The following is a 72,089-nucleotide window of genomic DNA, read 5'->3' as shown; positions in this document are numbered from 1 at the left end:
TGTATTTGCAAACATTTGAGGACACCGCGAGTGTTCTTAGAACACATTCAACTTGACAGAGAACAATACGGACAGCGTCCTCAGGACACCCCCTACGAACATTCCCCGGACACCGCGAGTGTTCTTAGAAGCGTCTTCAGAACATCCCCATTTTGATTATTTGTGAACATTTCAGGACACCGCGAGTGTTCTTAGAACACATTTAACGTGACAGAGAACAATACAGACAGCGTCCTCAGAACACCCCCATTTTGTTTATTTATTTATTTAATGTGATTTAGTCAGAGAAAACTCAAACTTTACACATATTATAAAAATATAAATTATATATAGAATAGCTCACACAATTATACAATGTATATATAGCAGTAATTCCATAATTACAATTTAAATAAGTCAATAAATCACTTTAAGAAAACATACAGCTTAAAATGATGAGTAATAGAGCCAACAAACAAAACAAGAAGTCCGAACTCTACTAGCTTATCACTTACTTACTCATCCTACCTCCGATCATAATTCCCATCAACTCTCAAACTTTATCACTCAATCGACTCTCATCTTCGATTCTATTCAGGTTCAGCTCCTGCTCACCAATATCTCTCTTAACCAATTCAATCTTGGTTTCAGCCTTAAGCCATACATTATAAAGGGCAATTAGTAGACACATATTCCCTGAGTTAATACAATAGCACCAGAAGGATAGCTCTTTCAGAGAATCCAGATTATGCACATATTTACCCAGCAACAAATGGATCATATTGTTCATTTCATGACAGTCCGTTAATAGATGTCTGGCTGTTTCTAGTTTGTCCATTTGTTTGCAAAGCCGGCAAATACGATCTTGGATAGGCATCTTAGATCTACTCCCAAGATTCATCATGGTTGGTAATTGTTCCATTCTCAGTAGGATGATAAATCTTCTAAGTTTTTTAGCTGGGCAGAGGTTCAAATAGTTCTGTGGCTGATTAAAGGTATACATTCTATTTTGGGCAAAATGATAATTTTTCAATGTACTTAAGTGAGCAAAATTCTCGAGCCAGTCCCACAAATCAACTTTCTTATTCAATGCATTAATAGCAGATTTTGTAATGCTAGTTCCTGTATGATTCCAACCTATGTCCGCTAGATATTTCATCATGGGTACATATAATCTATCCCTAATGTATTTTTTATTTAATTCCTGGTGCACAGCAGATAAAAGGGTATTGGAGGTAGTATTCATCATTTTTAAAAAGAACACCGCTCTCTTTTTTACCACCACAGCTTTTAGGGAGGTGAGTCCTAGTTCCAGTCTTATAATGGCCATAGGCACTCCAGGGGGCAGCCCCAAGATCCTTCTCCAAAATTTGCCTTCAATGATTTGTAGCCAGTTTAAATCAGAAGTTAACAACGCCTCCAGGCCATAGGTAATCGTAGGGATAAATACTTGGATGTACAGTTGACGTGTTGCCCATACCGTAAATCCACCCTGTTTACGAGTGAAATTGGCCATTAAAGCTGTAATTTGGGCTGCTCTGATGGTACGTATTTGTCTACAAGATTTTTAATCCACGTGGGGTTCGAATTCTACCCCTAAATAGCGATAAGACGGTGCATAGAGAATGGTAGTGTTACCCACCACCAGGTTAACCCGGGATACTTTTTTATGAGTGTATCTTAACACTTTCGTTTTCTCTTTGTTTTACTTTGTTTATTTGTGAACATTTCAGGACACCGCGAGTGTTCTTAGAACACATTCAACTTGCCAGCCACAACCCCCCATTCATATTTGCTAACATTTTCAGGACACAGCGAGCGTTCGACAACGTCTTCAGAACACCCCCATTTTGTGTATTTGCGAACATTTCAGGACACCGCGACGGATCTTCACCAAATTTGCAAAAGCACGCTTTCGGGACCAAGCCGCTGCTCCTGGTCCAAATTTGGTGAAAATCCGTCCAGCGGTTTGGGCTGTAGACGCGAGCAAAAATGTTTTCCCATTCAGTTTATGGGAAAAAAAAAGTTTTGGGACCCCCCCTATAACTTTGCCCCCCCCTGGATGAATCCTCACCAAACTTTGCAAAAAAATTCAGAGTGACCCAAATACTTTTTTTTGCAAAGTTTGCTGAGGATTCGTCCAGGGTGAGCGAGGTTATAAGCCGCCCAAAAAGTGCTCTTCCTATGGAAACACCAACTTAACCATAACTACATGGCCACTACCGTGGCCATGTAATAGAGCAGGGAACGAAAACAAAGGGGCTAAACATGTGATGTGGTCAGTAATGTCATCAGTAACATTTGAGATACATCTTTCATGTTATGTGTGTGACTGTTAGCAGTGCACAGTGGTGATGGCAAGTATGGGGGCTCAGTCTGCCATAACTGGTGAATTTCAGGGGTTTTTTGGTTTTAATTTGAACCATAATGGGGAGGGCGAACATTTTTTTTTTTAGTGAAGTGGACAGGTTTTTCGTAGGGCAACTTAACCATAACGTCCCCTCAACAAAGTTTATTTTGTAGTGAATTTTACAGGTTTTTGGTAGGGCAACGTAACCATAACGTCCCTTTAACAAAGTTTTTTTTAACTGAATGCCATAGGTTTTTAGTAGTGTAAATAAATCATAACAGTACGTTAACAAAAATGTTGTACTACATTTATCAGGGTTCTAATAGTAACACATAAGCATACTAGTGTAAAGGAACATTTGAACTAACTGCCCACCTTCTGAAGAATTCCACATTATCATATGCTGGTGCACAGAATGGGGGCATGTTCGAAAAGTCATACGCACTTCACAATGACATGTGTAACTGGGTGAAATTGCGGAAGTACATTGTATATTCTTGTACGAACTTGAAAATGGAAAATTTCTGGCACAGAACTCCACAAGGCAAGCGTGCAACACAATATAAGCAAGAGTGCATACCGACGTACCTGGATCATTAACCACCATTCCTCCCCAAAGAGTGGGGGATGAATGCCATAAGCAATCGAGATTTTACAGCAGTAACCCGTGCTACCAAGAAAGAGGATTTTTTGTCTTCAACCGGAATGCCTCTGGCGTTCCCGGCTGAAGAAAACAAATCCTTTTTCAAGATGGCCACCATAGAAAGGGAAGACGGGTGTTGGATAGAAACCCTTCTTCGCTTTCCATTGCAGGCTACAGAAAGCAAAGATGAAACTGTGTGACCGTAAAGGCAGCACCACATTTGTGTTCCATGAGAAATGTATGGTTATAAGGAACACCTTTACCAGAAAGGCAATCCTTGGTGGACATGGCAACCTCAATGCAATGTTTTGTCCCTTCCAGTAATGGCCAGTAGCCACATCCCGACATTGTAGCCACTAATCATACATAGAGGCTACCCCTCACAGATGGAAGCTGTACCGTTGATTTGTTATGTACATGAGTACACTTGTGAAATATCAAAACACTATCACATGCAGAACATAAACCTTTTTGGGTGTTGTCAATGACCTTTACATACATGTGTTGTACATGTGGTAATTTGTTTCTGTAAAAATGTGCTTAAAAAACGCAAAGGAGTAGTCTATTTACGTTTACATTAAATCTGAAACCAACTCTGTGATGGGAAGTGCAATGACGTTAGAAATACTGGAAGCAACACCATTACCACTCACCGTTCGACACATAATTTCGTAAGTGGCACAGGTCAAAAGGTGTGAAGATATGTGTATAGGGAGGGTGTAACCATGTATTATTTTACAAACATTTATGTGCACCAAACACTTTCAGTGCACCTTACCTAATTTTCCCACTTTTAAGAAGATAGTAATTAATCTGAACTAATGTTGGTGAATAGGGCATCTGGGTGACAGAAATTGGCCTGACGGCACTAAAGCATATGAGATGTGCCTGACCCTCCCGTAGCCAAAGCAAGTGGGGTATGCAGTACCTTTCTCCATAATGTTCCTTAGTAGCTTAAACAAATGCGTCCATATTGACGTATGTGCATACGCACTTCACAATGACATGCATAACTGGGTGATAGTGCGGAAGTACATTGTATATTCTTGTACGAACTTGAAAATGGAAAATGTACCGCACAGAACTCCACAAGGCAAACGTGCAACACAATATAAGCAAGAGTGCATACCGACGTATCTGGATCATTAACCCCCATTCTTCCCCAAAGAGTGGGGGATGAATGAGATAAGCAATCGAGATTTTACAGCAGTAACCCGTGCTACCAAGAAAGATAATTTTTTGTCTTCAAACGGAACGCCTCCGGCGTTCCCGGCTGAAGAAAACAAATCCTTTTTCAAGATGGCCACCATAGAAAGGGAACACGGGTGTTGGATAAAAACCCTTCTTCCCTTTCCATTGCAGGCTACAGAAAGCAAAAATGAAACTGTGTGACCTTAAAGGCAGCACCACATTTGTGTTCCTTGAGAAATGTATTGTTATAAGGAACACCTTTACCAGAAAGGCAGTCCCTGGTGGACATGGCGTCCTCAATGCAATGTTTTGTCCCTTCCAGTAATGGCCAGTAGCCACATCCCCAACATTGTAGCCACTAACCATACATAGAGGTTACCCCTCACAGACGGAAGCTGTACCGTTGATTTGTTATGTACATGAGTACACTTGTTAAATATCAAAACACTATCACATGAACAACATAAACCTTTTCGTGTGTTGTCAAAGACCTTTATATACATGTTTTGTACATGAAGTAATTTTTTTCTGTAAAAATGTGCTTAAAACACACAAAGGAGTAGTCTATTTACGTTTACTTAAAATCTGAAACAAACTCTGTGATGGGAAGCGCAATGACGTTAGAAATACTGGAAGCAACACCATTACCACTCACCGTTCGACACATAGGGCCTCATTACGAGTAGGCCGGTAAAAACGGGGTCATTACCGGCATGCTGGTAAGAGTGGGTCCGTGCTCGTATGAACCCGCTAATAGCGGGTGATTATGAGTGCGCGAGCACGCGTGAACCTCCCTGCCGGTAATGGAAATACTGGCATGCCGCTAAAGGCCCTCCAACCCCCTGATAGCGGCATCGCAGGACCCGCCGATACCGGCACCTCCTCAGTGCAACCCCTAAATACCGGTACGGTAATACCACCATGCAAATACCGGGTTCGCAAAAACGGACCCGTAAATGACGTCATCGCGCAGGAACGGGAAATGGGCCGGCGGCCATCCTTAAAAACACAATCCATTGCCATACTCCCCAACCAGCAGTCCTTTTGTGTTGTGCTGCATCAGAAAACACTCAGGATGTCCAAGGCAACCAGGAAGATGACCCCCCGGAAGGGAAACAGCGTTTCTCTGACGCTGAACTCAATATGCTGGCAGACACTCTGGCCCACCATGCAGACATCATTAGGTCAAACGACATGAAGCATGCTGCCCAGTTGAAAAAGAAGCCAATCTGGCAGGAGGTTGGCCAGAGGGTGTCGGCTGTGGGGACCACCCCACGTACAGTGCGCGACTGTCGCAAGCGGTGGCACGACCTCCGCCTGAGGGTGAGGAACATCCTGGCAGTCAACAGGAGTGCGGCCATGGCGACAGGCGGGGGGGCACACTCACCAGCAAAGCTGATGCCATGGGAGGAGACTGCCAGCTCATTCATTGATCCCGAGTCAATATAGGGATTCGGAGAGATGGAGATGGCGCTGCATCATCCACAGAAGGAGGTGAGTGACCCAGCACATCCCTGTAGGGTAAACCATGACGTGGCACAAGTGACATGGAAGTGAGACTAGGCAAGGTAATGCATGTCCCAGACCCACATCAACATATCCAGTCAAGAATGCGTGCCACACCCTGCCACACACAAATGCATGCTGAGTGCCAATCCCAATACCAACACACGAGCAACATAACTCAACCGTGCCCACAGACACCATATCAATGGAATGCCACCTGCCATACATTGATAGCCTACATGCCCCCTCAGAACACCAAATGCCGCACCCCTGTAATAAATGGATGCATGAATGTATGGAGATTTCACAGCGCAATAGAATGTCACTGGCATGTGACACCATCACTGATGACCTGCATCTCTTCTGTCCCCCATGCACCGATGAGGAAGATGCCAGGCAGGACAGGGGTGCAAGGGCATCAACATCACGGCAAGGGAGAAAGCTCACCGCCACCACCACCACCCATCCTGAGAAACAGGCGAGACCAATAGGCAATGTGCCAGACTGGGCTGAAACCCAGGAAAGAACACCTGCAGCCAGTGTGGCCCACACACATGGAAACCAGCAGCAGCCGCCACCCACAACAGTGGGAGGTCTTCCCGTACCTGCACCACCAACCACCGCGGATGTTGCGGATGCTAATGTGAACACCGAGGGTGTCACAGTCGTGTACACTACACCCACCCCCAGCCCCATTACCATCCCCCTACCCCATTTTGAGGCCGACGGCAGTGACGATCCCTGCCTCCATGACTCTGACCTCGGAGATTCCGACATGTGCCCTTTCGAGGTGGACAGCAGCCTGGATGTGGGCCCCATGCAAGCGCCATCAACCACCCTGGCTACCACCACCCCGGCTACCACCACCCCGGCTACAACCACCCCGGCCACCAGCACTCCTGCTACCAACAACACCGTTGAGGCACCCCTGTCGAGGGTGGAGGCACAACAGGAGTCGATGCTATATCTAATGAGGCAGTATATTGCCGATGGGGAGGACTCCAGGAGGGACATCGCTAATGCCATTGGGGAGACCACAGCAGCCATCGCTGCAAACACTGCTGCCGCTAACGCGTCCGCAACTCTCATGAGGGACTGTCTGGGGGCAGTGATGCAAGTCCTGACGTCCATCCTGCACCAAGACGACAAGATCATCTCTACTCTTGGCAAAGACCTGACGTGCATCCACCACCAGGAACAACTGCCCCCGTCGGAGCTGTCTTTCCACAAACAAGGTACCGTGTCCGCCTTGCTTCCCTTTCTGCCAGATCGAGTGAGTTGTCTTAATCCTCACCTTTCCATTGGGTCGTCTCCAAGCTTTCTTTAACGTGTTGTTCTGAACTGGTCCAATCTTTCCATAACAATTTTTCGATAAAGATACAAAGCGCATTTCCACTGAGACACTTTTTGGGACATATCGCCTTGCCTCTCTCCGAGTGGGCCTGGCCTCTGAACTTTGTGATCTGCAGTAGACCCTGCCTTACTTGCCTTGCATTTGTCCGAAAAGTATTGATACCGAGTTGACTTCATAACCTGCCTTATTTTTCTCTCCCGTCCTAACGAATACTAGAGTACCATCTAGGTTAAAGCATACACCTCTGTCTGCAAATAAGTGATGCCGGTGAACCTAGACTTGTCAAACTATTGTTAGGGGGATTGATCTTTTTCTTCGTATAGTAATTGTGATTGAAGTTGTTTGCCGTATTAGTGCTAGAGTGTTTTCCATAGATGTGTTGTTATACATAAGTACCTTTATATCTTTACACCGCAGCCTTGTTCCGTGTTTGCTTGTTCTACTGTGTAGATTGCCCTATATTGTATACTCCACATACTGCCTAACTCTTCTTGAGGGAAGTCTGACTGCTCAGCCACAGCTACCAAGTGAATCTGTGTGGTACAGACTGCTACCAAGTGGGTTTACTGCCAAACACCTGTAGTCCTAAATCTTTTGCAGTGGTCCCAGAGGGAACTGCACAGGTTTCCGCCTAACAGCCCCCACTCATGTCTCCAGCACCCCCACCCCCCACCAGTCAGGGGCACCCTCAACCAGGCCCCCACTCATGTCTCCCTGCACCCCCAACCCCCACCAGTCAGGGGCACCCTCCACCAGGCCCCCACTCATGTCCAACTCATGTCTCCTTGCACTCCCACCCCCCACCAGTCAGGGGCACCCTCCACCAGGCCCCCACTCATGTCTCCCAGACCCCCACCCCCCTGCATCCAGGGGCACCCTCCACCAGGCCCCCACTCATGTCCCCCTGCACCCCCACCCCCAGCAGTGTGGGGCACCCTCCACCAGGCCCCCACTCATGTCTCCCAGCACCCCCACCCCCCCTGCATCCAGGGGCACCCTCCACCAGGCCCCCACTCATGTCCAACTCATGTCCCCCTGCACCCCCACCCCCCACCAGTCAGGGGCACCCTCCACCAGGCCCCCACTCATGTCCAACTCATGTCTCCTTGCACCCCCAGCCCCCCAGCATCCAGGGGCACCCTCCACCAGGCCCCCAATCATGACTCCCAGCACCCCCACCCCCCACCAGTCAGGGGCACCCTCCACCAGGCCCCCACTCATGTCTCCCTGCACCCCCACCCCCCACCAGTCAGGGGCCCCCACTCATGTCCAACTCATGTCTCCTTGCACCCCCACCCCTCACCAGTCAGGGGCACCCTCCACCAGGCCCCCACTCATATCTCCCAGCACCACCACCCCCCTGCATCCAGGGGCACCCTCCACCAGGCCCCCACTCATGTCTCCCTGCACCCCCACCCTCCACCACTGTGGGGCACCCTCCACCAGGCCCCCACTCATGTCTCCCAGCACCCCCACCCCCCTGCATCCAGGGGCACCCTCCACCAGGCCCCCACTCATGTCCCCCTGCACCTCCACCCCCCAGCACTGTGGAGCACCCTCCACCAGGCCCCCACTCATGTCTCCCAGCACCCCCACCCCCCTGCATCCAGGGGCACCCTCCACCAGGCCCTCACTCATGTCCAACTCATGTCCCCCTGCACCCCCACACCCCACCAGTCAGGGGCACCCTCCACCAGGCCCCCACTCATGTCTCCCAGCACCCCCACCCCCCTGCATCCAGGGGCACCCTCCACCAGGCCCCCACTCATGTCCAACTCATGTCTCCTTGCACTCCCACCCCCCACCAGTCAGGGGCACCCTCCACCAGGCCCCCACTCATGTCTCCCAGACCCCCACCCCCTGCATCCAGGGGCACCCTCCACCAGGCCCCCACTCTTGTCCCCCTGCACCCCACCCCCCAGCACTGTGGGGCACCCTCCACCAGGCCCCCACTCATGCCTCCCAGCACCCCCACCCCCCTGCATCCAGGGGCACCCTCCACCAGGCCCCCACTCATGTCCAACTCATGTCCCCCTGCACCCCCACCCCCCACCAGTCAGGGGCACCCTCCACCAGGCCCCCACTCATGTCCAACTCATGTCTCCTTGCACCCCCAGACCCCCAGCATCCAGGGGCACCCTCCACCAGGCCCCCAATCATGTCTCCCAGCACCCCCACCCCCCACCAGTCAGGGGCACCCTCCACCAGGCCCCCACTCATGTCTCCCTGCACCCCCACCCCCCCACCAGTCAGGGGCCCCCACTCATGTCCAACTCATGTCTCCTTGCACCCCCACCCCCCACCAGTCAGGGGCACCCTCCACCAGGCCCCCACTCATGTCTCCCAGCACCACCACCCCCCTGCATCCAGGGGCACCCTCCACCAGCCCCTCACTCATGTCCAACTCATGTCCCCCTGCACCCCCACATCCCACCAGTCAGGGGCACCCTCCACCAGGCCCCCACTCATGTCTCCCAGCACCCCCACCCCCCTGCATCCAGGGGCACCCTCCACCAGGCCCCCACTCATGTCTCCCTGCACCCGCACCCCCCAGCACTGTGGGGCACCCTCCACCAGGCCCCCACTCATGTCTCCCTGCACCACCACCCCCCAGCACTGTGGGGCACCCTCCACCAGGCCCCCGCTAATGTCTCCCAGCACCCCCACCCCCCTGCATCCAGGGGCACCCTCCACCAGGCCCCCACTCATGTCCAACTCATGTTTCCTTGCACCCCCACCCCACACCAGTCAGGGGCACCCTCCACCAGCCCCCAACTCATGTCTCCCAGCACCCCCACCCCCCTGCATCCAGGGGCACCCTCCACCAGGCCCCCACTCATGTCTCCCTGCACCCCCTTTCCCCCAGCACTGTGGGGCACCCTCCACCAGGCCCCCACTCATGTCTCCCAGCACCCCTACCCCCCTGCATCCAGGGGCACCCTCCACCAGGCCCCCACTCATGTCTCCCAGCACCCCCACCCCCCTGCATCCAGGGACACCCTCCACCAGGCCCCCACTCATGTCCAACTCATGACCCCCTGCACCCCCACCCCCCACCAGTCAGGGGCACCCTCCACCAGGCCCCCACTCATGTCTCCCAGCACCCCCACCACCCTGCATCCAGGGGCACCCTCCACCAGGCCCCCACTCATGTCCCCCTGCACCCCCACCCCCCAGCACTGTGGGGCACCCTCCACCAGGCCCCCACTCATGTCTCCCTGCACCCCCACCCCCCACCAGTCAGGGGCACCCTCCACCAGGCCCCCACTCATGTCTCCCAGCACCCCCACCCCCCACCAGTCAGGGGTACCCTCCACCAGGCCCCCACTCCTTCCTACCACCCCCCCACCCCCCAGCAGTGCGATTCGCCTGTGTACGTGTTTATCAGGGTTGCGCGTGTAGTCTGACACACGAAATCAGCAGGGTACGTGTATTACGGGGTTCGCGGGAAGTTCCACATGCAATTTCAGCAGGGTACGTGTATTTCGGTGTGTGCGCGTGAAGTTACACACGCGACTGTGCCTGTGAGAGTGGGGTACGTGTATTCCAGGGGTGGGCGGGATTATTTACTCGCAACTGGGCCTGGGAGAGCGTGTTACGTGTATTCCTGGGGTGGGCGGGAAGATTTCCACGCTCGCCTACAACGCGCCAAAAAATAAAAGGACCAATCCTGAAACACGTACGCCAACATGAAGCAGGCGCATGTCCCGCGCAGCATAAAAGAGTGCGCAAACAACAAACAAGCTCAGACGCCAGGATGAATATACCGTTCCTAGCAGCAGTGGCCGTGGGATACCGCAGGAGGAGGAGAAGGATAGTCAGGGCCAGAATCTTCACACCCAGAACCAGCCTATTTGGTATGCCAGATGACCAGGTGTATGGGAGGTACAGGTTTCCACCACACATAATACTCGACCTGCTCAGTGAGAGGGAGGATGACCTCACAACACCCACCCTGTGCTCCCAAGCACTCAGCCCCCTGGAGAAGGTCCTCACTGTACTGCACTTCTTGGCTACCGGATCATTTCAGCGGACAAGTGCCATAGTGGGGGGGATGTCACAGGCCACGCAGTCACGGTGCCTACACCAGGTGTTGGCCATCATCACTGCACGCCCATCAGTCCGCAGGCACATATACCTGCCCAGAACACCTGCAGAAAGGCAGGCTGTCAGCCAGGATTTCTACAGGGTGGCACAATTCCCCAAAGTGCTTGGTGCCATTGATTGCACCCATGTGGCTCTACGTCCCCCCAGGGCATCAGAGCACATCTATAGAAACCGCAAGCACTGGCATTCCATCAACGTCCAGGTAGTATGTGATGCCAAGGGAATCATCACCTCAGTATATGCCAACTATCCAGGGTCCACCCACGACAGCTTCATTTACAGGATGTCAACCCTAAACCGGGACATGGAAGCTGGGCGGCCTGGCGATGCATGGCTGCTTGGTGAGTAGAAATGCCACAGCACACGCATGCATGACAGATACAGAGTAATGCCAATACCCCACTAATGATCCCCATCACCACCTCCCCAGGGGACAGTGCCTACCCTCTGAGCACACACATGATGACGCCAATTCGGAACCCCATTACGCCTCCCGAGGTAAGATACAACACAGCCCATATTGCAACATGGGGCATAGTGGAGCACACATTCGGAGTGCTCAAGTCACGCTTTCGCTCCCTTGACCGTTCTGGTGGACAGCTGTTATACGCTCCCCCAGTAGTGTGCAGGATCATAGTGGCAGCATGTGTCCTTCACAATGTTGCAACATGCCGGGGCCTGGCTGTGGACATGGTGGTGCCCCTACATCCCCAACCACATGCACGCCCGCTGCGCATGGGAGGGGAAAGGGCACGGGGTGAGGCAGCCCGTATGCAGCTAGTGGCTAATTACTTCACATAGAAAGCACACCCCTGTGGAGTGCACACAGCCCTGGCACATACCATCTGACAATCAATGATGACTCTATCTGACAATTATGATGAACAAAGGGACAGTCAACTGTCAGAACCATAGCAGCCTGAGATTGTTCATCTGGAAGTGTCACAATGTGTGCATCCCTGCCTACACAAACACCACCAATGCAGTGTCATCAAAAGACACACTTCCATGCAGCAAAAATGAATACCCACTTGCAAAATACAACATGAGAACACTGCCATGACACCCAACCCCTCCCCGGCACGGTCACACAAAACACCATGGCATGTCATGCAATGTGAGTGCAAACAAATTAATCCTCACAACATGCCCCAAGTGTCACCGACTACAGAATCCCTAATGGAAACTGGCCACACATGAAATGCTCACAGTAATGCAGGACCAACAACACACATTACCAAATACTTACCAAGAATACCAATCACCTACACAACCTCCAACCTACCATAAACATGACAGTACAGACTTAAAAAATTGGTAGCCTCACTACCTGATAATGGCATCACTTCGAACACTTCCAAGTATACAGTGTTAGCACCACGCAAGAGTGTAGGTGCACTGCTTACCTGCTTACAACATGGACTCCAGTCCTAAAGTAGACCACCTTGTGAAGACATGAGAAATGGACCTGCAAATTAGGAGGATGAGATGGATGCAGAGGCACATATCAATACACCATGCAGTGTACAATCCAACAACAATATGCACTAGGAATGTATACACAGTATTGACTACAGACTGCCCACACATCAAATGGGAGTCCAACGTCACCGTGTACGTGAAGTTCACTTGGGTACACCCTTTGCAAGCCCATGGAAACGGGAAGCAGGAGGGGTGTGTGTCACACAAACCCAAGCATCTGACCCAAATTCAGGACAAGCCTGCATGTGCCCAGCCACAATATAGCGTATGCCCATGGGAGCCACACAAGGCAACACACTGTCCAAAAAATCAAAAATCAAAAATCAAAACAAAAAAAAATCAAAAATGGCCATTAATGGGCCCGGGGGGGTGGGGGAGGCCACCCAGGAGGTCTGAGGACAGGGTGCACACCAAAACCCACCTGTGTGGATCTTGCGGAAAAAAAAAAACATCTCCATGGGCTCATGGCCCGCACGGCTACCCTATTGTGAGAGATTTGCTGCTGTTGCTCTCCTCACCCTCTGCAGCTGCATCAGGAGCTGGTGGCACTATGGGAGGCAGCCCACGCAAAGCCCTAGTCTGGTCCTCCATGGCAGCAAGCATGCGGGTGTGGAAGGTCTGGTTCTGGAGGATAATTGTGCGGATGTCCCCATGCAACAACTCACGGGATGCCCGGACCTCCGCCCTAGTTGCCTGCATCTCAGCTGAGAGCGTACGTGTGAGCCACTCCAGCTGCTGTTCTGTCCTCGTGTTAGCTGAAGCCTCAAGCTCAACCAGAGTTGCCCTGAGCTGACATATTTCCACCCTCAGGGCTTCCCTGTGGCCCTGGGACTATATGGAAATGGCTTCCCGCAGAGTCTCCAGTGCCGCCCGCCTGTCCCTGTTGGACGCCAACATGTCCTCCCTGTGTGACTGGCTAATGGAGTCTGTTGCCTGCTGTAGTTGTTCAATTAGCCTTTCTTGGGGGACAATGGAAGTGGCCACCCTATCCATGGCCTGAGCCATCATCTCAGTTGATGCTGCCTGTTGGTTTGCCATACCGTATATGGATTGCTCCCATGCGGTACTGCCTGGTGGCGTACGGCCACCGCGTCGGCGGGCACCACACCTGTCTGGGGCAAGGCGAACTGCGCCTTGCTGTGCCGGCACTGTCTGAGGCTGCAGGACTGCATTCCCCCTCTGATCTGCTGGCCCAGGAACAGGATCAGATGTAGCGGAGTGTGACCCTGCATCCGTAACCACCAAAGGCTGACCTACCAACACTGACATCCCCATTGAGGGTTCGACCCCTGGTGCAGGTGGGTTGGACAGTACAGAATCACTCCCAGAGACACTTAACTGCGATGGCACATAGGTCTCATCATCCAAATCGACACCTGAATAGAGCTCGGGGGAGGTGCACCCAGAGACACCCCTTGAGATGACGGCCTGCAGCAAGTGTGGGTTCTCACCCACCACCACACCACGTCCCTCACTGGTGCCCGATCGGGCCTGAGACCCCTCCTGGGTCTGCACCATCTCCACAACCCCAGCAGTATCAAGTGCGTCATCCCCTGCAAAGAGATGAAAGAAAAGAAATGGGAACAGGCATTAGCAATATGGAACAAAAGTAGGGCTGAGAAGCAACAGAAACGGTACTTCATTGACACATGTCCCACATGACTATAACCCTCCCATGCATGCACTGTCACTGCATATGAAGGGGAGGCAAATGGCACACATTGATGACACCAAGATGGAAGACCAACAAATTTGCTGCATGTTGCCTAGCAGTGCCATCACACATTGGCCTGTGATTGGCATGTCCAATACACATACATGACACATGCCATCACACAGATGGCATGTACCCTAGCCATGTCACACATGTGACAATAGGACTGAGAAATGCCTAGTGAAAGTGGTGGAATGCAGACAATCAGCCTGAATGAACACAGAATAACATGCAACTATGTTGTGGCAAGATGACAATTCAAGGGCAACTGGCGTGAGGTTGGGCTGAATGTCTACTGTTGCCAGAAGGGATACTGCAACACCCAAATCCTGGTGCGCAGAATGTTTTGGATGAAGCACATGGGTGACCCAAACCACTCAGGCACACACCCCCTCACCTGGCACTCAATCAGAAGCACTCACACACACGCCATGCACATGGATGACACACACATGCATGTGCACTCACCGGACAATGCCTCGTAATCTGGCAGGTCTCCCACGCCTTGGATCTGTTCCTCCGTGACGTAGGTCCCAGCAACATACTCATGTGGAGTGAATTCTATGTCCTCTGCCGGAGACCCAACTCCAGTCACTAGAGTTGCGGCATGACTTGAGGCCAGATTTTTCTTTGCCCTGCGCTTAAGGTCATTCCAGCGCTTGTAGCAATCATTAGCTGTGCACCTCACGAATCCAAGGGCACTTATGAGTTCCGCAACGGTCTGCCAGTGTGCCTGACGTTGTGCAGGTGTGGTCTTGCATCCTGCAGTAATTACCATTTCACTGTCATGTGCGGACACATACTCCACAAGTGCATCAAGTTCGACCCGATTGAAGCAGGGCTTCCTTGGTGGGCCGGGCTGCGTAGCCGTGTCTGGGGCATCAGCCTGTACTGGACGAGCACTCATCATCTTCCGCTTGGAAGGTGGTGGTGATACTGAGTGTCCTACGCCGCTCTGGACACTAGGGGCAGGAGCCCCGGTGGACTGTGGACTAGGAGTGTGGGAATGAACACTCACCATGGGAGTTGGTGCAGGCATTAGCTGAATTGTGATGTGGTCAGGGGGAACGTCAGCAGGATGGACTAGGACCGACACTGTCCTGGCTGGGACACTCAGAGCTGGGGTGGATGGAGCCGCAGCTGCCCCTGCAGCCTCCCCACCCTGCCTACTCGGGGCAGCAGATGATATAGCTGCCCCTGATCCACGTGGGCTGGTGACACCAACGTGCACCACCACACGTGGCCTAGACCTGCTGACCTGGAAGTCAGCCATGGAGTCACCCAGTGCCAGGTCTGGTGCAACAATAGGCTGGTCCAACAAGGGCTGAGCAGGGATGGTGTCAGCCACGTTACCCTCAACCAGGGGCGGGGGGCATGGGTATGCGCTAAGGCCCTTTGCTCGAATTACACGCAGACATGCTGGATTTTCACGTGCCAAATCACTCCGTATCAAGCTGACCACGCGTCACCACACGGAAGACCACGCTCCTGCCCAGAAGGCCGAATTACTGCTCCCCAGAGCCCCGAGCACGCTCCCACCTGCCATCTGCTGCTGCCTGATTGCCTGCTGCCCACGTGCCCTGCCATTTGCTGCCTGGTGCTGTTGCTGTGACCACCCCTGCTGGAACCGAAGACTCCCGACTGGGATTCCATCGCTCCACAGCCCAGCCCCAGGACCCAGTTGCCCACCCACTCCTGCCTCTGGGGTTGTCATGTCGGGCACTGCAACATATGGCACCACTGACAACCCCCAGCCAGAGAGGCAGAGGGGCACCAGCTTCACTGCCACTGAAGTTGGTGTCCTGGTGGAGCAAGTCCTGGGGCAGTATGACGCCCTCTTCGGAAGTTCCCGCGCCGACAAGGAAGGACGGACTCGGATCTGGACGGACATCGTGGCTGCCATCAACGCGGAGGGGGTGGCAGTCCGCGACTTCCAACATGTCAAGAAGCGCTGGGAGGACTTCAGGTCTAGGACCCTGAACAAGGCCCGGCGCCTCTTGAAGGCAGCAGATGCTAAGGGGCGCCAGGGCCACTTGTCGGAAGATCAGATGAGGGTCCTGGAACGCATATCCCCAGCGCTCCACGTCCAGGTCCTTGAGTGGCAGACCCGTCTGGAGTCGAGCGGTAAGTGTACATGCATCATGATTGTAAGCTGTGCGTGTGGTGATGTGCCAGTAGTGTGCAGGTTGCACATCTGTTTGTATGGGGCCGAGTATGGGTGGGGGTGTACAGGGCCATTAGGCTAACACATGCGAGGGCTGTCATGTGTGAGACATGGATGGTGCTTGTGTGTGTAGGCTTGCATGCCAAATGCAGTTTTGTGGGCACACATGTTTGGATGAATGTGTATGTAAGTAGGCATGTTCGTGATGTCATGCATGTATGTTGTTTTCAGCTGCATGCATCAGCACTGTGTACATGTGCATGTGTGTGTATTTGACAAGGGTGCAACAGTGATGCAACATGGATGCATGTGACAGCCGGATGTGGAACCCTGATTGGCAGATGTGACATGGATGCCCATCTGAACACTGCGACAGTTAGCAGAGGTGTACACATGCATGCAAGTGTGGTGGTGTCTGCATGTGTAGTGCACTCCCTGTGTTGCATGTGATGTCTGGCTCACCTTTGCCTGCTCATGCTGTTGTATGTGTATGGATGGTGCTGGCAGTTGTGATATGGCTGTGGTATGGCTTGTGTGCAAGTTGAAATGACATGTGTGTTGGCGATTGTGATGCCATGTCTGAGGTTTGCCAATGCCACTCATGTACAACTGTCATGTGTGTATGTGTCCATTGTACAGTGCCCTGATGCCTGTGTTTTATTTCTCCCTGTCTGCAGCGTCAACTGATGAAGAGGGCAGAGAAGGTGCTGTGGAGCACAGCGGCGGGGATCGCACCGCCAGCCGGAGATGCAAAGCCCGGCTCCCCTCCCAGGTTGTGATCTCGTCAGGGAGTGAGGAGTCCGGTGCCGCGTCCCAGGCCGCAGCTGCTGGGGGGGAGGTCCAAGAGGCGGAGGTTGGAGTTGGACTCCTCGGCAGCAGAAGGGGCAGCTGGGACCCCACAGGGCCCAACGGGGAAGATGGCACGGAGTCATCCAGGGTGGTGGGGGGTTTGGTGGAGGAGGAGGCCGTGCAAGCAACAGAGACGGGGTCTGGAGGTGGGGATTCCACTGGTGCTAGTGGTGCAGTGCAGGATCAGGGACAGGAGGCAGCACAGGCCGCCGCGGAGGTGCCTGTGTGCAATCCTGTCCCTGATCCTGTCACTGCATCATCTTGCACCAACAGGGATGTCTACGTCCAGACCCGTTTTCAGGCAGGGGATGAGCTCACAACAACTGGCCTTCCTCTGCCTGCGGACGTGGCTATCCAGGTCTGGGTTGAGCCTGTCCTGACTGGTGTGGCGTTGCGTCAACGGGCCATGCAAGGTGACCTGCAGTCTTTTCATGAGGAGACTGCACGTCATCTCGAATGGCTCGTTGACCGCGTCGGCCTACTGGGACAGGTCACCCAGGCCGGATTCCTCCGTTTAATGGGGCTTGCTCAAACTCCCTCCTGAACCCCCTATGCGCCAGTCGTCCTCCGTGCCATCTTCCCACCCATTAGTCACCTGGGTGCCCTGTCGAGCTGCCTCTGACGGTGCAGCCAGGCTGGTGGAGGAGGCATCCCTGCCACAGTCGGGAGTCGGACGTCCAGCAGGGGTGGCCACATCAACGACTGCACCCCAGCCAGTGGAGGATGTGCAGGCAGCAGGAGGCAGTGCACGGGCAGAGGCACAGCAGCAGCAGCAACGAGGTGGGATCCATGATGGCTCGGGGCCTTTGACATCAGAGGGGCAGGCATCGGCCGGAGGGCAGGAGGACCCAGGACGGGAAGTGTCTTCCGTGTGGCAGCGGTTGGGCCACGCCATAGATGCGGAGAGGCAGCAGGCGGAAGAGGCACGGCTCACGATGGTCAGGGCGGAGAACTCCATGTGGAGGGCCCTGAGGCGTGCCGAGTGCCTCGAGGCAATCCGCAGGGAGTTGGAGGTGAACATGTCGACGGCCCTACGGACCCTCGGGGACATGGAGGAGGACTGCCTCCGGGACATTGAGCAGGAGTTCGATGATGCCCTGACCCAGAACATCCCGAAGTGAGCCATCGGACTAGCCCGCTGCCCTTGTAAATAGTTCTGTAGTTAGTGTTAGGTTTCCTTTGGTTTTGCATTTTTTTTGGAACTTTTGGACAATGGGACACATTTTTGTATATAGTTTTTTTTATTAGGTAGTGTTATTAGATAGGTTTCATTTCTTCTGTTGGGATCATGGACCCTGGATTGTTTATCTGTATATAGTTGACTGTTGGATTTTCATTTTTTTAATGATTTACCCATGGAGCAATGGTTTTCGATTTTAATTTTCCATTGGATTTACTTTTGTGGACTGTGACTTTGGACACCTTTCCTTTGGATTATGATTTGTGGTTTTGCATTATTTCAAGGACATGCTGTTTTTTTTTTTTTAAATTCCCGTTTTTGTTTGTTTATTTTTGATTCAATTTATGTTGCTTTTAATACATATTTTTTCTTCAAACTTCAATGTGTAGTATCATCTCATTGGTTTCATGCATATCATGATATGGGTTTTGACATTCACTGACACCCATTGGGTGTATGTGAGGGACATGTGTTCATTTCCAAACTTGCAATTGGGGTTCTATCATGTTATTGCCATTTCTAAGTGGGTGGATGCAATACTCGGGTGGGTGTTTGGCATTTGGAGGCTGACCATGAGGGCCAGGGATCTAGATTGTGATGACATGTTGGCTGGGGGACATGTGTGGGGGCCTGGTGGAGGGTGCCCCTGACTGTTGGGGAGTGGGGGTGCAGGGAGACATGAGTTGGACATGAGTGGGGGCCTGGTGGAGGGTGCCCCTGGATGCAGGGGGGTGGGGGCGCAGGGGGACATGAGTGGGACATGAGTGGGGGCTTGGTGGAGGGTGCCCCACAGTGCTGGGGGGTGGGGGTGCTGGGAGACATGAGTGGGGGCCTGGTGGAGGGTGCCCCTGGATGCTGGGGGGTGGGGGTGCAGGGGGACATGAGTGGGGGCCTGGTGGAGGGTGCCCCACAGTGCTGGGAGGTGGGGGTGCAGGGGGAGATGAGTGGGGGCCTGGTGGAGGGTACCCTGCACTGCTGGGGGGTGGGGGTGCAGAGAGACATGAGTGGGGGCCTGGTGGACGGTGCCCCTGGATGCTGGGGGGTGGGGGTGCAGGGGGACATGAGTGGGGGACTGGTGGAGGGTGCCCCTGGATGCAGGAGGGTGGGGGTGCTGGGAGACATGAGTTGGACATGAGTGGGGGCCTGGTGGAGGGTGCCCCAGACTGGTGGGGGGTGGGGGTGCAGGGAGACATGAGTTGGACATGAGTGGGGGCCTGGTGGAGGGTGCCCCTGGATGCAGGGGGGTGGGGGTGCAGGGAGACATGAGTTGGACATGAGTGGGGGGCCTGGTGGAGGGTGCCCCACAGTGTTGGGGGGTTGGGGTGCTGGGGGACATGAGTTGGACATGAGTGGGGGCGTGCTGGCAGGTACCCCACAGTGCTGGGGGTGGGGTTGCAGGGGGAGATGAGTGGGGGCCTGGTGGAGGGTGCCCTACACTGCTGGGTGGTGGGGGTGCAGGGAGACATGAGTGGGGGTCTGGTGGAGGGTGCCCCTGGATGCTGGGGGGTGGGGGTGCTGGGAGACATGAGTTGGACATGAGTGGGGGCCTGGTGGAGGGTGCCACGGACTGGTGGGGGGTGGGGGTGCAGGGAGACATGAGTGGGGGCCTGGTGGAGGGTGCCCCTGGATGCTGGGGGGTGGGGGTGCAGGGAGAAATGAGTTGGACATGAGTGGGGGCCTGGTGGAGGTTGCTCCTGGAAGCAGGGGGTGGGGGTGCAGGGGGACATGAGTGGGACATGAGTGGGGGCCTGGTGGAGGGTGCCCCACAGTGCTGGGGGTGGGGGTGCAGGGAGACATGAGTGGGGGCCTGGTGGAGGGTGCCCCTGGGTGCTGGGGGGTGGGAGTGCAGGGGACATGAGTGGGGGCCTGGTGGAGGGTGCACCAAAGTGCTGGGGGGTGGGGGTGCTGGGAGACATGAGTGGGGGCCTGGTGGAGGGTGCCCCACAGTGCTGGGGGGGTGGGGCTGCAGGGGGACATGAGTTGGACATGTGTGGGGGCCTGCTGGCAGGTGCCGCACAGTGCTGGGTGGTGGGGGTGCTGGGAGACATGCGTTGGTGGGCAGTAGTGCAAGGTGACATGTGGGTTGGCTGGGGGGCATGGGCATGGTGGATGGGCTGCCTGCGGGACATGTGCAGGGTAGTCCCCTGTGGTGTGGGCCGCCTGCAGGGGCCGTGGAGGGTGTTGGTTGAACAGCTGGGAGGACCCACACGGCGGATTCACTTGTAGGACTGGCCGGCACCCCCGGAATCCACGTAGGCTGCTGGATTCGCATGTGGAATTTCACTTGCACCTTGAAATACACTTACCCTGCTGAAATCGCGTGTGGAACTTCCCGCGCACCTTGGAATACACGTACCCTGCTGAACTCGCATGCGGAACTTCCCGCGCACCCTGGAATACACGTACCCTGCTGAAATCGCATGTGGAACTTCCCGCGCTCCCGGAAATACACGTACCATGGGCAATCGCGTGTGGAACTTCCCGCGACCCCCGTAATACACGTACCCTGCTGATATTGCGTGTCAGACTACACGCGCAAACCTGATATACACGTACACAGGCGAATCGCACTACTGGGGGATGGGGGGTGGTAGGAAGGAGTGGGGGCCTGGTGGAGGTTGCCCCTGGATGCTGGGGGATGGGGGTGCTGGGAGACATGAGTGGGGGCCTGGTGGAGGGTGCCCCTGGATGCAGGGGGGTGGGGGTGCAGGGGGACATGTGTGGGGGCCTGGTGGAGCGTGCCCCACAGTGCTGGGGGGTGGGGGTGCAGGGAGACATGAGTGGGGGCCTGGTGGAGGGTGCCCCTGGATGCTGGGGGGTGGGGGTGTAGGGGGACATGAGTGGGGGCCTGGTGGAGGGTGCCCCTGGATGCTGGGGGGTGGGGGTGCTGGGAGACATGAGTGGGGGCCTGGTGGAGGGTGCCCCTGGATGCTGGGGGTGAGGGTGCAGGGAGACATGAGTGGGGGCCTGGTGGAGGGTGCCCCTGGATGCTGGGGGGTGGGGGTGAAGGGGGACATGAGTGGGGGCCTGGTGGAGGGTGCCCCTGAATGCAGGGGGGTGGGGGTGCAGGGGGAGATGAGTGGGGGCCTGGTGGAGGGTGCCCTGCACTGCTGGGGGGTGGGGGTGCAGGGAGACATGAGTGGGGGCCTGGTGGAGGGTGCCCCTGACTGTTGGGGGGTGGGGGTGCAGGGGGTGATGAGTGGGGGCCTGGTGGAGGGTGCCCTGCACTGCTGGGTGGTGGGGGTGCAGGGAGACATGAGTGGGGGCCTGGTGGAGGGTGCCCCTGGATGCAGGGGGGTGGGGGTGCTGGGAGACATGAGTTGGACATGAGTGGGGGCCTGGTGGAGGGTGCCCTGGGATGCTGGGGGGGTGGGGGTGCAGGGGGTGATGAGTGGGGGCCTGGTGGAGGGTGCCCCTGGATGCTGGGGGGTGGGGGTGCAGGGGGACATGAGTGGGGGCCTGGTGGAGGGAGCCCCTGGATGCAGGGGGGTGGGGGTGCTGGGAGACATGAGTTGGACATGAGTGGGGGCCTGGTGGAGGGTGCCCCGGGATGCTGGGGGTGGGGGTGCAGGGGGACATGAGTGGGGGCCTGGTGGAGGGTGCCCCTGGATGCAGGGGTGGGGGTGCTGGAAGACATGGGTTGGACATGAGTGGGGGCCTGGTGGAGGGTGCCCCTGACTGGTGGGGGGTGGGGGTGCATGGAGACATGAGTGGGGGCCTGGTGGAGGGTGCCCCTGGATGCTGGAGGGTGGGGGTGCTGGGAGACATGAGTGGGGGCCTGGTGGAGGGTGCCCCTGATTGGTGGGGGGTGGGGGTGCAGGGAGGCATGAGTGGGGGCCTGGTGGAGGGTGCCCCTGGATGCTGGGGGGTGGGGGTCCAGGGGGAGATGAGTGGGGGCCTGGTGGAGGGTGCCCTGCACTGCTGGGGCGTGGGGGTGCAGGGAGACATGAGTGGGGGCCTGGTGGAGGGTTCCCCTGATTGTTGGGGTGTGGGGGTGCAGGGGGAGATGAGTGGTCCCTGGTGGAGGGTGCCCCACAGTGCTGGGGGGTGGGGGTGCAGGGAGACATGAGTGGGGGCCTGGTGGAGGGTGCCCCTGGATGCTGGGGGGTTGGGGTGCAGGGGGACATGAGTGGGGGCCTGGTGGAGGGTGCCCCTGGATGCAGGGGGGTGGGGGTGCTGGGAGACATGAGTTGGACATGAGTGGGGGCCTGGTGGAGGGTGCCCTGGGATGCTGGGGGGGGGTGCAGGGGGACATGAGTGGGGCCTGGTGGAGGGTGCCCCTGGATGCAGAGGGGTGGGGGTGCTGGAAGACATGAGTTGGACATGAGTGGGGGCCTGCTGGAGGGTGCCCCTGACTGGTGGGGGGTGGGGGTGCATGGAGACATGAGTGGGGGCCTGGTGGAGGGTACCCCTGGATGCTGGGGGGTGGGGGTGCTGGGAGACATGAGTGGGGGCCTGGTGGACGGTGCCCCTGGATGCAGGAGGGTGGGGGTGCAGGGAGACATGAGTTGGACATGAGTGGGGCCTGGTGGAGGGTGCCCCTGATCGATGGGGGGTGGGGGTGCAGGGAGGCATGAGTGGGGGCCTGGTGGAGGGTGCCCCTGGATGCTGGGGGGTGGGGGCGCAGGGGGAGATGAGTGGGGGCCTGGTGGAGGGTTCCCCTGACTGTTGGGGTGTGGGGGTGCAGGGGGAGATGAGTGGTCCCTGGCGGAGGTTGCCCCACAGTGCTGGGGGGTGGGGGTGCAGGGAGACATGAGTGGGGGCCTGGTGGAGGGTGCCCCTGGATGCAGGGGGTTGGGGGTGCTGGGAGACATGAGTTGGACATGAGTGGGGGCCTGGTGGAGGGTGCCGCTGACTGGTGGGGGGTGGGGGTGCAGGGGGACATGAGTGGGGCCTGGTGGAGGGTGCCCCTGGATGCTGGGGGGTGGGGGTGCAAGGGGACATGAGTGGGGGCCTGGTGGAGGGTGCACCAAAGTGCTGTGGGGTGGGGGTGCAGGGGGACATGCGTTGGTGGGCAGTAGTGCAAGGTGACATGTGGGTTGGTTGGGGGGCATGGTGGATGGGCTGCCTGCGGGACATGTTCAGGGTAGTCCCCTGTGGTGTGGGCCGCCTGCAGGGACCGTGGAGGGTGTAGAGGGAACACCTGGGAGGACCCACACGGGCAATTCACGTGTAGTGCTCCCCGCGCACCCCTGAAATACACGTGCCCTGATGGAATCGCGTGTGATACATCCCGCGCACCCCTGAAATACACGTACCATGCTGATTTTGCATGTGATACTTCCCACGCACCCCTGGAATACACGTACCCTGATGGAAGCGCGTGTGATACTTGCCGCGCACCCCTGAAATGCACGTACCCTGCTGATTTTGCACGTGATACTTCCCGCGCACCACTGAAATACACGTACCCTGATGGAATCGCGTGTGATACTTCCTGTGCACCCCTGAAATGCACGTACCCTGCTGATTTTGCATGTGATACTTCCCGCGCACCACTGAAATACACATACCCTGATGGAATTGCATGTGATACTTCCCACGCACCCCTGAAATACATGTACCCTGCTGATTTTGCGTGTGATACTTCCTGCGCACCACTGAAATACACGTACCCTGATGGAATCGTGTGTGATACTTCCCGCGCACCCCTGAAATACACGTACCCTGCTGCTTTTGCATGTGATACTTCCCGCGCACCCCTGAAATACACGTACCCTGATGGAATCGTGTGTGATACTTCCCGCGCACCCCTGAAATACACGTACCCTGCTGCTTTTGCATGTGATACTTCCCGCGCACCCCTGAAATACACGTACCCTGATGGAATCGCGTGTGATACTTCCTGCGCACCCCTGAAATGCACGTACCCTGCTGTTTTTGCGTGCGATACTTCCCGCGCACGCCTGGAATACATGTGCTCTGATGGAATCACGTGTGTTACTTCCCGCACACCCCTGATGTACACGTACCCAGGACAATCGCGTGTGAAACTTCCTACGAACCACTGAAATACACGTTCCCCGCTTGGCGTTTGCTGTTTGGCCGCCCTGTGAACTGGTCCAGGGTTAGCGCAGCCCTTTGCGATGATTTGGGAATTTTGAAGGATTTTCCTTGCGCGAGGGCGTTCTTGGGGGTGTAACTGGAGCTGCTGCAGGGTTGCTGCGCCACTCTGCGCCACGGCTGGTTTTTGAGGCTAAAATCCATGAATACGCTGTGCGATGAAAAGGATTTTATAGCACGCGGCTGGCGCAGTGTATCGCACGGGGACACTGTGCGCCAGCCGCGTGTGCCACTTTTGTGCAAAATTCTATGAATTATCCTGTTAGTTTTGGTTTGGTTCTTTGCTCAGTTTAGCTGTATTCTTCCAGGTTAGCAGTAAATTCTTCCTCAGCTCAGCAGCCATTCTTCCTGGTTAGCTGCACATACTTCCTCAGCTCAGCAGCCATTCTTCCTATTCTTTTTTCCGTCAGTTGGACCATGGTCTATGCTTGTGCTTTGTGTTCATCCTAGGGAGATAAAACCGAGGCGTTTCGCTGCACACCGTCCCTGTCTAACTTGATCCAGCCTACCCCTGTCTTCTATAACTATGGCACCAATTCTAACTATGTGCCTCCACCTTTATTGTTCCCATTAATGTTTGCCTACTCTAATGCTTGCATACCTCTATCATAACACTCTTTTGACATTATGAACATAAAAATAATTACTCACCTTCAATTTCACTTCTGTTTTCTGAGGTGATCTTGAATGGCCATGCTGTTTATCTATTTCTCTACTCTTTCCGCACCTGATAATACCTATCTTGGGAAAACAGCTAACTTGTGAAGACCTTCTGTCTCTGGCTACCTTTTCCTGTTACTCACCTGGATCCTCTTACCTTGAGTGTTGGTCAATTGCGTGTTCACACCCTTTTGGCGTGAACTAGTACTTACCTTTTTCTCTTTTCTCCCTAATTTAAGGCCATGCAGACGATTTCTTGTGCTTCCACGCAAGAGGTCCATAGCTTGTCTGTAAAATAAATCAACATTGTTACTGGCATTCACAAGTTGTTTTGCTTACTTCACCATATTTACTTTAAAATGGTTTGTGCGAGTTTTCCTTCGTTTAATTGACTCAATTTTATTGGCCATAGTCATTTTCTTGGTCTTCATGGTCTCCTGATGTTTTTTATTGCCCAATGCTCCTTTTTTCTGTTAGCCAGGAATCCTCATAAATGCTATTTGTTTTCCACATACTTCTGAGTGTATCCCTTATCCTTTTATTCATTTTTTACTCAAGGTAACCAATCATTTTCAGTGTTTCCTAATTTATTTATTTATTTATTTGTTTATTTATTTCTGTGACCAATCCTTTTGCGCTTCCTCGCCTTTTCTCTGACCCTATCTTCTCCCTTTCTTCATATCTCTATATTCCTTTTTCCTTTTGACTTTCCTCATCCCTCTTTTCACGTACCTTTGCTTTTCCCCTAACCTTTGCTGTTTCTGTCTGTCACGTTCATAGGCTGCTCTCTGATTCGCGATCGAGCTGCTTTCCTTGCTCTTTGCGATAAGGTTGTTCTCGCCTTAGCCTAACTTTCCTTCTTATCCTTCCGTCCCTTAACTTCTTTCTCTTTCTTCGTATCTGTGCCTCATCTAACTCTTCCTTAGGCCTCCCATCATCACTTCCTTTCGCATCGAGTTTTCAATGAGATTTGTCCTCCCATCCATTCGTCCTTTGTAAATGCAGTCTCATCATTTCTGTCTTCACTTTCTGTCCTCTTCCTTCCCTCTCTCCCTAGTTGAGAGATTCCCTTGTCTGTGCTTGATCCCCTTCTTCATTAACGCATTATTGTGTCGCCCCTTGTCCCTTGGCTTAGGGATGCGATATTCTTGTTCTTACCCTTCTCTTGTTTTTTGCTACTAATGTATGTAGGTGACTCATAAGCGGGGTTACTATAACCAGTGGTTGCTTTTAGCTCTCTTTAATGGGCAAAGTCCCTTAGGCTTACTTCCCTCAGCTCCGGTTTCAGGTGGGGCAGGCGTTGCTGCAGGTGTCTCACCCCTCCCCCCCTCAGTGTGTATTTCAACCAAGCTGCTGGAGGCACTACCTCCTTTCCTTGCTCTTATATTTTTACAATTCGAGAGTAGCATAGCGTTTTTCTAAATTTTTGTTTGTATATGTGGCATGCAAGTAAGTTGCCATGCGTGGTTAAATGGCTTTAGATTAAGGGTCAATTTGTGGCCGTGGCAGTGGGTGGTACCTTTAACCTACTCCTCCAATTGGAGTATGTTTCCTGGGCTTATCTCTGTTTTTATTGATATCCTTATGTGAGTCCAAACTTCCCATTACTATGATGCAGCGAGCTCCAATCCAGCCCCTTCCCGCAATTATTATTATTGTATATTTTTTTCTTCGCCAATTTACTTGAGATCATCAATCTATGTGCGATTCCTTCTCAACTGTAGAATCGCATTAAACTTTTTACTTGATTTCAACCAACAAGGAAACAAAATTCCTTACATTGGACATACAACAGGACATGCATGACAGACACTTGACAGACTAGACAAACACCAGCTGGACACACATACCTGCCTTCTAATGAATACCCCGACATGGGGTTTAAATAAACCCCATTTGTGCTGTCTTTAATCGTCACCGTAGCCTATCGTCCCCAACTATGTGGGCTCTGGGTTCACATTTCTTCTGACCGCTCTTTAAAGCGCAGGAACAAGGCGAATCCTTACTGTTTTCTCTCGGGTGCCCCCCGGTATTCCTTACGTTTTTGTCTCAGGTGCCCCCCTGGTAATCCTTACTTTTTCTCTCGGGTGTCCTCCCGGTATCCTACAGTTTTTCTCTCGGGTGCCCTCCCTGTATCTTACCGTTTTTCTCTTGGGTGCCCCCCCGGTATGTTACCGTTTTTCTCTCGGGTGCCCTCCCGGTATCCTTACGTTAACCAATACTGTCCTTCATGATTCTTATTTCATCCTGCTTGCTCTTTTATTTATTTGCCATAATCCCCTATTTTATGGCTGCCTTCATTTTCCTGGAGGCCAACTGTTTCTACCTCATGTTTGTGAATTTTCATAACTTGCAGCCTGCGCCTGGATTTCCCAAATATGTCATTATTTCTTTGCCAGGTCATACCGCTGGCTATGTTCATTTGCAAAATACTATAATTCTTTTACTTCTCACTCACCCAATCTCATTAGCCTTCTGCCGCGTTCATGCCTTCACACTTGCTTGTGTCCAACTAAGGCAGGCCCCAAATAATCATGCTTTCCTTGGTAACCACAACACTGTCATCAGGCTTTCACGCTTTGTCATTCAAGTCTTTCTTCATTCATCTAATTCCTATGGTTCCAGAATCTCAACCGCTCATCTCAAACCAAAAGTTTCTCCCTATTTAATAAAAATGTTCCCCACTCCGGCTGACAAGGCCTCAACATTGTAAACTACCACCCCTGGTATGACTCCATGCAGACTGTCCTACCAATCACTGTGGAGCTCCTAGAAACAACCTTTAGGAGCACCTCAAAAAACCCCTACACTACATGTGTGTTATCCCCAAATTTCCTAAAAGCAGGTCGCAGGTGATCCAGTAACCTCTTTTAATTTCAGGGGCATTCTAATAAAAAATGATAGAACGCATGAATGGCTATGGACCATTCAGCTACAGGGCAGTGCCTGCTCCTGCCTGCACATTGATTTAAAACCCCATGTAAAATCACTTGCTCCTCATCTCATGAAGTTTATCACTATCTCTTTTTAATTCTACTGTAGATTTAAAATAACCCTTGCTCATATCATGCCTGGTTAAATGCTACACTCTGTTTGTTGCACTTTATCGTTGGATTGCCAATTCAGGGACGTCATTTGGGGGTCGCCAGGGGTCATGGCTGCACCCCCAGAGGAAACCCTTGTTGCCGCGCGGTCCCCTTTGCTATCCCAAGAATAAAAAATGTTTAAAACTTTTCCTGTAGTGGTATCATCAGAGGCCAGGGGTCATTGAGATGTTGCTTCCGCTACCTCTATCATTCTGGTGGCGTGACGTCCCTGTGTCATTACTTCCCTTTCACTATCTCATTTGCTAAGGCCTGCTGCCCTTTCCTTTCCCTGTCATACTTACACCACATGCTCATTCATTTCTCGTCATTATCAGTGTTAATTGTATTGCTACACTGCCATCCTTGCAGGCATTTCACAAAATCCTCACAGGCTTTAAAAGTCCAGGGTGCCGCAGTATGCAACTCTCAGCATTTGAAAGTATACACATGACTTTGTGCCAGATGAGCTGCTCACCGGCCAGCCATGGAGGAAAGGCTACTCTTCCAAAGTCACAATTGTAAGTTTTACACAGCACTGGTTCATTTAATTGATGCTGCTGCTACGGTCAGTTCAGCTCAGTGGCGGCTGGTGACTTGGAAGTTGGCGGGCGTACATATCTTGGCGGGAATTAGGGAGTGAGCTAGTCTACCTCATACCACTCAGTGTGCCGGTGGCTTCTCCTTCTGCAAGGCATTTTGGAAGAAATGGCTTCCAAGATGTGCCATTTACTGTCTGGCCCACAGACATATGACATCACAAATCTTGGTCTAATTATGAGTCATAAACAGCCTGGAATCCACAGAAATGTCTGCAATAGTTTTTCCCTGCTTGCGGACACCTGGTCTGGACTAATGTGAGAGCATCAACAAATAATGCACAAGAATATCATTTTCTAAAATAAAACCCCTATCAACAACACCAAAGGCAGTTCACAAAACTGGGAACACTGCGCCTCTGCCATACAACGCACACACAATAACTTAAGAAAAGGTCCACATATCAGATTTACAGCCATATCTGAGCCAAAAGTGTCTGCAAACAAAGGGTATAAAGGCCACGTGTCCAAACAGTGTCGAACAGGAAATTATATCATGCCTCCTATTTGATGAATATACGTGTATTGGCCTATGCCAAGTTGCTTATAAGCCATTTGCAAGGAAATCCGCGTCGCAAGGTCTTGACCTCAGAGTTAATGTAAACTGCCATTTTAGGTCTATCTGCCATTTTAGGTTCTCTCTGTACAGTCACCCTGTGTCTAAAATGGTGGACAGTGTCATTCCGAATGTAACATGGCCGTCTTGACCTCCGTGTACACTGTAATGTGTAACTTGCCCGCAAGCCACATGTGGGGGTCACGAACTGAGACCTTGTCCTTCGCTGACCTGTGTGTAGAGGATTACCTATGTCAATGAAGCTAATCTGCGAGCATATGTCAAACACAATGTATCCAAATACTGAACTGTGGACACTTGTTTGACTACCTTGCATAAAAACTATTTGAGAAGGCTCTGCGAGAAAATACACTATTGCCATTGAGGCTTGTTGGCAAATGTATTAAAGGCAAAACCTAAATGTACAGACACGTGAACTCGGCGCGAACCCTAGATCTGTAATGTATCAACCAATATTAACTCGTAGTAGGGTTGAACATCCTGTTTTCAAAGGTATATAAAGCGAGACTATTCTAATGTACGGTCCCACTCACTGAGCACACTGAACCATGCTGGAGTTCGCGGTGTTGTACTGAGGGCCTGATAGCTTATCGGTTAGATTGTGCTTTGAAACTGTTCAGTGTAATATAAAGATCTTTGTATGTTCCATTGTAACCTGCGTTTGGTGTATTTCCTTTTGGGGTAATCAGTCTCAATATCTTTTCCTTGTTTTTACAACAGCACCCCATTGAGTGACATGTATGTGGCTGGTGGCATTCACAGATATGTACAGACACAAACTCTGCCCTTTACAGAATCTCTGCTAGCCTCGAAAGGGGTTGAGCGCGAGGAGACAGCTAAATTAAGCTATGACCTCCATTCTCTGGCTCCTTCAGAGCCACACATGCTATAGAAAGTGACATTCATACACTGACTGCCATATTCCATTTGCCTAAGTTGCTGGCAGTCCTGCATGCATGTGTCACTGTGACTGCTGGCACAATGACCCAGCCAATATTTTCTGCGATGCTCGGCCAGGGCCAGATTGCTACCTGCACTAGGCTGCTTGCCACCCCACAATGTAAGGGAATCGAAATGGGGCTAAGACCTGTTTCATTGTCATCATTGGTTTCCCCATTAGGTGTGCAGGATGGTCACGCAGCTTTGAATTCCCCCTTCCTATACAAGGACAAAAATTCTCATTTAACAATTCATTTATGCGTGCTCACTCTGCAACATAGACGTTAAAAATCACCACTACCGCTAGCATTCTATTTCCTTACAGCACTTAACCATACATAAACACATACCCATGCGTCAATGCAGGGCCTACCTAGGTGAGAAGCTTTTTCGACATGTAAGAGAAGCAAGCATTTCTTGAATCCTGCGCTGCTCCCCAGTGCTCTTCCTCATGGACTCCTTGTTACCCACTGCTGTCCCCATTCACCAAAAAGGGCTAATGCCACAGGGCTAAGCTCCCCCGTCTTGTCCCTAAATCATGGAATGCTTCTCTAGTGGGTTTGGCGCAGAACCATCCCTTCTCATTTCTCGCAAAATTGTCAACCCTGCTTTGGTTACCTACCTCTATCATTTCCCCCAGCAGTGTCTATACCTCTTCCCCTTTTGCTAATTTAAACACTATGCTCCACTCAGTGTGAGCCCAACATGCAGCCCCTTCATAATAACCACAACATACATCTATTTGTCCCACAATCACAGGCGATGCTTCATCACGCAGCCCCTAGTGTATGTCTTTTACTGTAATCTGCAAGCTCCTTCTTTCCACTAGCATCACAATGCCTATGGGCTTCTGCATGCTCCGTGCTACTAGGAATCGCTCATTCCTTGCCACACGACAATAGACCCCAGAGACGTTTTTATTGGAGGGCTCATGGGGTAGCTGTCCCCGGCCCCCATGATGTTGCCTGGTCTTAAAAGTAAGATTCCAGTTTACCTTAGGCTAAAATAGCAGATGCCAGGAAAATTTGACTGCATGCTGCTGAGGTTCCAAAACCCATTTCCTGTCGGTTTTGACAAATACATTCTACCTTAATCAATTAAAACGTGCACTGCCTTTCATTTTCATTGTGGAACACATGGTCTGGTAACACGGTCTTTGTAGCGTTCTTTCCCTCTGTGGGAATGTTGCTGATCGTGTGCACTAGCCAAAAGTGGAAATACATATTCATCCACGGGGGTTCAGAAGTTTTCTCAGTGTGTTAAGCACTTATTGTAGGCATATGTGTCATGTGAAGGATCAGAAAGGCACATCCCAGTGAGGCTGGCTGAACCGTTTTTAATCTGAAGTTCACAAATATACCTGCACAATAACTTGGATTTGCAGCACTGTTCCTGCACCAGATAAGGGTTAAAATTAGCTTGCTCAGCTGGGCATTTCTTAAAACCTAAGCAAACCCAGCAATCCCTTGGAGGATGTGCATAGAATATCTGTCAAAGCGGCAAACAAGTATGCAAATTCGAGACTGCACAGCAATTGTGTTAATGCTTGTATTCTTGGCTATGCCGGCAGACTGTACTGTGATCTTGGTCAATACATATAGAATCCCTTGCATTCCTGTGCTATTTTCTGCAAGGTTTTACCTACTTGCATGCGGGAAATCCCTTTAATAATGGAGAACTGATGCTACCTTAATTCCCACGTTGTGTAACCTCCCTTCTGTACTTTTTAGGTTTTTAAGTTGTCAGGTTTGGAAATGCGGGTTGCATACTTTTGCAAGTCATTTTATAACATTAGATTGTCTTAGTTCATGTTAAGAGTTGGAAGAGAAGCGCTTAACTGCAGGGATTGCAATAATGGCACAAATCTCAGCTTCACACCTTAAGCACTGTGTGATCCTGCACTTCTCATTTAATATTTTATTGCCTAATATTTCTTAATTTCCAGTCTCTTAACCTCTCAAAAATCATCAGTCCTTCAGGGTAATTTTCTTCTTAGCGTATGTTTTTCATCGTGGCACTCCTCATGGTTTTACTGGCTATGTGGTCCTTCCCAATGTGATAGTTAGCGTTGACATGTTGCATATTACAGGCACTTGTCCCCTCGTTCTCTAATGGCGACACAATTTGTAAACCATGTCCCATTCCTACTCTCCAGTCTGCCTGGATAAAGCTACCTTCCTGGCAGCTTCTAACCTGACTATTCAGAGTTGCATGTATCTTTTCACAAACAGTCCTACTTTAATACTGCAGGTTGCATACTTTTCCGGATGCTACAGGTATCTTGGTTCTATACTAGAAGTGAAGTAACCTCTTTGCAGATTTACTAATGTTGGACTTCAAATATTTCTTGTTTCTCATTCTTAATAGCGCAAGAATGGAGAGGGTAGGGGCCTCAAAAAGGGCGAAAATATGCTTAGCTTGAATGCTGAACAGCCGCATAGTATGCCTCATAGACAGTACAGTCTCTAGGTAATACTGAGTATTCCCATACAGGTGCTTCCCATGAGAGAAGCGCACGTGTTATCGGTAAGAATGCATTTCTTATTAGCCTCATTGGCAGCGCACAAAAGATGTCTTTTCGTCCGTGCTCATTCATCCTTACCGGAATGCTAGCTTTAATCGTCCGGCTCTTAAGAGCTGGAATGTCTGTTTACCAGTGCTACAAATAAAATAACCTTGCAGTGTTTTCCACAACAGGCCGGATGCATTGATATGCAATCAAGTCCTTTTCTAGAATAGTTGGGGCTGCTCTGCCATAAAACACCTTTATACTGCATGCAATGAACTTTGTCCTATGAATTAAATGCAATATCTTAACACACATGCACTCAAAACATTCTATAGGTCACTGAAATAACCTCACAATTGCATCGGCTGTTGGCATGTCTACCACGAGTTAAGAATAACAAAAATGTGATGACCCAGCCATACACGGAAATATTCAGCTGTTGTTTTCATTAATAAATATCCCCTTAGCGCTTGGTTAATACATTAATACAGTACTTCCATAAATCACCATACCTCAGCTATTTCAATGCAACAATGTATGGTTCTTAGCACGATCTATCAATTATCTTGCCTGCTATAAATAAAATACAACTTTAACTCCATAGCTGCTGGTTTGAAACACAACGTGTTCACTAAAAGTGTACCAGCATTTTTTACTTTTGACAGGTTGTTTTAGCTCTTTTTGGGCTGCAATCACCACAAATTTGTGTGCTTTAAAACTACAATATCTGACCACTTCTGTTGATGCAATTTTTGCAATTTCAAAACCTTGGCTTGATGCCAATTTTTCCATTCAGCTTAAAATATAATTTTTATACTAGTTCCACTGTTTTAACTACGCACGCAAATAGTTATGTCACAAAGCGAGCCACATGTACAGCCACAACATACAACTTTAGACACATCGGGTGACATGTAACAGAGTTAGACACAACCCTGACCACCTGCATGCATGTCTCGCATTAATATTTTACTCTTGTTATTAATTTTTAAATGCAGTTAACGTATCTGTTTTGTTCCCACTCTATTGGCTATGGCAGCTTTTACTCACCTTCTGTTCTCCCGTACCTCTCGATCACCGCCTTCTTCAGGTTATCGTCTGGTCTGCTGGAATGTGCTGGGTCCCTTCAGGCCCCAGCTGCAATCATTGTCTATGGGGAGCTTTACAGTCTACTCAGCACGAACTGGCGAGGACCCGTGATTTTGCCAAAGACCTAGGGTTACTTTGTCAACGGCCATTAGGTGACGTTTTTAATCAATAATCGATGGTCAGAAACCGTCTTGTCATGTTTTTGAAGGCATGATTGTCCCTGAATGTTTCAACTTTTAAAATGATCTCATCACTGCATACTTTGAGCACTCCTTAGTTCCCTTTGTTCAAGCCACATTTAGTTGCATGCATTTTCATTAAAGGCAATTTTAGCCTGAATGATTTTATGTCCGTGTACAGAATATCTCATTGTCCATTCTGTGCTTTGCCACCTTTCTACAACATGGTAATGCCATTTTCGACATTATAACACAATGCCTTTGAACTCTAGTATGTTGCATCATTATAGAAACCCATGTTCGCATAATTGTCACCACATAAGTCCCTTTGAATTTCTCTGATTAAATTTAAGTGGGGGGGGCTCCACTTCATTCAGCTGTTGATTCGATACACATATATATAGGTTGGGACCTCCATTACAAGCTTCTCAGGAGTTTGCCCAGGAAAGGTGTGATAGAGATCGGGCGGTAGTTTGACGGAATGGTAGGGTCAGCAGAGGGTTTTTCCTGAGCAGAGGGTGCACAAGGGAGTGCTTGAGAGCAGTTTGAAAAACTCCAGTGGAAAAGAGGAGGTTGCAAAGGTCAGCCAAGGCTGGTGCGAGGGAGTCATTGTTGTCCTTGATGGTTTTGGAAGGGCAAGGGTCCACTTGCTTGGATGATGCCTTCATAGAGCAGACTTCTCTGGAGACCTCATCGGGTGTGACGGTAGAGAGAGAGGAGAGAGTAGAGTGGAAGTGGAGGTCTGGTCAAGGAAGGCTGTGGTGTGGGGGAAAGGGAGTGGAGGATGCCTTGGGTTTTTGTGGTGAAGTGTGCTACCAGGGCCGATCAGAGGTCCTGAGTGGGAGTGACAGAGGAGGAGGCTGCTGCAGGATTGGCCTGTTCCTTGCAGGCTTTGACATGTTTGGCTGTGTTGTTTGATGCTGCAGAGATGTGGGCTTGAACAAAGACTCTTTTCTTGGAGCGGATGCAGAATCAATATTGCCTTTGAAGGAGGCAGCAGGCCAGTTTGTAAAATGATCCACCAGATGAATTCCATTTCTGTTCAGCTGCCCTACACTTGCATTTAAGGGCAGCCAGGTCGGAGTCGTACCAAGAGTTGCACTTTTGGGAAGGCATCAGTCGGACCCTCATGACAGGGGCAAGAATGTCAAGAGTATTGGAGAAAGAGAGATTAAGGATAGTGAGGGCTGTGTCAGGGTGGGAGTCAGCCGCAGGAATTGGGGTAGGACAGTAGGTGGAGGCAAATGCAGCTACTCTCACTTTTTTCATGTCATGTGTCTGGTGACCATGAAGCTGAGTGGCTGTGCCAGGTGAGTTGCTGCTAAAGGAGATGAGATCTCCAGGTGAGTTGATAGAAGAGAGTGGTCAGTCCAGGAGAGAGAGGTAGTGAGAGGGATAGAGAGTGGGATATCAGTGGAGATGAGAGCATCCAACGTGTGGCCCGCGGTGTGAGTGGAGCCAGAGGGTACAATTGAGAATGAGAGAGAGTCACATAGGTTGCAGAAAAGGTCATGACAAGTCAGGGGAGTCCAGATGGATGTTGAGGTCACCCAGCAGGAGGAGTTGAGAGGAGGAGAGTAGAGAAGAGGCTAGGTCGGCCCATTCTGAAAGGAAGAGAGTGAGCTGTCTAGGAGGCCGATAGAAGGTGGCCATGAGGAGATAACATTTAGGAGAGAGCGAGAGCCTGCACACTAAGCACTCGAAGGAGGAGTAGGCATGAGTAGGGATAATAGACACAGGTATCCATTCAGGGAAGATCAGTGCTACTCCACCAACTGCCTTCTTTAGCCCAGGCGCAGAAAGAATTTTGTAGCCTTCAGGGAGGGGAGTGTCAAAGCTTGTGACTGAGATGTTCTTGAACCATGTCTCAGTGATGGCAAGCACATCAATATCCATTAGTTCGAGGAGGTTGCAGATATCTGTTGAGTGTTTTATAGCGGAGTGAGTGTTAAGGGTGGCAATGTAGAACAGCTTGCTATCCTCAAAGGTCTTCAGCGGGGGCGCATGGGACAGTGGTCCCCCAGAGGGTGGCAAGAGGACCAGAGGGATAGTAGTGAATGGAGGAGGAGTCAAGGTCGACAAGGGAGCTGTGACTGTAGGGCACGGCCCAGGCACTGGTACAGAGGAGGAGGAGGAAGGCTCAGTGGGCAAGTGAGCCTGGCCTGGAGGGGGAGGTAAGATTGGAGAGGTGAGGGAGGAGCCTATCTAAGAGAAGAATGTTGGGTTGAGGACCCTGAACCATGATGGTTCAGTTGAAATAGACATTAATGATGACTCTGGAAATGGTGAAGAGGTCAAGGAGAACCTCCCAGCGAGTGCCACCAATAATGGGAGAAGAGGCAATAGGAGAGAGAAGGCCAACGATGGTGTGAGTCCATAGGTCAGGTGAGTTAACAAAGAAGAGGATGTCAGTGACAGTCTCTCTGGTGGAAGCTGTGGCATAGGTGTGTGCAATAGGAAGGCCTAGGTTGGAGCCCAGAGTGTCCTTCTTAAGTTTCTTCCAAACAGATTTAGTGATAGAAGAAGGATAGATGTTCATGAAGCAGTTGGAGAGGATAGGAGAGATAAACAGCACCATGGAAGGCAGATGTGGAGAGGGTGGGAAAGACACTTGCCAGGCTGGAGCACCAATGCACTTGGAGGTGTGGGGTGGGGGGGACAGAGGAAGGTGCACCTTGTGGGAACACAAACAGCTGTAAAGCACAACTAAAATTTATTATCCCACAGGGCAGGTGAAATGCAGCAACACTAGAGAGGCTAAATTCAATGTTGGCACACAACATTAGACAGGCTAAATTCAATTTTGGCACACAACACTAGACAGGCTAAATTCGATTTAAAACATGACAGGTGAAATGCAGCAACACTAGACAGGTGTAACGCTCACCTGATTTCCACGGAGGCGCCGACCTGTTCTGGACTGCTATGACCTCTTCTAAGGTAATGCGCAGGACTCGGAAGACGGACTGGACCCCCAAACCTCGCCTGTCTGGCCCGTAGAAGAATCCTTCTGTAGATGGAAAAGGGGATTAACTGTCTGCTGGATAATGTGTCGGATTCCCCCCTTCCACCTCTCACACTCCTCGAACCCCCTCCGCGATTCCCCGTAGAGTCTCACCTTAGAGTCTGAAAGGACGAGCTCTCCATCCTGCTTCCGATGCAGGGGCGCGTTGATTTCCAGTTACTTCACTGGATCTCGGGTTTGTTGAGTATTCAACTCTGCTTGACTTTTCCGATATGAGGCCGTAAGTATTCAGTTGCAAAAGTTCAAGCCTTAATTGTCCGTTGTCCTTTTCTCTATTTCAGATGCAGGATGAAGAATCCGCGTTGAGGAATGGATTCGCTGAAGGTAAACTCTGGTGAGTCTTTTTGATGGATGGTCTTGATTTCACCCACTAATGCGTGTTTCTTTTTCCCCTTAGGGGCCGGGGTACGGAAGTGCCAAAGAAGCGGGGCCGACCCGAGGTGAGGAAAGATTGTCCCAACAATAATCAGGTAAGTCTTAAGGTGGAAGAATCAGGCCTTCCTCAATCTGTTCCTTCGCTCACCTTTGTTTTGTCTCTTTTTCTCCTTAGACGCTGAAAGGCGACGGATGGTGCCAATGGTCGCTGAAGAGCCCGAGGGCACCTCGAGAAGGTGAGTGGAATGCAGCGCTGCAGCGAGCGATGCGATACGCTTCTAAAAATAATGTCTTTTCTCAGGATCGTCGGAGTGATGGTTCCGGACTTCGGATGGAGGTAGGTAAAGTTCAATTATTCACCTTTCTCTCCTTTCCTTCCTTTTCAGGTGTTCCAGGTTGCAGGCGGGCGTGGCTGGAGCCAGGATGCAGGAGCAGACACGGTGAGCGTCCAGCTGCTAGATGCAGAACAATGCGAAGCGTGCGCTGCTGTCTGGGCGTGGTTTAAATAGCCCCCAAAGTAGTTCCAGGTAAGTATTCTTCCTCAGCCACGCCCGAGTGGTAAAATAGTCCCATAGGTAAAATATTCCCTTTCAGACCTCAAGGAGGTCTGGATCCGGCAGCATGGTCTGCATCAGGTAAGTCCATCCAAGCACTCCCATAATGAGCCTGGCGCCTATGGTGCCAGGACTGATGCCTTCTATGAGCCTGGCGCCAAAGGCGCCAGGACAATGTCCAAAGAGCCCCTATAAGGGGTTGCTGGGTCCCTCCTTGGGGACATGATGTCTGCTTTTGGGGACGCTGGTCCTGAACTTGCTTCCTGGGAGTAGACATCATGACAACAGGCTAAATTCGATTTTGGCACACAACACTAGACAGGCTAAATTCAATTTTGGCACACAACACTAGACAGGGTAAATTCGATTTTGGCACCCAACACTAGACAAGCTAAATTAAATTTTGGCACACCACACTAGACAGGATGAATTCGATTTTGGCACACAACACTAGAGAGACTAAATTTGATTTTGGCCCACAACACTAGACAGGCTAAATTCAATTTTTAAGAAGGCAGATGACACATTCAGTTACTGGCAGGGATAGGTGAGATGAAGAACATATCAGCTAAAGCCAGACCTGGTGTGGCGGGAAGAAATTGAGAATCTAATAAAAGGAGCTGACATTCAGAAGAGTGTTTGGAAGTCCATATCACACCGTGGGTCCAGAGAACATGGTGGTTTCCTCAGATTCCATGTGCACGTGGGGTGTCTGTGTGTGTGTGTGTAGGAGAGGACCCACAGAGACCCACAGACCCGGCCAGACAGCAGACAGGGAGCAGACAGGGGCCTTAGGAAGTGGGCCTTTGGAGTGAGGGAGCCAGCTAAAGCCTGCTGGACCCCAGTTGGCAAGAAGATGGACCAAGTGGCCAATGAGCAAGGAGAGGGGGAGTCAGAGGGCACTCCAGCCAGTCATCACACTGATAGAAATGCGGTGGCCATCCTGGAAAATGCTGTGAGGTCTGCAAACAGTACAAAGGTGCACAAGGAGTGGAACGTTCACTGCAATGCAGCTGCAAATGAGAAAATGCAGCAGTTTGGCTGATGGCAGGCAGTGCATTGATGAAGCCCACAATTTTCAACACACTTTCATAGAAAAATCAAAAGATTTCCTTTCTTTTTCCATTTCTTTTTCAAAATCAGCAATTTCATTTTAGGTGAAAAATTGCATCAGCAGGAAAACAAGGTGCTCCTACCTTGAGCTGGGATAGAGTATGTTTTCAATCTAGGTGCACCTCGCTCGCAGTTTATGTTTTCATTCTATGGGTAATTTGCTCACTGAGTATGTTTTGAATCTGGTTGCACTTCGCTCACAGAATATGTTTTGAATCTACCAACATTTAAGCACTGTCCGCACATTCTAATTGTAACCACAATTGATGTTCTGCACTCATCTTGCATCCGGTTGCATATTAGGTACTGTCTTGCCTTCCGAACATAGCTGCATATAAGCACACTCTACTGCTTTGGTACTGTTACACCTCTGAGACTAACAACATTGCAGAAACTGCCTTTCGAACTCCAGTTATAGCTACAGTTAAGGTTTCAGTACTCATTTCCATCTGGCGCCTCCCTATTAGCAATTGTGTTGAACCTTACCTTACTTTCTAGTCAGCCACTGCGTTGAACCTGGCTGTGCTCTCTAATCAGCCATTGTGCTAAAAAAATTTTTGGTGCTTTAAAGACAGCCACTGTGCTTAACCTCACAGAGCCGCCCAGTTAGCCATTGTGTGGAACTTGTTGTACCCTCTAGTCAGTAAATTAGTTGAATCTCACTCCAGTTTACAGATAGCCATTCTGTTGATCCTTGCTGTGCATTACAGATAGCCACTGTGTTGAACCTCGCTGTGCCTTCCAGGTAGCCACTGTGTTGAGCCTTGCTGAGCTTTTCAGTTGGTCACTGTGTTGGACCTTGGCTCTCTCTCTAATTATCCATTGTGTTAAACCTTGCATTGCTTTACAGACATCGACTGTGTTGAGCCTCACAGTGCCCTCTAATCAGCCAATGAGTTGAACCAGGCTGCACTTTACTGATAGCCATTGTGTTGTACCTTGCAGTGCTTTAAAGACAGCAACTGTGTTCAATCTTGCTGAATTTCTTTATATTATGTTTTTATTAGAACATTGTTTTGGTTGAAACATCAACCTTTTCAATATAATTATATACATTGAGAGTCCTTTTTTCTAAACATTTGACCATGCAGTAATACAGTATAGCATATTTTATTTTACAAGTTACAATGCCGTTCGTTAACATTCATGAAAGTCTTTAGTGCATTATAGCCAGATTGTCATTTTTCTTAACATTTGACTTAGAGGAATATCATATGTATAATTCACAAGTTGAAGAAATCATGCATGTTTCCATTAGCTTCAATTGGATTCATAGAGAGACTCTTAGCACCTTGGGAGTTTACAGGCGTTACGTGGTGAACCTGTTGTAAACTGAGAGCATAGGTTATTAATCTATCTAGTTGATTAAGGTATCCTCTGTTTATAATTTAATGTTCATAATAAATTGTACAATGTCAATAAATTGCACAATGTCAATAATTAGGGCTATTTTAGCAGCATTAAACACCTCGTACCAGAGTTGTTCCTTCGTGAGAAGCCCTTTGTTTAGAAAATGTTTATGAAGAAATCTTGTTCTCATTTCAGTCGTCATTTTACATTCAGTAGCCAGATGTTGCATTGTCTCTTTGTAAGAAGTATCCCCACAAAATCTACATGTTAGGTCTGGCTTCGAGGTCTTATATAATTTAGCTGTGACTGCTTTAGTTTGGATCAGATTCATACGAAATCTTAGAAAATAAGACGCATAGATTTGATTGGGGAATTTGATTAAATAACTAGGAACTATATTCATAGGTTTATCTAGAAAAGCACCCAGCTTAAAGGCATCATAGGTGTTACATTTTTCCCTTGTTGTGATCCAGTCCCAACGCCATAGTTTAATTTTCACTTTTTCAGGATTTTCTAATAAGAGGGCTTGATCAATATCTGCCTTGCACAGGGTGGTTATGCAGATTTCTTTCCAGTGAAGTAATGGTCCAGAAGTAGATGTTTCTATAATCTTTTTCAATATCAGAAAGAGATTTTGGGATTCAGGGGTTGCAAGAAGACACTTTCTGTATAATGACAACATAGACCATAGAATTATTGTAAATAACGAGGTTAAGCCTAGTTTGTATCTAATTATTGCTATTGGTATGTTTTTTGGAACAGGGAGAATGTGCTTCCAGATTATCCCTTCTACTAGGTCCCAATTATGGGCATCCGGATTAGCTTTCATTTGGCTGCCATAGGTGACTATAGGGATAACTTTTTGTAGCTAGAAGATTCTGGCTGGTAGAATTGAGATTTTACCAAATTTGTTTTTATTGCCCTCCACTGAATTGCTATTTCATTCTAGAATTGATTTCGGTTTTTTTATGGTAAATCTGTAAAATGAGAACTGGTGTTAAGCCGCAGATACTTGTATTCTTGAACTTGCAACAGTGACGTTTTTGAAAGCTGCCAAGTGAACTTTAAGTCTGATTTTTTGGCACAGTGATTAAATATAAGAATATTTGACTTTTGGATGTTAATGATAAAATTATTCTCTATCAAATATTTGCTCAGAGCCATCATTTTCTTTGTAGGACAATGGTGATTCTATCTATTACAGCAGGTCATCTGCATATAGTAGTTAAGACATTTCTGTAGATCCTAGCTTGGGTGGAAATGATCTAACTGAGTTAAAAGCCGAATGTATGTCATTAATAAAAAAGGATAGATGCAAAGGCGCAGCCCTGTTTCAACCCAGAGTTTGTTGGAACAGGTTTCGTTAAAAGGCCAGTTATAGTCAATTTTACTTTAACGAAGGTGTCGGAATAAGTTTGGTATAGTAAATAGATAATATAAGTGGGGCAGCTATTTTTTAAAAGTTTGTACCATAAAATTTCGAGTGGAATTGAGTTGAAGGCTTGCTTAAAATCAATCATAGCCATAAAAGTTGGTTGTTTTTGCTGTAAGGCTTGTTTTTTTAAGGCCGATAAAATTGTTAAATTTAGGGCTGTTCCAATACCTGCTACAAATTCTGATTGATTAACGTCTAATAATTTCTCGTGAGTTAGCCACTTTAGAAAATCTCATAGTAATAGTTTTGCGAAACTTTTCCCAGGTGCGTCTAATAGGGCAATTGGTCTAAAGTTTTGGGCTTGATTTCTATGACCCTTTTTGAGAATTGGAATAATAATGGCTTCTTACCATGATGTTGGTATTTTGCCAGTTATGATTACTTTTTTAAAAATAAGTTCCAAGGCTAAAGCCCATTCTTCAGGATTTAAAAAAATATATATAATTCGATAAATCATCAGGACCCAGCGCTCTCAACATACTTTGCTTTTTTATTATTATTAGAATGTCTAGGTAATCAAAAACACATTTTGACAGATCAAGGGTTACAAAGAATAATGGGGTTGACTCGGGTCTGTCAACCAGTAAGAGCTTTTCGAAGTGGGTCATCCAAATCGTTCTCATTTATGGTTTTAAGTAGAATAGATCTTTTTTAATAGATGAGCAAATCCCCTTGTGTTCCATGAGGCCATTGAGCAGGAATGTGAGATGGGCTTTTTGTCATGTTATTTGTCTTGGATGTGAGTATTATTCACTAATGTTTCAGTGACCCATGACCATTTGGATTTTGGGCGAGTTTGGTTTGTTTGCTGATTTGTATTACAACTACAACAAAAATTGGTGATTCTGTTTACTTTTAAGTTCAGATCACCACTCATTTGGTTTCGAGGAGCAGAGTGGTTCTGGTTGCTCCGTGCCATTGGTCACTTCAAATATTAATCCTTTGGATTGGAGTGTTATTCTTTCTTGCCATAGAAGATTCTTAATTATTCTGGAGGGGATGTGTATTTCGACTGTATCTTGCATTTCTGGGTTTGGATAACAAAGCCAGCCAATATCTTAGGTGTTGTAGAGCTGGCACTGAATTAAAGATGATTAATAAAGTCATCCTGTTAGGGTACTTGTCATAGTAGGTATGTTCAAGCATAGTAATATTCATGTTATTCATATTTCATCGTATAGAACAGTTGCAGAGCCTGAGTTGTGATGAGGTGGGGAGCAGTTCCATTTATCTAGGCTCGGTTGGGATAACGTAGCTGCATGATTGTCAGGGGGTACCACATCGTTGTTAGGAATTGGATCACTTCTACTTTAAATATAAAGTGGTAATGGGCGAGCTAGTACTACTTCTCACCTTTGATCTAAGGTTTTAAATGACGCCTGTGCACTGTTTAAATTTACAAAGAAGGTTTGTAAAGGTTTACTCTCTGAATTGATTACACAGAGACTCTGATGGACCGAGTCTATAACAGAGATATCGTTGTTAGAGTAGACAGATACATTCATTAGCTCCTCAGTGGAGATGGTATTAGCTTTTTGTTCATGTTCAACTTCAATTTTCTTCATGCATACCTGAAGGGGTAAAGTTACAGGTATATTGGTCTTACCTTGTGGTGGTGCCACATTCGAGTCCAAAGCAAGAGGATTAATTTCCTCCAGATCCGAGCAGATCGGTCTTGGGATCACCGGACAGGGCGCTTCAGCAGCCAAGAGGACGTCGATACAGAGCTGCTTGCCCGAAGCGCTCATGTCTTTCAGATTAGTTGCTTTTTAAATTTTTTTAGAAGTTCTTTGTGCTAGGGGCATGTCATCCAATTTTGTATAATTTGTTTTGTTTTTCAGATTTTTTGATTTCAGTTCGGGTGCAAGCATCGATGTGCGTTGCCTATTTATTTTCCTTTGCCTTTAGGTGCCTTGAGCCTTTTGATTAAATATGTCATAGAGTGGAGGTTCAATTATTGGCACCTCAAGTGATGGAGGTTCAGATTCAGCTTCCAAATTTTCAGTAGCTTGGTGAGTGAAAAAATGCTGGTGTTTATAGCTACCAGCCCCGTATCAAGGGCCTGATTTGAGGCTGTGCGAAAGCCAAATGAAGGGCGCAGTATTGGGTTTGTGAAGGAGGCTACCAGGGAGGAGTCTGAATCTGAGAGGGGATTATCGTTATTACACTCTACGTATTTGTTAGAGAATAACGCTGGAGAAGTAGAGAGTCTAACAGGAGAGCAGTGCTCAAGAGACAGGGGTTGCCATAGTGAGCCATGTGCTCCCTCTAGAGAACTTGGAATCTCTTGGGGGACTGATTGTGTAGAAGTAGGCCCCTGGGGAGTAAATACATTGGCCATAGTTACTTTTTTGTGGGGCGATGGGAGCATGATGCGCCACCTCAGAATAGAGGGTGGGGGTAGAGTAGTAGCTTTGGGAACATGCAACCTAATGGGAACTTGTATGGAGGACGGGACAGTTCCAGCAAAGGTGGGTATAAATAAATTGTCTCTACCTCCCTCAAGAGGGGAGGACAGGTTGCAAGCTTAGTTAGTGGCATCTAACAGTAGGGGGCTGTTTTCAGCATCCATGGCGGGTTGTTTGGGCACAGAGACTGACAATACCGTCGGCCATTGGTAGGCTGTGGTTGCTTTTGCTGAGGGTGTGGGACAAGGAGTTGGCGTTTTAGCATTTTCTGAAAGGAATTTCCTGATGTCCACGTTGGATGCCGCAAAGTTGAGAGCTGGAGGCGGCCTGAATAACGCATTGCTGAATTTCTAGTTAGCCACTGTCTTAAACCTTGCTGTGCTTTCCAGTAAGCCAGTGTGTTGAACCTCGCTGTGCCTTCCAGGTAGCCACTGTGTCCGAAACTTGCTGCACTTTCTAGTTGGCCACTGTGTTGAACCTTGCTGTGCTTTCCAATCGGTTGTTGTGTTAAACCTTACTGCACATTGCAGTGTATGTTTTGTAACTAAGCGCTTTTTTCCCTCACAGTGTATGTTTTGAATCTAGGTGCATTTCCACACAGCGTCTGTTTTGAGGCTGGGTGCTTTTTCCCCATGCAGTGTATGTTTTTCAATCTGGGTGCATTTCCACACAGTGTATTTTTTGAACCTAGGCGTTTTTCCCCACAGAGTGTATGGTTTGAATGTGGGTGAATTTCCACACACTGCATGTTTTGAATATAAACCCTTCGTTCCCACACAGTGTGTGTTGAATCTAGGTGCCTCACCATGCCGCACTCTGCCCAGATCAGAGCCACACATAAGTGCTCCATAAATCTAGGCAATGATATGCACCTCAACCAACTCGCCCTCTCCACAACCCAATGCCCACTCCCACCCTATCTTCCACCCACTTCCCCTCCCTTACCAGCCAAACTGACCTGCTCTCCCGTCCCACACCTCCTGAAACAGAGTGGCATACTGGTGCTCTACTGCCCAGAACATCAAGACCAGTCCACTGCCCACCAATCCCTGATTTCACAAAACTTCACCTCCCTCAAACACCTAGACAAACCTCCCAGACCCGTTCTCCCCCGTCAACCCACCAACCCTCTCCCCTCGACACAATCTCTCAGTACTTGTGCCTCACCTGCCTAAGTGCAGCACAAGTCACCCTAGCAAGCACACTTTGCTCACAATCCCCTCCCACTCTCATCTCACTCACACTCCTATGCCCCCCAAAGTACTCCCTAAATGCACAAGCCTCATGCTCCAGAGGATCTCACAACCTCAGTCCTCTCCTCAGCTCCACCCAGAAATCTCACCATAAATCCCCTTTTTACTCCTCCTAACTCTAGCCTTCCAACCTTAACCCTGTTCACGCTCTTGTCACCTCCCTGCTAAAATCCCCATCCCCTACCAGCAGCCCACATACCCCCATGAAGCACTGATGTGCCGCCCACCAATCCCCCTCCCCACCTTCAGCACCACAACTGATCAACACTCTGATCTCCCTTCAGACCATCCCCCACCCATTCACCCTTTTCCACTACCCCCCACTCCAACCAATCCTGCCATCCCCTATCCGATCCTACACCAGAAACCACACCAGTTTCCCTGCATACTCATTAATGCCAGATCTGTCTCAAGAAACAAATACCACATTCTCGACATTATTTCCACTGAAAAAAACCTGACATCCTATTCTTCACTGAAACATACTTCACCAACAACTGCAGACCCATCGCTTATGAGGCTTTCCCCTGGACTACTCCCTGATTGTAGAAACTAGGTCCAGCAGAGCAGGAGTAGTAGCCATCCTCCATAAACAACACCTCTCAGTCATATCCACTGAGAATCTACCATGTAACTCTGAATGCAAATCATTACTAGTTAAGGTCCACCTCTTCCCCTCCCTCACCCACAGCTTCCTACTCATATATGGGCCTCCAGGTTATGACAGGAACTTTGCTGACTCCCTCAGTGACTCCCTATCAGCAACCCTAATCCTGCATCCATACCTCACTATATTAGGGGATTTCAACATCTGATATGACGTTCCCACCAACCTGATGACCTGTTCTCTAACTAACAACTTGGAAGCACTCAGCTTGACACAGCTGATCTCCCTCCAAACTCATATAGCTGGGTACACCCTCAATGCCCTTTTCAGCACATCAGACCTACTCTCCATCCTCCCATCTCATCCACTAATCTGCATGTATCAATACGCTATATATTCTTCTCCCCACCAACCCCACCTCTAAACCTCACCTTACAGTACCTCTCTGTAAAAAAGTTGTCATAAACCCTGATCTGGACAATTCCCTTCTAAACTCCATTCAGACCTCTCACTGCAGGGAAGATACCCATCCATCAACCTTTTTGATCCTTGCCTCACCAGCACACTGACCCTCCTCACCCCAACTAGACACACCTCTCAGAGATCAGGCCCCATCCCTCAAATTCCTTAAAACCATCAAGCATTGCCCAGAGTGAACTTGGAGGACAAACCACACACTTCAAAACAAAATCCATTGTGCAAAATTAAATACGGCCTACCTGACTGAAATAAGAAAAGCCAAAAAAAAACTTCTATAGAAACCAGATTTCTAACTTTAATTACCCGAGCAGTGAACTCCACAAACTCATCACTGAATTGAAGACCCTGAGCTGCTCAACTCCTCATTCACCATATTCCCAAGCTTTCTGCAACACAATTTCTGACCACTTTCACAACATCACTATGGAGAGACACCACCTCATCCTCTCCAAACTAACTTTGGTCACCACCCCACCCCCCGCTTCCTTCTACCCTATCCCTCCCTGGGCCACCTGGTCAGTACTCTCCTCGTTCACACCTATTTCCCACTCTGATTTCTTCAAACTCCTAGGATAAAGCCGGCCGTCTTACTCCCGTGTAGAGACCTGTCCTGCTACACTTACAAAAATCCTAACTACATGTTCTGGAAATATTGCTCGGGCCATTATTAACAATTCTCTGTCATCTGGTATCTTCCCGGAAGCTTTCAAAACTTAATATGTTAAGCCCCTTCTCAAAACCCCCCCACTTGACCCCCTTCTTCCTTCAAACTTCAGACCTATCTCCAACACCTGCTTCTATGCTACACTCCTAGACCTTGCTGGTTACAAGCAACTTGGTTAATTCCCAGAAGCCAACAAGCTCCTAGACCCAGCCCTATCTGGCTTCAGACCCATTCAAGGAACAGAATCCACTCTTGTGTCCATCTGGGATGATCTAAAAAGAACAACTGACTAGGAAGGGTGCACTGCACTCATGCTGCTTCATATATCTGCCGCTTTTGACACCATTGACCATGCAATTCTCATGGGCAGGCTTCGGACGCTAGGCATCAGAGACTCTGCTCTAAACTGGATCTCATGATTCCTTTCTAATGGATCACAAATCATGATCCTTCTGCCTTTCACCTCTGCCCCTCACACTGTCCCAATAGGGGTCTCTCAGGGAAACTTCCTGTCACCACTTCACTTCCATCTAGAAGATGCAATATGATAGCTTGTCCATGAAGCTTGGAAGACCTATTATGATGATCTGGCTAGTGGGATTAGAGGACTCCCTCTCACTGACCACAGCACCAACAACAAAGCTTCACCTGAGCCTCAAAGTACGTATAAATGCACCATTTGAGTGGACTTTGGCTGCAGGTATGTCTACCCGCACTCATGCACCAGAATGCAGCGACAACCTATGACAAATTTGGTCTAGTTGTGCACGTAATGGTTCGCCTACTTACACCAGACTTAGCCTCAACACCTCTGTAATTAAAATTCAGTGACGACCTATGACATAATTCGGTCCAGATGGACACAGAACGAGTCCTCCGAACTCCCACACTCTCCTGACCTCCCTCAACACCCATCCGAATGCCAGATCTCTGGGGTTGCTTACAGGAGCCTAGCCAGCCCACCTAATTCCTTATCTTGGCCAAAATGCACACACACATTCTAAAACCTCTATGAGAATTCCCCATACTCTGGACTGCAGTCCCAGAGGGTGTTCCCATCACAAGCGCATTGAAACCATAGCAATGGTAAAAGGTGTTATATACATGACAACTACAATTACTATTCCAATTACAACCATTCATTTAAAATTACAAAATATATGTAAACATGTCAATATCATACAGTATATTAAAACATAATTTACAAAGTACATGCAATCACTGCAAATATATAATTTAGTAAATAATAAACATAACATGAAAATAAAAATACATTTAATAAATAGAAAAAAATGTAAATACTAACAAAAGCAGCACAAATGTAATACACATAAATAGAAACAGTTGAACAATTTTGTTAAATACAACAAATATTCACATACCACATTACATTTGTTTCACTATAAACATTGCATGACAAAAGCTAAACATTGAAAACCAAAAACTGAGTGAGAAAAAGTTACCATGATATTTGATTTTAATATAATATATTGTGTAATTAATTGATAACATTATGTTGTTACCTTAACATTATCCTTTTTAATGTTTGTAGACTTTAAGTTGTTGTTGGTTTACTTAACTATTTTGTCAAATTCTTTTTTTTCAAATAAAACATACACAAATACAATATAATTATATTATTATTAAGAACTTTTATACTGCTATTTCAATATCTCTTGATTTTTGTGCTGTTTCTCATAGGTCTGAACGGAAATAGCGAACTGAAGGAAATGTTCAAGTGTATTGTTTTCTTCATGATTCCTTTTCTTCTTCTCTTGCTAAGGCTACATCTAACTATGTTCAATCTTTAATTCAGACACAGTCCTCTGCTCCTAGGTTTCTGTTTTCTACCTTAAATACACTCTTGTCTCCGCCTCCTCTTAACCCTTCATCTAATTCTACTTTTTATCCTGATGATTTTGCACAATTCTTTTGATCTAAAGTACAAGATATTAGATCATCGCAGGACCACTCTGATCCATCTGGTTCCATGTGATAACGTCCGGAACGACCCAGGAAAAGGCTGTGTGGCAAATAAGTTGCTGCAAAAAGGCGGTGGTTTGCAGGGACATTATCACTGTGAACCTGTGGGGGGCACACCACTACACTGTTTAAAAAAGAAAAAAATCCACACAAATGGTCACCATAAAAAAAGTTGCCACAGCCTTTTCCCAGCGACTTTATGCATGCCGATCATTTGTGTGGGGGTAATATTACCTGATACCATCCATCTGTGGTGCCTAATACTTTGGCTGCTTCTATTCCCGCAATTGGTAATAACTTGTCTTCCTCTTTTGTTCCAGGTTCTGAAAATATCAAATATTGCTCACTCTCATCCTACTTCTGCTCATTCTGATCCACTGCCTGCCTTCCAAAGTAAATTTGTCCTATCCTCCTTTTGCTAACTTCTATCTATGAATATAAGGAGGATGGGGAACATGAAGAAGAAACTGAGAAGAAGAAACTATGGTATAACAAAACCCTTGAAATTCAGTGAAAAATCATTATTTATAGAGAGAGTTAAGGTGATCAGATTAAAGGTGAAAAATACATAGCAGCAAAACCTATGAAATTCAGTGATAAAAACCTTGGCTAAGCGAGAGTTAAATCAAGCGGGGAAGACCTCAGTGAAAAAACCTTGGTTAAGAGAGAGTTCAATCTAGGGGGGAGAGCCCCCAAATTTTCCTTGTTAGTGTGGGCTCCATTCTGAGCTTGGTTGCTGGCGCATGTTCGGCACATACTTGTATCCCCCTCCAGTTCAAAAATGCACCAGTTGCCACTGCTCCATAGGTTACCCTTTGGCCAGCAACACAGTTTTGTGCTATCCCATGTTCCTCTTGTCTGTCTCTGCTTCCATATGTCTGAGACATTGTGGTTCATTGAAGGGTTGTTAGAAAAACCCGCCAGTAGGCTTCGGGTTACTGGCAACCCCGTAACTCATTACCTCTGGGATATCACAAGTGGCAGCCGTAACGGTTACTCCCTGTTTCCATGGAGTCACAGTGGACTCCATGGAAATGGGGTCACTGAAGCACTGGCACTGTTGCTAATTTTGCATTTTGAAGAATTTGTAATGCACATACAGTGAACTAAATCGTATCCTGGCACAGATGAATGATGTAGTAAGAGAGAAGCTTGAATCTGATTGAAACAAAAATTGCAGACATTCAATGAAAGCCACAGTCAACAGACTTACTTAAAAAGGTGAGTCTTTAAACCTGCTCTAAAGCCCTGCAAGGAATTTGCCTGTCTTAGACTCAGCGGGACACTATTCCATACTCTTGCTCCAACAACTGAGAAGCAGCGATCTCGTCTCGAGCTACAATTTGTCCTGGGGATGGCAAGAAGGAATTGGTCTTCAGACCTAAGGGCTTGAGCAGACTGGTGCCAGTCTGTTCAAACATTTATATACCAAACACCTGATTTTAAATTTAAGCCGGTCTTCTACTGCTAACCAATGTAATGACCGATGGGGACCAGAAACATGAGTGTTCTTGGCTACGTCAAAGAAAGTCTTGCACCCACATTCTGCGCCTTTTGAAGGCGATGAATCTGTTTGCCCGGTGCTCCAGCCAAGAGTCCATTATAACAGTCTAAGTTGGAATTGACAAGGGCTTCGATCACCACAGCATGATCAGTGGTAGGAACGTAGGGTAGAGCCTGACGCAGAAGGTGGATGTTGAAAAAAAACGATGGGACCTTGGCTGAGACCTGGGCATTGCATCCCAGGTCTCTCTGCCAATGCAGCCGAGATTCTTCGCTTTAGCAGTGTACTTAAGGCTAGTAACAAACAATTGAGGCGGAGAGGGGCATCTATTTCCTTCAAGGGTGCCGGTGCTTCAGTGAGGGACATGCCGTTAGGGGCATGAGAACACCGGCAGGTCAGGTCGGCCGGGGGATCCGTGGCCCCAACTGGCAGTCTCATATTATGGCGGTCTAGAAAGTATGTTCCTACCGGCACACTTTTTTCCAGACCGCCATACTCAGAATGACGCCCAATGTGTGTTTACATGACTGCCTTAAGGGATGATTGCATTTATGGTTGTCAATCAAATCACATGTCTCTCTAAAATAGATTGTTTATGAAACATCTGAATAGTGCTTATTGATAGACATTTATTCACATAAATGATGGCTTTGCATTCAATGACAATAAAAACAATGCACACATCTATTACCTCAAAATATAATTTAGCAGCCATGTTATGAGTGTGCTGCACATTTCTCTGTTACATGAGAGGAGAGGGAGATAACAGAGGTAAGCATCCTTTTTTGCTCCTAATTTTACTCTGTATACATACCCTCTGTTGAATTCTGCTGTGATATAGCCCATGCAATGGCATCACATCTTCGCATCTTTAATTATCAACAGCCACTATGTTTTGCTCCTTAACCATCCCTTTGCTCCTACTTTTCAACTACTATCTGAAATGTATTCATCACTTTTTGCACCAGGGTGCAAAAGATGCTTATCCTATCAATGAAGCAGAAGACACAACCCCACAATGTACCTAATTTAATTATTCAAATGGATTCCTTCTGTTATCCGATACAAGTCTCAGGAACATACGTTGTCGGTATTTGAACCAATTGGATGCAGTTATATTAAACACTATTTATATTTTTTGTATATTGGATATTTGTTAGTGCTCAGGAATACTTCTATGGTCTTTGCCTTTGCCTTAGTCTGTGTCTCTGACAGATGGCCGTGCTGCCACTTCAGCTCCTGGATGATGTGATGGCCTTGAAACCTATTCCGGGGCAAGCTCTACGTCTTATTGCTCATGCCATAGAGATTTTTAACTATGCTTTCACCCTGCCTCTTGGCCCAGGTTGCTAGTAGGCTCTTGTTATATAATGTGGATCACTTGACTTACCCACCTCTTGTTCTTTATCTTTACTGATGAGTACTCTATTTGGCTTGGCCAACACAGGGTTCTATCCATCCCCCTCCTCCTCTCATTATAAAACAACTTCCACTATAGAACATTGTCCTTACATCCCTTTAGGTGAGGAGGTGCGTGCCCATTTTTATAAGTGTGCTCTAGGATAATTGGTTGAATAGTTTCCTCATTAATGTATTGGTACATGATTGAACGTTCCTTAGTGGTTCCAGGCAGATTTTCCATCTGCTCTAGGTCTATGGGTGTTATCTCATTGACTTACATGTGCTATGCACGTTTCAACCATGGGAATCAGCATATGCTCTGGCCCCAAAGTTTGAGGTAACACATAACCTGCTCACAATGTAGGGATCAGGTGACAATGTCATGATCTGGTGCTCCAACTCCTATGTGAACCTGTGAATCAATGTCCCTTTATGCTGAGTGTCAGCATTCACTAATTTCTGCCATTATATTTCCATTTGGCTCCGGTGCCTGATGCATGCCAGGTCTGCACAGCCATTGAAGGCCATCTGCTTAGTCAAGCTCTAATCATGGAACCTCAACTGGGTGCCAAATGGCCAGTAAAAGCACTCACATGACATGTGGTGGTGGCACAGATGTCTTGGGGCTGGGATTGCACCTCCCCCTGCTATACGGTTGGCCTCTGAACTCAGTGATGGGACCGACCTCAATCCCCTCTCTCTTAAGGTATATTTCCTCCTGGATGATCTGGAATATCATTTGTACATTTGAGAGAAGCTGCACCCTAGATTCGCCCGAAGGAGCACTGTGGCATCTCTGAGTTGTTCTCCCTATAATTCCTCCAGGGGTTGCATCATAGAACGCGTTGCTCTCCCTGGAAGCCAGAGATACCCAGTCTCAGATGGTGAAAGACATGGGACACAATATTTGAATCTAATCTAAATGTTTGTCGGGTCCATTCTTTATTATTCCCTGTCAGATGCATGCACAGCTTGTTGGTATTATTTTAGCATGCCAAAACCACTTTTCTTTAGAGCTAGGAGTTTCAATAATTAGAGCGTTAAAATTGTGCAATGTGTGCATATCCCCATTCGTGTAACTAGAAGGAAAAGAAGAAGACTTGTGCAAACACACTAAAGTGTCTGATCCCTGACCCAGCTCCAGAGAGAGATTGTTTTTAAGCATTGTTGCAATTGAATACATACGACTGCAAGTGATTTGGACAATTGGCACTCTACACCTGTACAGAGAGAATCAGGTTTTGGTGGATTGCTCTATGTTGCCTTTTGGGATAAAATGTTCAAGGAATGATGAAAGACATAGCAGACTGGTTGTCCAATTTAATGGTAAGAAGGTGACCGTCAGGAGGAATCAAAAAACACTGTGTTCAGGGCATTGGTTGCCCTTTCCAAATATAGACAGACAACCCTTGAGATTTTCTTGGCTAAACTAGTGGTAGCTGTGGTCCAGTAATAAAGGTCAACCCTTAGAAGTGTTGTGGAATACACAATAAAGGGTCACCCAGTATTACTTTCAAGTATTGTGAAAAATGTGCACGATCACATAATAGACAAGGGATAATTTGACACAGGTAACAGGTAAATAATTATGGTTCAGAAAGTCTCCAGGAGCTTGCTTTACTCTCTATGAATGAGGTTATTGTCCTTCATGGGGAAGGCACTTATTACTATAACTTGATCTTCAGTCATTCACAAATGGTTTGTGCCTTGGAGTAGATAGTCTGCACGGCCTGAGAACTTCAGTTTCACTAGGAAAATAATTTCCGGGGTTTTAATGGTGACAGAGTCACAAGCACGTCTTTATTGGTGCTTGGGTGCAGTGTGGATCTTTTTGGTATGGCATCGTCTCAGCTCTGGCAATGTAAAGAGTGCTGGTAGGCCCAGAATTGATAAGCAAAAACAAAAATGTATTCAGCTGAGTATGGGCACCATAGCTGCAACATCAGGTGACATACATTTTCCACAGGAGATGAGGCTTCAGATTCTAGTGACTACTCTGGATTTACCATGGATCAGGCTTTGTAAATTCAAGGGCACAGATTATGGGCCTCATCACAGCCGTGCGGTATCTCAGTGGTAAATACCGCCCAATGCAAATAGCGTTATCGCTCAGTCCGGTGCTATTAGTGCTGTATCTTGAGTTGTGGTGGGCAGAAAGTCGTCAGATTTACACCCAGCTCAGAACCGATGCCAGGATCAAGTTTCACAGGGTGAGTGCATGACAAGAGAAGGATTGTTTATGGGTATCCTCTTTGCGTATGAGTTGTGACTAGACGATTGGTCAATTTGCTGTGCAATGAGCATGTGCAGCCAGATATGTGGAGCTTAACTGCCAGGAACGCTTATGTGCTTTGTACATGATACATGCTGTATCCGAGTCTGTAGAGGAAGCAAATGTAGTTCACGTAGGACTGGGGTGATACTGTCAAATATGTGCAAACCCATAATAAGACATTCTAAAGCGTGGTGGGCTAATTTTAGCAGCGTCAAGTGTTCAGATAATGAGCAGAGATTTACATTCAAAATTGTTCTTTGAGTATTGCAAGGACCAACAGAGCTTCCTCACAAACCCTCTCTGGTTGGTTAGTCTACCAGAGAGGCTGTGCTTCAGGACTCATCACCATATTCCACAAAGTACCAATGCAGAGACCTAGGTCAAATCTGAGATTTGGTGCTGAGGTTGTGGCTCAACTCTTAATCACAGAGTTGTACTCATTTCATTCATATAAACATTCGACAGTTACCTGATAAATGGGTGCTGTCACATTTCATTGTTGCTTGTTTTTTTCCCAGGTTTTCTCTCTGGTGTTGATTCAGGGTTGAGTGCAGACACCACTCTGGTCAAATCTGGATCTAGCAATTGATGTGTTCGCTTTCCAAGGCCGGCATTAGCCATAACAATTTTCAGTTGCATTTGTATCCTACTCTGACCCTCATAGGAAGAATGTCTGATCATTTGAGTCACAATTATAATCAAATATACGTTGCCACCATCCAGTGGAGCCGTTGCCGCCAGTTGTGCAAGAAGACTTGCAGAGGGCAACAATTTGGCCTCTTTACAAGTACAGAGGTGCGGGTAAAATTGGTGGTAATGCAGCATTAATTCCCTTATCACCACATTACTGCCACATTACTGCATCGCCGTGCTACAAGTTTGCTGGTAAGGTGGAGGATTTACCTCCAACACAAGCGACCTCTGACTTTTGTTACACAGGAGGTATTTTAATGATGAATAGCTAGTATAGTGCTTTCCAGCCACTCATTGACTGGTTGATATATTGCTATAGAAGTAAATACGTCCAGGTTAAAGCAAAACCATTTCCCCACATCAGTGCTGAATAAGGAATAATTGCAATTATATGCATGTATAATGAAGACAACGCTAATTCATGGCTTTTGTGTCTTCACACAATGTTCTGCTGGGGGATTTGTTGAGATGCATATCCAAGTCCCTTGCCCCCCAAAGCAATTTAGATTGAGGAAAATTATAACATAGACGGGTAATAGTAGGGGATCATAGGATGCCCTGCAGGGTCCAGAGAATACTATAGCTCACAGTGATGGAGGATAGGACAGCCATCTCAACCCTGTGGCAATAAGTGCTGAACTATCGCCATTTTTGAGATTGGGACCTAGAAATTCGCAATTGTACACTCTTGCATTTCAGCACAAATACACGTTTCCCATATCCACTCCAAATTCAGGGGGCAGGCGGAAAGGCCTTCACACCGACTAGATACAATCACTCTATTGTCTCACGAGCGAGCCCTATGCAACCAGAAAGGAATGTGAATAGTTAAGCACAAGCAGGTCTGTGCATGTCCCTGAAGGGCGATCTCCTAGGTGCCATGGCGGAGGTCCTGAGCTCCCAAAACAGCCCTATTCAGATTTAGGGTCCTGGTGCCCTCATGATACTGGTCACTCCATTTGAACTATCAGATGCCCACTAGTTGTTATCCTTGCAAGAGGTGCACCAAGCCTTTTTCCTCAGAGGAGTGTCATTTCCTTGTCTGGGTGCCGGTGGTTCACCCTACAGGTTCAAACAGTTGCTCTGCTGTTCCCTGACCTAACAAGTCCCTCAGTTGATTGATAGGTGACAAGCAATTACGTTGTACATTTTTGCCTCACTAGAAGAACAGTGAAAGTGTGAGTAATTGCCCATCAAAAAGTCACGATTTAAACATGTAAACTTTAAACAAATTGCACATATAGAGGAACATGTATTTTCTTGTTTGAGTCGTTATTTTTAAATGGCTGGCACTGTTGTTTCTCACTTTCTTTTAGAATTGTTAATATTCATGATTACATTAATTACTATGGTAATTTCATTTATGTGTACCTCTTTTTTCATCTCAGTTTTTACTTTGGTATGTTTTAAATGAGATGTTTTAGCATATAAGTGTGGCACATTTTCAGGGGTGAGAACAGGGCTTGGTCTATCACTAGGGGACCTGCATCCACTGGTCCAGTGCCATCTTCATCAGCTCCTGTGTCAGAATTGAGTAGACTGCTTGTCACCAGACCCTGCCACTCTGTTGCTCCTACCACCTCCAGTTGTCACCCCTTCCATGCCTTTACTTAAGGACTGCAGGCCAACTCCAGGCAGACAGCATTGAGTAGGCTGCTGGTCACGTGACCATGCCTTGCCACTCAGTTGCCCAGCCCACCACCTATTTAATCAGTCCTCCTTAAGTGTCCACATCGCCAGCATCCTCAGCAAAGGACGTGCAAAGATAAGGACCCCATCTATGTGTGCCTGTTTGGGCCTGATAGGGCCTGATAGGGCCAAGGGCCTGACCCGCTATCCTTCATTTCACCTACAAACTAATCGCTGCTACTGCTACTCAGCAAAAGGCATCACCATGTGTCTCCTCCCTCCACAGCCCATTCCCACTCTCACTAGGGTGTGAATGGTCAAGTGCCCTAGGCAGCCCTGGCAAGCTACCTTAGCGAACCTCATCAATTGCCCATGCCCCCATCCAACACCCATGGACCACATGCACACACTCCCTCCTGTTGATCAATGCTCGCTCATCAGTCCCTGACACAGAAGAGATCGCTGACCTCATCTCGTACAACAAACTTGATGCCCGGTTCATCGCTGAAATATGGTTTACCCCAACGTCCCCACATGTTTTCAACATCCTCCTACCCCAAGGCTACTGCATACATCATGCCGACTGGCCAGGAAGGGAAGGAGGCAGAGTAGCAATCATCCACAAGAGTGATGGGCCATGCTCCATCAACCCCTCTTCCAGAACAAACTCATTTGAATCACTCGTCTGCCTGTTCCCTCCTATTGCACTAGGGATACACTGCCTTCCACCTCATCTACAGACCACTTCACAGGAGTGACTCCTTCATTGCAGATATCTCCAACTTACTCTCCTCTGTCAAATTAGCACATTTAAACAATGCCTTTCACAGTGATTTTAATGTCCTCAAATCACAGGCTGACAACCACACTCGAAGCACGCTTTTCACACTGTCCGCTTCCATGGACCATAAGCAAATTGTGCTCTCCCCATAAAGGCAACACCCTAGACTCCATCTTCGAATCATCCCGCTGCATCACCTGTGCAGACCCTATCCCACTTGACAGGACTGACCCAGCTGTCATCCAATTAAAAGTCACTCACTTGACTACCGCTCACAAAGGTCAGGCTAAACGCCCCTTCACTAAACACTGCTCATTCAAATACCTTCCTAGTCAATGAGCTAGAAACAGACTTCCCCACTAGAGGGAATGCCTTGGCCTCCTGGAATTATTCAGCAACCCTGCTATGAAAACGGGTGGACGCTAATGGCCCCCTAAAATCCAGCCTGCTAAGAACACACCATCCACCACATGGTACGCCCCCAAGCTAGCCTCCAACAAACGCTCAATCAGAGCCCTAGAGAAAACATTGGCGCAAAAACCATAATTCAGACTGCACCAATCTCAAATCTCTGTGCGCAAACTGTAGGATTCTGAATACTGACGCCAGAGCTGCTTACTAGTCCACTACCATTGCGGTAGCCTCTGACAGGAGCAAAGCCCACTTTGAAGTAGCAAAGTATTGTACCAAACCTTCACTCAACCCCTATTTACCAGCAACTCAGGAAAAATGTGACAGAATGAACACATTTGTAATAGAAAAAATAAACAAAATCTGAGAGACCATAGAATCAACCTCTCACAGTATTACCATCCCCTGCACCACCGGCACACACACAGCCTTTCTTGACAGAATTCTCACCTCCGCTTCCTCTGGATCTCTTAAAAATGATTGCCTCCCTCAAAACGACTTCTTACTCTTCTGATGATATAATTCTGGCCTCCATCATTAAACATTTGACGGGCACGGCACTCAATGAGCTCTTCAGCATCTTCAATGCCTCCCTCATGGAAGGACCATTCCCGGACATTCTCAAGACTGGTTTCATACAACCTGTTTTGAAAAAAACAACCAGAGATCCAGGTGACAGGGCCCAATACAGGCACATTACAAACTGCCCGTTTATTGGCAAAATATTGGAAGAAATAGTTGCTACACAACTACTCACCAGCATCGGACGACTACACCTCCTAAATGACTATTTGTCAGGGTTCCTTCCCCCCAAAGTGTAGCATTGAGAAAGCCACCATCAAGGTGATGGATGATGCTCTACAAATCATGAATAAGGGTGGCTCATGCCTCCTCATCCACCTTGACCTCTCGGCTGCATTTGACACGATCCACCACTGCTTCTTCTCTCCCTCCTTGCTGACAGGATGGTATTCTCTGGCAGTGACCTGAATTGGTTTACCTCCTACCTCTCAGGCAGACACCAGGCTATCCAGATAAACCTGTTGCGTTCTAACCTTTTCCAGGTCTCCTGCAGAGACCCCCAATGCTCCATCCTCTCACAAATCAGTTTTAATCTTTACATGAAGCCTCTGGCACTCGCCCCAAAGATCCCAATATAGCCATCCAACAATACACAGATGATACTCAGCTGTACATGCGAGTAAATAGCAATCTGTCCTTCCAGAAACACATAGCCAATCTCTCGGTCTGCACTTTAACTTTAGATAATAATAAAATAAAATAATGCTGGTGGCAATGGATCTTTGACTCAGGTGAGGAGTAGGAGTCACGGGCCAGGGAGTAGTTGCATGTGTCCTCACATGGGTGGCTATGGTGGTATGGGAGTCATCACCTGTATCCACAGAGGCGGCCAGAGTGGTGGCCTTGGTGCGGGTACAGCTTCCACAGCTGTGCCGGTTGTACTGGCAGCATGTGGTGGGCCAGCAATGGAATTAGCAACACTATTGGTGGGGTCTGTGGCCACACCTGGTGGAGGATCTGTGGCCTCACCTGTTGGAAGGGTGTCAGTGTGGCTACTTTGTGCAGCTGGCATGCGGCTGCTTCTTGTGGCAGTTTTTTTTCTCCCCAGGTGTCTTCCTCCGTGTGCACTATGATGAATGCTTTGCAAGGGACATGTGGTTACGGAGGGTTAACGTACTGTGAGGGAGGGGGCAAAGTGTACTATTTCTGCATATGGCCTATGCAGCACACACACCTTGCAGGTTGTCATGGCTGTTTTTAATGTGACATGGTGTTAGTTGGGAAGTCTCATCTGTGTTTTACTCTGTGGGGTCAGCAGGGGACTTGGGCAGGGTCGGTCATCGGGTAGCATACTCTGCATGTGCAAGGTTGGACTAGGTGAAGTGACGTGGGGGCTTTCCCTGCAACATATTCAGACCCGCATTGGGAGATTTCTAGGTCACATGGCATTTCCATGTGCTTGGCGGTTCATTGGTGTTGGTGTTCCCTATTTCGGTTGATTGGCTTGTGGGTGTTTCAGTGATGGTTTTTTCAGTTGGCACATAGTCACAGCCATCCTCTTATGATAGGGTAGATTTTTACCTGCTGGGAGTTCAGGCCCTTACCACCCGGTTTTCCACTGAAGCACTGGCACCATTAATTATGGTGGCGGGGCCTCAGGATTCCCATCCCCATGGAGTGGATCTTACCTTACCGCCGCCTCTTGTGATATCCTAGTAGCACAGGGATGTCAGAAGGTGGTAATGGTAATACAGGGTTGGCGGCACCCAACTCGCCGGTATCACCGGTATGTTACCGCTAACCTTGTAATGAGGGCGATTGTCATTGGAGAGGTTACATTCATACACACCAGCCTCAGGTTGACTGGTTGTTCCCACTTTGGTTCCTCCCATGCCCTCAATGCTTTTGATGTGGAGGATGCTCCTTGTCTTTTCCTCCCATGGTGTAAGGGTGAGTGGACAACAGGTTGCGGATGCTGAGCTTGAGGTTATTCCACCTCTCCCGGTAGGCTTCATTGTCACAGGGTACAGTGTTAACTGCCACTACCTTGTCACTTATGTCTGACCAGATGGCATTTTTGCTCTGGCCTGAGGTATTCTGTTGGCTTTCCCTGAACATCTCCTCTGCATGGCTTGCAACCTCATCAGCAAGGACCTACCGCTCTGTCTCAATGAACGTTGGCTTTCAAAGCCACATTATGGCACTTTTCCATTGCCTTAGCCATGGGATATGTTTGCCAGAGTTCTGCCTTCGTATTGCTACAGGAAATAGGTGATTTAGGATGTATTGTATTTTTAAAGATGTCCACTGCTGAACTTCCCTTTGCAACCTGATGCTATTTCCACTCAGAGCTAATTCCGCTGATTCTGCCGATTTTCTGGCGATAAAAGGAATTCTGCCAAAGTTTTGCAGAATTGCCATCCAAAGCTGCTTTCTAGCAGTAATTCCACTGGATGGAATTACTGTTACCGCCAATGGTTTGTGCATGCAACCGTCTACTTGTAATGTGGCAGTAATTCCACTGGATATCACAGAGGTAATGTTAATTCCATCCAGCAGAACTACCACCAGGCCTAACACTGGACTTGTGATGAGGGCCAATGTGCACAGTTATAGTAATTATAAACACCCTTACTGATGAACCCGCCGGCTACACCTCCTCATACAAATTCACATTATGCATAGTTTCTCTCCTGTGTTTCATGGCTTACTGACTGATGCTGCTGGTTAGTATGCCATTGTTTTTGTATTTAATTGTTAGCTTTCAGAGTTGTGCTCTGAATAACTAACATATTTTAAAATACAATCATACTACTGTTATAAAGGGAAAACAATTGTTTTGCGACGTCACCAGATCCATACTAAGCATTACTGAACACATCTTCATTTTTCATTGTGCGAGCAAGGCCACTAGTCTTTAAACAGGGCTATTATTTCATGAAGCACATCACTATTTTGAGAATCAGTTACACAAACAAGATTACCTCTCTTGGAATGAGCATCACGCCTTTGATTTGGACTCTGGTGTTAAAAAAAGCACACCTTCACAACCGATGCAGACCTCCTAAAACATACAACAAGCAAACTGTAAGCTGCAAGTCTGATTTCATGGACAGTAAGCATCATATATGTCCCACCCGGTAGCCCAGTTTAACCCAGTTTAACCCAGCTTTGCTTTAAGAATTCACTGAATAGAGACAAAACTAATGCTATTTCATTAACCACCCATATAGAGTTAGATTATTTGAAATGTATTCAGTATACGAGCTTAAGCAACCTGAGTAACACATATTCTAAGGCATCATCCCATGTAATTGTGTTGCAGACATCATGGGGACAGAATTAATGTCGATTTTTACAGAAACTGAACCAATGAGTCTGCTTAAAGGCTCTAATAGTTAAAATCCAGTCAGGTATTCCGACTGGCCAGATATTGACATTTAGTGAACTTTATACAGATGTTGTCTGATCGTTTTGTAAAGAACTCGTAGACAATGAATATCGGAAAAGTAAAGGAGATCACTATCATATGCAAACGTGTTTTTTGTATTGCTCTAAATGCAGAGACACAGAAAATCCAGGTGTCACTGACTCGCTCCATGCAAGTATGTCAGTTGTTCAATATGGTCTACCTGATTGTTCCGGGACAGCACAACGCTGTCACATCCCCAATGCATTATTGACATGTAGCCAACATTGAGGAACTGTCACCCTGACAATGATGAGCATGTCAGGGACCCGAGACTTCAACACTGACCTGTATTCTGGTAAGATTGTGACATGCAGCTGTCTGCAGAAATAGATGACATTTTCTAGTGTACAATATTTGTTAACAGAGTAAAGATTCAGTGAATGTGGCAAGAAATCATTGATGCATAGAAATTGTGGATGTTGTTGGAAGTACGGCTTTGGTCACGCATTTTATAAGTACTGAATGTATTGCCTTTTACATATTCATTTGGACATTAAATGCTGTAATTGAAAAGTTGATCCATTTACCATTCACCTATATAATGCACGTGGTGAGGTGTTCTTGGTATTTGCAGCTCTACAGGGAAGATTCAGGTTAATATTGATGAGACCAGATCACAAATAAACAATTCAAAAATAAATAAATAAGTATTGTGGGTTACCCCTTTGATTTACTTGTATTTGTGAGGGCTAGTTAGCATGTCAGGATATCCATTGATACTTAATTTGGAGTTGATGTTATATTCCTTTCAACAGTAATTGTTTTGCAATCAGTGCAATCGAAGTTATTTCCTATATTGTTAGGTTTCAATTACAAAATGCAGACCGTCCAATTTATGTCGGTTTTTTAAGAATACTGTGACACAACCTTTTAGCTTTGTCTGCTCAATGCATGTTTCAGACCACATGAGATCGTTTTGCAATGCCTTCATTTGAAGTGTGTTCTATAACTATTAGTTCCAAAACCATTTGGTTTGTAATTCATTTAAACAAGCTTTTATACTGTCCGGTTTCGAGGTGAATGTATGGTCCTCCATTTTCCAAACAGGTTCCCTTATGAGGATTTGCAAACATTTAAAATTTGCTCTAATATCCTACCTTAGCCACGTATTTCAAGACAGTGTTTATGATATGTAGGGAAGATCAGAATCGAAAAAATTACAAATAAAAAAACTTAAATTTGATGTTGTGTTCATTGGCATATCTATAACACATATGTGCAAAATCAGATTTGGCCTTGTGCACTAGTCTGACATTTTTGTTTTCAGAGATCACCTGTTTTGCATTGTTTAAGGGCCATGTATGTGCTGCGATTATCGTGCTGCATTCGTGTTCCTCTGCTTAAGGCATGCGTGTGAAGCTGCAAAAGATATTAGGTACTTAATAGATCCCACTAACTGGCTATTGTGCACATTCCAATATATTCCAGTTTCTGAGAAAGTCCTTTTAGTTGTGCTCTCATATACCCCTAAATGCCAGGGTAGGGGAAAAATTGAAAGGAAGTTAGAGAGACAGGTGGTATCAGATGCTGAACTGGCGCACAGCGTTGTTAATATATGGCATATTTTTTCTCCAACCACAAACAGAAATTGTGGTACTTTAATACTCTAAAACATTATGTAATTTACTGAACTCTACAAACAAGAAATATTGAATCTGTGAAATGCAGACCAATCCTTTTTCTAGACAATATTTAACACTATTCCCAACAAATAGCGTGTAGTAAAGTGCGAGAAAGCCAAAGGGCTTTTGTTCTGTTGCACATCACCTGGAAATGTTTTCATGTAGCTTCAACAACAGTTTTAACATGACAATGAGCATTTATCTGCATCTTCTTCTTATAAAGGTGAATTATGAAAAATTGGTAATGTGTTCAGCTTGATAATGTGTATACCATTCAGAACGTGGGCCAAAATGTTAAAAACAACTAGTGTTTATTTTTCCAACACCAGTGAGAGTTACATAGTGTGAAGTCATTTTCCACAAATATATGGGAGTGAAATCATGGTAATGCAATGCAAATGAAGATTTTCACACTACAAAATATCATGAATAAACTATTGTATTTAATATATTGAAAACAGTGGGGATAGAGGAGTCAGACACCAAATATCGGGTTGGGAGTTCTTTATTGATTACCCCATACAGTGTCCCATACAGCCTCTTCAGGTTACTTCACCAAACAAGGTTTTCTCTGAGGCAAGTGATAACAAGGGGTTGGGGAGATTCCTTAGTGTTTGTGGCTTTTCTTGTCTCAGGTTACTCAGTGTAATAATGCACAGTAATAGCATGGGCTCTCTCAGGCAGCATCCTCTGCCTACAACAAAGGAAGCCTGAATGACACAATGTTACTGAATCACTTGTATTTATACAGCAGGAGGTCATTTGTACCGAATCACAGGATAAACACTTTTGTCCCACCTCTATTTTGTTTATATTGGAAGCCCTGCCCCCTTTTCTTTTCAACCCTGACCTGTTCACTGGCCACCATGACACCTCCCTGGACCGCTAAGCTTCTCTGTCAGACTCTCACATCGAGGTCAACGCTCTGAAGGCTCGCCACTGCTGGCCTATTCAGGCAAGGACTACCGGTGGACTTTGTGTTCCCGCTGTGGTCTCCATTGTTGATGTCACTGCAGGAAAGACTGGGTCCCGTACTGGCAATGGAAGTATTACATACGGCAAACCATGCGTGGCCTTGGTGTTCCTAGGAGCTGACATCCCATGCCTGTTATGTGGGGCGAGTATCCCATTTTCAACCTCACATAACCCTCTACCAAGATACTGCAGCTCGGGCAGGTCACACACCCGGGACGAGTAGTTGGCCACCATCTGATAGGCAGCCAGCCTGTAAAGGGTCACAAAAGTGAAAGGCTGCTGGGTAAGAAACCATCGTAACACTCAGTGATTGGAATCCTTGTGAACCGCCAACCATTTGCAATGAGCGTGATCCATATACAGGGTAAACATTCTTCCCAATAGATAGTATTGCAAGCATTGTACTACTCACTGGATCACCAGACATTCCTTCTCAATTGTGGTGTAAGTCATTTTGTGAGGTATCAGTTTATGGCTGATGAAAACAGAGGGGTCTGAGATTATCCTAGTCTTCCTGAGAAAGCACTGCCCCACCCCAAATCCATCTGTAAGTAGAAGGGTTCTGAGAAGTAAGGCCAATGCAACACAGGTTGCGTCAATATAATTCCTTCAACCTGTTGAAATTGTATTGGGCTTTGGTCTCCTGTGAAAGCTCTCTGTTATGTGTGGCCTTCAGGGCATCCATTAGGGGAGTTGCCACTGCTGAAAAGGGAATAAATCATCAATAACATCCCACGAAACCAAGGATGGCCCCTATTCCCTTTTTTAAAGTAGGTACAAGTATGTCTTGATGGCCTCCAATGTATCAACCTGAGAGCGGATATTTTTCCCTGTCCCACAGTGTATCCCAAGTATTTGGTTTTGGTGGCTCCCACACCTGTTTTTCCTCGGGTTGGTATTTAATGCAGCGGTTTGCAACGCTAACACCACCGTTCATAAGTGATCTAAGTGTTCTTCCCAGGACTCACTAAAGATGATTAAATCATTGGGATACATGAATGCATAAGGTTTATGAGGTTTTAGAATCCTGTTCATTATGCGTTGAAAAGTCGCTAGTGCCCCATGTAATCCAATTGGTAATACTTTGAAATACAATAGACTCTCCGGACTGGCAAATGTGTACTTGGCACTTGGCACTCACATCTGCTGCTCACCCAGGAGCGTGGACACTAAAGCACATATCCCCCACACCCTCTTCCCCTTTTCTCTCTCTGCACTTGCATGTTCTGAATACTCACAAGGTCTAGTGAGTTCCTCTTTATCCTCCAGTGTATATATTGTTTGCAATCCCATGTTCTCCCCCTGCTGCCACGTGAGTGCTTTGAAACACAATTTACTTGTTGTATAAGCGCCTAACAAATGCACAATAAATACATTAATTAGATGTTTCGCTTATCCAGTCATCAACAGGAATATGGTGTTTGAATGTTTCAGTCCCAGCAATCCGTGCCTTACTAAGCGTCACAGCTTTGACAATCCAAGCCCTAATGAATTTAATGGGAACAATTGATCCACAGAATCATTTGGCATAAGCGGATATGGCACAGAAGTGAGGCAGCAGGGCACTGCTTGAAGTCACACATAAATATGATCCTCTCCAGCGATTAAATAGACCAAGTTTGCACATTTTACTTGGTGACTGGTACAGTAGGATTTCCAAATTAATATAGTGTACGCCTCTATCAGGGCTCATCTTGCTATTGGTGATGAGAAGCGAGCATCTGTCACACAGTGGTGTGCAGAAGTAGAGTTCTTCTTGCCAGACGTTCATGTTTTTCCAATTTTGTATTTGTATTTTGTATTTTGTATTTGTATTCCAACCAAATTCATCCTGCAAAGCTGTGAGGGTTTTTGGATAGCATATGACACCAAAAAATAATTTCGGAGACACAACATTGTTTGATTTTCCTTTATGATGGATAGACCCCAGCAAGACTGGGCAGCACATTTAAGAGAAAAAGGTAATTTCAGATTTGTTTTTCCTCAGGTCAAATAAGCAAGATATGTTACCAAAGGCTGCAAATGGGAAAGTCCCATTGAAAAACACTTTGTGAACAAGACCCAAATCTACATGTAGTGAGTAAATGCCAAAAGATTCCAATTTCACTATAGCGTGCTCACTGGAGAATGAATACACACTGTTGTCCATAGATCTGGAATGAGGGAATCCCCAAACAAGGAGATTATGGGCCTCCAACGCCAAATAAAGTAAAGAGAGTAACACGGCAATGCTACTGATCCATTTAAAGATAGGTTCACACATAAAAATGAGTCATTAACCCCAAAAGCGTTCATGCATCATAACATGAACAAACAGCACAACAACATCTGTTGAAAGAAATAAATGCAATTTACCTCAAAGGAGTAAAAGAAGGTATGATGACACTACTATGTCCCCAGAAAGTGAAAAGGACGTTGGGAGAGTTGTAGTTTTCTCTGAAATGGGAAATGGGGTGTAAAGGTGTCGCTTCACCTCCAAATAATGATAGGATTGGGCCTCCATCTAGTGAAATTAATTCGGAAGGCAACGACATGCCCATTTCTAATGTACCTAAAAATGCCCCACCTTTCGACTGGGCAATCACTCACGATACACATGTCTCAGTATTTTTATTAATGAATTAGAAACTGCCTGAGAGGGATACAAGAAGAGTACTGACTAGCTTTGATATACTATATTTTTATTACAATGTTATACCTCCTAACTTGACTCATTGTTCATTTTCTTTTGCAGTGTAAGATGCGAAAGACCCTGAAAAAGAAATGTACAACAACATTTCATCAGTGGAAAAATACATTTTATTCCCTAATGTGCTAGTATTTTGCTAAGGTTGTAAAGATGAAGATAATGTGTAAAGGTATTTATTCTTGAATCTGAATAATGTACTAGTGAACAAATCATCTATTCAAAAAAATAATCTATAAAAAAAGAGTGTGCAAACATATATTGCATCAGACGTCACAGGTTTTGCTCCTACAGCTTCCTCCGGGCCTACTCCTATGAGTGATCTGGAGTTAATTGTTGATTTGGACGGGCATGCATGTTCTCCCAAAAGGATCCTAGGTATTTGCATGGTCTGTTCATAATTAGTACTCAGCAAGGGGGGGGGGGGAGTGGCAGTCTCCCAGCCAATGAGGAGGCTTGCAACTGTGTCCTTACCACACAGAAAAAGACCCTGTTTCGAGCTACCCTGGAGCGGGAAGCCGCTATATTCCTTCGCCAGAGACAAAAGTAAGTGCACTCCCCGGATCTGCTGCCCCTCCACAGCCCCCTTTTCTACAAATCTACTCCCCTCCTTTCCACTACCGCACTTACCTGCCCTGCTCTGTCCCTCGATGGTGCTAGGAGCAGTACTATTCCTGGTACATCTCAGCTGCACAATTAGCCGCCATGGAAAAAGAGAGGGGATTGCTTGTAGTCCTTTCTCTCTATTCCATGGTGGCCATTTTGTTTGTTTACTTTTTAAAGATATATTTTTAATGGCCACCATGCAAAGGGAGAAGGGACTGCGTGTAGTCCCTTCTTCCTGATCACTGTTTCTCAACTCGAGAAAAAATACTATTAGTACCCCGGTACAATGTGCTGGGGTACTAAAAGTAATAGAACCCTCGGAGGAGGGCATTACCAGTTGGGTAATGCCTCCTGGACTACATTAAAGTCCTCACTTCACTCAGGCTTGTAACTATCACCCCGGGGGCATTAGCCAAATGGTAATGCCTCCTCCTCGGTGGCTATTGCTTCAGTATACATCCCTGCTGGTTTACAACTCAAAAATATTCGTCTCCTCTCTCCAATAGGACCGAAATAGGTAAATCACTCCCCCCACTATAATCTCCCCGGCGTCAGGTTTTGGTTAATATTAACTAATGATATTTCATACTACCAACAGATCCCATTTTTCGAAAATTGAAACTATTTGGATATATTTTACAACAACCAGAAATGAAGATTCAGATGTCTCTCCTGTTTACTATCATAGCACCTGCAGTGTTTAAGACCACTCACAAAGCCAAGTGTGCGTGTATATTGGCCAAAACTATTTATGGATTGAAAATCTCATAATATTCGGTACAAATAGTCCTTTGATCACCAAAAATTGTAAAACCAAACATCTACTTTTAACAATTGTAATAAAATAAACATGCTTGTAATAAAAGATACAACTTTTTTGAAAACTTAAAAACCACAAGTTCTTTGCATTGCTTAGTTATTAAATCAACACATTCATTGTAACAAGTTTTAAAAAATGTACCATTGAGAAAAGAAAAAAAAGAGGGTTAAGATTGCATTATATTCAGCTGCAGTGAGTTTAAAAACCCCTCCACTGACAATTCATCATTCAGATTTTCAGAGTTTAGGCACTTAGTCCAAAGGTTATCGTCATTTAACCAGTCAATGCTCAGAAGTAATTTACCCAAATATGCCTTTCTTTGAGCATTAAAAGCAGTACAGTAGATAACTAAATGTTTTAACCTCTCTTGTTCACTCTCAATTTTGCAAATTCTGCAACATTCATCCGGCTGGTTAATTTGCCCCTTCTCAAGAGTATTTCTCCGGTCGGTAAAACATTACATCTACATTTCAGCATGAGGATTCTAAAGCATTGGTTTGGAAACAGGTTTTAATATGGGAGTACATGCCCTCTTTACTTATGCTCCTGAGCTAAATGACCCATAGATGAGGATAGCTCAGGGGCAACGTGCTCGCCTTCAAAGCAAGACGACACAGAGCAACTCAGGTTTGATGTCTGGGTCCACTCTTAGAAACCTCTGAGTATTAAGCATGTTATAAATAACCAATCATATCATATCATATCATACCATAGGCATGGAAATAATCTATTGTGTCTACCCAATCATGGTCATAGAGGGCCTCCTTAACCCTATCTGGGGTCAAACAAAGGTCGTTCTGATCCATGGTCAGTTCACTCAGGAAACTTTCACAGCAATTTCTTAGACAAGTTAAATACCTTAATTTCACACCTTCTAAAAGAAAAGAATATGTTTCCAATCCATTCTTCACTATACCGTAGATTGATCCTTGCAAGGGGCTCATAATGGCCCTATACAGGACCACCATTCTTCAGCTAACTCTTGCTTTTAAGCAGAGTAAGCCCAGCTCATACCTAATTGCCGCGAGTGGAACTGATTTAGGTAGAGTCACGACACGTCCCCAGATGGCAGCTTCCACAAGATCAAGAGTTTTAAACATCCTTTCATTCCACACACAGTTCAGATCCATAAATAAAAGGAGATAGCAGGCCTAATTGGAAATCGTCAGAATTTTCCATCAAACTTCACTAACTGGTTCATAAGGCAGTTTGCTTTTTGGATCAAGTAGGTGTTCAAGCTCATTTGCGAAAAATGTGCATTGATGTAAAAATCCAGGTAAATACAAGTAAAGGATCTTTTAATTCTGACCTCAGCCAGTATCCAACTCTCTACAGATTTCTCGCCTCCCCTCGACAATCTCAGGATTTTGGTCTTATTAGGATTAATTACAAGATGGTTGCTGTCGGCATAGACCTCAAAAGCCATCAGCAATCTCTGCAAACCATGTTGAAAGCAGAAATTGCATCTGTCTTTAAGATGAACATAGGATATGCCAAATCTGTTGTTTTAATGAACTACCTCTGACATTAGTCACAATCTGTCATCTGATTAGTACCAGAAACTGAATAATAAAAAGTGATTTCTATTTTCAGCTTAAAAATGTTAATGTATAATTATTTCAACTGATTCTCTCTATAAGAATATACTTTGAACATTATAATTATTCAAATTGAAGGTGAATCAGATGTGCTGATCCTAAGTGATCAGGTCTGACATAAATCAATGATGCTGATAGCACAAAACAATGCTTCTTGGACTTCAAATCTTGAAACAATGTAAGTCTTTATCGTGAAATAAAATAGAAGAGTCTTGAAAATCAGCCGACACGTGTTTCGACCCAACCGGTCGTTGTCAAGGCTGTATGATTAACAATACATAAATTAAAAGTTAAAGTGACATGGCAGATAGGACAACATATTCAAAAATAGGAAAACAATAGCATAGACAAAATCAAGGAAAATAATGTCGCAAACATTGTCGTACCATGATTCAGTAGTGTAGATGAAACAAGCAGGTTAATGACGAAAGTAAACAACCAGATGGCAACACAGAGAATAAAATGAATACGTTATTGCATTCACTTTATGGTCATAGAGATGTTTAAAATTGACCAATTTTAAGTAAAAGTATTAGCATGATTGAGACCCCAGATTCCATTAGTGGTCAGAAGTAAAAATAGTTGGGTTACCCGTGCTCGAAAGATTATTTTAGTAAAAGAATGTAAAACAAAACCGGGTAATTAGAGGGTGAAAAAGGCATGTATAGCATGCCATATAATGTGATGCTGCTGATGTATGGCTGGCTGAAGAAAACTACAGCGTCACCTAGAGAATTAGATAAAGAGGGGTTTGTAATGCACTAAATTTGACGCTATATGTGGACGGTTTTAAATCATAAGTTGGTAACTGAGGGACAGGATATGGTCTACTTACTCTATGTGTTGAATCACAGAATACTTTTTTTTTTAAACAGTTTTTATTATTTTAAACAAACAACACACCAAACATTACAACCATTTCCGACGTACATTTTCAATATAAAATCGTTACATTATTCACTGCTCTCTTCCGTCCTCCCCCCTGCCCCCCAGAGTTTAGAGCCGTCATTTCCGTGCCATCTACCTGAGCGACCTCAGGTGTCTCAATTATCTTTATCTCATCCTGGTCTTCCATATCCTGATTAACCTGGTGGGGGTTCGCCATCGAGGTCACCAGTTGCCTCCAGGCTATCAGGGGGCCCACCTCCTCCCCTCCTCCTCTAGTAACTGCTTTGTACCAGACCGTGGTTTCCTCTTCTGCCCATTTCAAGAGGAATCATAGAATACTTATAGTGTAGCGTGAATGCTAGCCATGTTGTCAGTCCTTGTGCTGAAATAGCCAACAATAAAGAGAAAAATAAGTCTGTTATAGTTCTGCCAGTGCGCCCTTGGGCCAAGGTATACTGTAAGTAAAAATTAAATGGAGTGCAGGCTCAGCTTGTGATAAGTATATTAGGTATATTAGGTCATTGGGAGCAAGAGTAAGCACTTGTAAGGGTAAGATGTCTCAAAATTACCTGTACTGTTAGTGTAGAAGGGGTCCAATCCCCATTTGTTGAAGGCGTGACAGGTGCGTCCGCCTCTGAAGACTGAATATAATGAAGATCTCTTTTGTTGTGACATAACACGGGCGCAGCGCACGTGATGTCATACACACGTGGTGCGCATGACGTCACGCGCACGCCGCCGC

This window comes from Ambystoma mexicanum, chromosome 5p (genome assembly GCF_040938575.1).
Source record: "Ambystoma mexicanum isolate Mex_15411 chromosome 5p, UKY_AmexF1_1, whole genome shotgun sequence".
NCBI lineage: Eukaryota > Metazoa > Chordata > Amphibia > Caudata > Ambystomatidae > Ambystoma > Ambystoma mexicanum.
Note: the sequence above shows the minus strand (reverse complement) of the source record.